The sequence below is a fragment of the Jaculus jaculus genome, chromosome 1, assembly GCF_020740685.1.
Source record: "Jaculus jaculus isolate mJacJac1 chromosome 1, mJacJac1.mat.Y.cur, whole genome shotgun sequence".
NCBI classification, from domain to species: domain Eukaryota; kingdom Metazoa; phylum Chordata; class Mammalia; order Rodentia; family Dipodidae; genus Jaculus; species Jaculus jaculus.
Window position 1 is genome coordinate 169,366,147 of NC_059102.1, and position 72,089 is coordinate 169,438,235.

Genomic DNA, 72,089 nt, shown 5'->3' on the forward strand with positions numbered 1-72,089 from the left:
TTAATCCAAGATGCAAAAATATATACATTATAAGACAAGAAACACTGAAAACCAAGACGATATAAATCCACCTAAAAGTATTAATGCATCAGAAATGACCTCCAGTGAGAATGAGTTAGAGGAAATGCCTGAGAAAGATTTCAAAAGAATGATTGTAATATGTTCAAAGAAGTCAGAGAACAAATCAAAGGAATCAAAAAGGAACTCAAAGAGGAAATCAAAGGAATCAAAGAAGACACAGTATACCAATTTCATGAAATAAAGAAGGCAATACAAGACATAAATAAGGAAATAGAAATAATAAAGAAAAACCAGTCAGAATTACTAGCAATGAAGAACACAGTTAATGAAATAAAAATCTCTGTAGAAAATCTCACCAGTAGAATGGATGAAAGAGAGGACAGAATATCTAAGCTAGAAGACCAGGTGGCAGATCTAATACAGTCCAAGAAAGGCCCGGTGGAGCTGTAGCAGGAGTATGACTTAAATCTGGTCTGGAAAGGTGGCTCTGGAAATGGCTAAACATCTCTGGAAGACACTGTGATAAAGCAAGGAAGAAAGAGGTGGCCTAGTAGGATGGATATGAATAGGATTGGTAAAGCAAAGAACCATGTGTGGAGGGTGGAGGGTGGACTATCCTGATCACTGCTTGGATTTAATTCTTAAAACTAATAAGACAAGGATCTGGAGATACCCTCCATTTATTGGTTCATTGGCATTGTCAGGGAGCCCCCAAACTCCCATTACAATGGGACATATGATATAGTACTATTAAGTGATCTTGCTGGGCATCGTGGTGCCTTTAATTCCAGCACTTGGGAGGCAGAAGTAGGAGGATTGCAGTGAGTACAAGACCACTCTGAGACTACATAGTGAATTCCAGGTCAGACTGATCTAGAGGGAGACCTTACCTCGAAAAAACCCAACCAACCAACCAACCAAACAAACAAACAAAAAAATAAAAAAAAAAGAGAGATCTTGACAAAATATGAGGTGAATGCCAGATAAATTCCCATCCCTTTCAGTACAGAGATGAGAAAATTCTTAGCCGGGCGTGGTGGCGCATGCCTTTAATCCCAGCACTCGGGAGGCAGAGGTAGGAGGATCGCTGTGAGTTCAAGGCCACCCTGAGACTACAGAGTTAATTCCAGGTCAGCCTGGACCAGAGTGAGACCCTACCTCGAAAAACCAAAAAAAAAAAAAAAAAAAGAAAATTCTTAGATTCACTAGTTAAACTCATACCTTTTACTGTCATTTCTTTGCCTCCTAATGGACTGAGTGTAAAATGTTAAGGAATGCTCTTGTCCCCATGTGCAGAAACTATGAGAAATTTGGTCCTGGTTAGCTTGTGAAAGGCATAACCCTGCCATGGAATGAGGAGTTAATTGCTTCCTAGGGGTGTGTACTTTGTTTAAGCCTTTCACTGTCAGGTGAGGGATGGGGTGTATATCAGTGGTGTGACCGTTGCCTGACATATGCAATGACCTGGGTTCAGTCCCCAGTGTTGCAAAATAATCCCCTCCACCAGAACCAGGTGATTTGCCCATAACCTCCCATCAGTGGTATTTCTTTCTTTTTTTTAAATATTAAAAATTTTTTCTATTTGAGAGAGAGAGAGAGAAAAAAAATTGGCATGTCAGGGTCTCTAGCCACTCTAAACTCCAGATGCATGTGCCCATTGTGTGCACTGGCTTTATGTGGGTACTGGGGAATTGAACCTGGGTCCTTTGGCTTTGCCAGCAAGTGTCTTAACTGCTAAGCCATCTCTCTAGCCCAGTGGTATTACTTTATGAATACTCCCGCTAGCAAGCAACATTATCTCCTTCTCCCAGAAGGAATTCATGGCCTTGAGGTGACTTGGGAATCCTTTCTTCCCAGTAGAAGTCATGCATTTACATGGCTCAGAGGTCCACTAATAAGAGTTCTTCTCTTCTAGCTTTTAGCTGTCAAATGTTGAGTACTCATCCAGCAAGTTTGTCACTTAACTGTCTCTGCTGCACACATGTGGCATCCTCTTGCAGTCTCCTCTCCTGCACACACTGCTTTCTCTGTTCTTTTTCCCTTGAAAAGTCTATTTACCATCAAATGTCTTTGGAAGTTGTTGTAGTCAGGCTGGCATTGCTGGCAGAAATCACCCGACCAAGAGCAGCTTTTGGGAGAAAAAGGGTTTATTTTGGCTTACAGACTCGAGGGGATGCTTCACGATGGAACTCACTCTGTAGTCCCAGGCTGGCCTTGAACTCACAGTGATCCTCCTACCTCTGCTTCCCTAGTGCTGAGATTAAAGGCACATACCACCCCACCCAGGTGTTTATATCTTTTTTTTTACATTTTTCTTTGCTTTTTAAGGACAGGATCTTCTCCATCCCAGGTTTGTCTTGAAAATAACTATATAGGGCTGGAGAGATGGATTAGCGGTTAAGCACTTGCCTGTGAAGCCTAAGGACCCCGGTTCAAGGCTCTGTTCCCCAGGTCCCACGTTAGCCAGATGCACAGGGGGGTGTACGCGTCTGGAGTTTGTTTGCAGAGGCTGGAAGCCCTGGTGCGCCCATTCTCTCTCTCTCCCTCTATCTGTCTTTCTCTCTGTGTCTGTCACTCTCAAATAAATAAATAAATAAATAATTTAAAAAAAAAAGAAAATAACTATATAGCTGAAGCTACTCCTTGTTGTTGGCACAAACATCCCATTAGACACAAAGGAAGGGGTTCATTTTAGGCTTATAAATTCCAGGAGAACACCAGGAATGATGGAGAAAGCTGGTCCATTTTCATAGATCTGATATGAAAAATTGGTAAAATAAAACACCCCTTCAGAGATAGGAGGATTGCAGTCAGTTCAAGGCCACCCTGAGACTACATAGTGAATTTCAGGTCAGCCTGGGCTAGAGTGAGACCCTACCTTGAAAAATCAACCAACCAACCAACCAACCAAAGAAACAAACAAAAAACTCCTTCAGGAGTAGAGAGATTGCTCAGTGGTTAAGGCATTTGCCTGCAATTTCCTAGTACCCATGTAAAGCTAGATGCACAAAGTGGCCCATGCATTTGGAGTCTGTTTGCAGTGGCTACAGGCCCTGGTACATCCATTTTTATTCTCTCTCTGCTTGTGAATTAATAAATAAATTAATAAAAAAGACTTGGGAGGCAGAGGTAGGAGGACTGTCATGAGTTTGAGGCCAGCTTGGGGCTACAGAGTAAGTGACAGGTTAACTTGGGCTAGAGTAAGACCCTGCTTCAAGAAACAAAATTAAAAACAACAACAACAACAAAAACACGAGCAAGCATTTGGGCAGAAATATTTTGGTGGGGTGGAGAAACCTTTACCCTGAAGCCATAGGTTGTTTGTTGCAGGTAAGTCCCACTGCCAGGGATGGATCATCCCCTGCCCCCAGTGAATTGTTGGTCACAGAGGCCTATAAGGCCCCAGTACAGGCTATTGCCAATGCTCTTGGTTACTTACCAGGACTAGATAGTAAGAGGATATTACTGAAGACAGTATGTGCTGTGATTGCAGAACACTGAGAAGTCCATCTGGAATTGAGCTGTAAGTCCCTTCCTGATGGCTAGCTGACATTAGCCCTGGAAAGTGTTCTGAAGGATGCTGGGGGAGAAAAGTCATCAATAGCCTTAACAAACAGTAGATCCCACAAGCTACACAATCAACTAGTCAGGAAAGATGCACCCACTAGTGCAACGGTGGCACATAAGTTTTGGGGGTAACCAATTGTTCTCCCATTGGATTTGAGGTCCACTCAGTGGGAGGGAATTCATGTGTGGTACTGAAAAGGGAGCTAAAGCATATGGCTTGGAAGGACATAAGCTCTAAAGGGAATCTACCACTGCCCTTTGGCTAAATGGATGGTTAAGTCCATTGAATTGTCTTCTGAATGTATATGCTCATGCCCATTGATTAATGCTATTCTCACTTTTGGTTCTTTTTAGAGACAGTAATGAATATTGGGGAGATCAAGGTCACAAGAAGAGAAAGCCCAATGCTTATCACTGGATGAATCATGTTTATCACACCTGCCCAGGCTCAGGTAACATTGTAGAGGAAGTGATAGAAAGATAGTGCTGCTCTCACTGCTAGCCAGAGAAGGTTCTCTATGAGGACAGCAGTAGACATTGAGGAGACTCAAAACTTATCAAATATGAAAATCAAAGGGTGTTGAGAGATCAACATTAAACAGATTATCTTTATTTATTTAATTTATGTATGAGGGAGAGAGGAAGAGGGAGGGGGAGGGGGAGAGGGAGAGGGAGGGGGAGAGGGAGAGGGAGAGGGAGAGGGAGAGGGAGAGGCAGAGGCAGAGGCAGAGGCAGAGGCAGAGGCAGATAGAGAATAGTTATGCCAGGGCCTCCAGCAATGACAAACGAACTCCAGATGCATGTGCCAGTTTGTGCATCTGGCTTTTGTGGGTACTGGGCAATCCAACCTGGGTCCTTAGGCTTCTCAGGCAAGTACATTTAACTGCTAATCCATAACTCCAGCTGTGAATAGGACATCATTATCACAACCCCCATGGCTCAGAGAATACTTTGGAAGAGGGTTAGAATAAATGTAAGAGCCGCAGGATGGGCAGGAGTACTTTGGGGCATTGTCCTCTTGACATGCAGGAATTGGTGTACTCATGACCTCACAGCTGTCATTACCCCCACAAGACCTGCGCAGTTCTGAGTCTATTGAAACTTTGACTTGGAAGACAGAGGAGGAAAAAAAGGAATGTGACATCACAACAGAAGAAGGACTACTTCAAAGAGGAGGGTCCTCAGTTAAACAAGGAACTCTTATTCACTGTTGTTGTGACTGTAAATTGTTGCAGCCATTATCATTGTGGAAATCAATGTGCGTGTTTCCTGAAAAGCTTAAAAATAGATCTATCACATGACTCAGCTATACTACTTTTGGTCATATGCCTTAAGGACATTACTAGTCAGACACTTCCTCATCCATGTCTATTGTGTTCTATTCAAAATAGATAAGGAATCAATCAGTCTAGATGTCCATCAACTGATGAATGGATAATGAATATGTGGTACACATACAATGGAGTTTTACTCAGCTATAAAGAAAAATAAAATAAAATTTGTCAGAAAATTGATGGATCTAGAAAATATTATACTAAGTGAGGTAGCCCAGGTTCAGAAAGACAAATGCCACAAAGTGAGAAGGATGTTTTGAAAGTATAATATTTTGCATCTTACATTGAAATAGAAATGAAACAAGTAGGGCTGAGGAATGGATAAAGAAGTATAATTGCATTATTTGCATGGTCAAATAAGGGGGGGATTATGTGACATTGCCTCTTCTGCTCTGCCTTGCAGTGCCTTAGTACCAGCCTTGGTCATAGCCCAGTCTAGAGGGTAGAAGGGAATACTGTTGGGATCAATGGGGTAGCTGAGTGGCCAATATAATGGAGTTTATGTGGGAGTCTTTGAAATAAATGCCACCAGTCTTCCCTGATTCCTTTCTTTCTTCCCTGTCTCCTCCATACTCTTTCTTCTCCACTCTCTCCCTTTGTCTTCTGTTTCTTTGTCCCATCTCTCTCACACATATGCAAAAGGGAACCATGCACCTTTGGGATAGCCTTTCCAATAGAAGAAGCACAGGAGACTGCCTTTTCTTCTTTGACTCAGAAACAACTGCATGGGCTTCCTTTTTTTTTTTTTGGTCTTCCTTTTGACCAAAGTCACTTTGCCTAAAACTGGCTGGGCAATGAAGCTCAAATAAAAGAGTAGCAATGGAAAAGTAAAGTGGCTGTCAGAGCAGTTCTCAGAGATTTGACTATGGATTAATACAGTCAATTGACTTCTTTCTTTTTAAAAAATATTTTTATTTATATATTTGCAAGTAGAGAGGGATAGACAGAAGAAAGACAGAAAGAATGGGCACACCAGGGCTAGAATGAGACAAACAAACAACAAAATGCCCCAATCATAATGTGCATTATTTCATATATATACATCTATACATGCATACATATATACATGGCATCACATTGTACATTGAAAATATAAGAAACTTATTTGTCAGTTATAGTTATTTTTATACTATATATATATATTATCTTTGTCAATAGAATTGGTGAAAAAACCACTCTGATTTAACTGAAAAAAAAATACAACCCAACTTGTGATTTTATATTTTTCAGATAAATATTTGTGTGATCAGCTGCAATGACTTGTGCCTTTCCTTTTGAGTCAGGTTGTGTTGTGTGTTGGACATGCTTGGGGAAGTCATCAGGGACAATGAATGATATGGCAGAAAGTTCCAGCCTTCTTGACTTCTTGGGATTGTGATTCTGGGATAGAATGGCTCAGCCTCTGTAGATGTATGTGCCACCAGATTCTGACATAGAGATAAAACATGATTTGAGTGAAACTCAAGAGATAGGAAAAGAAATGGTCTAATTGCTTTGTGATATGCATTTTTCTTAGGCTTTTTTATAAAGAAAAACCTAGAGACTTGAGAGATCAGAGCTGTTCAGGGAAAGGAAGTAGGCTCCTGTGATTAGTGACTTATCAATTGTTCTCAGAATTTCTATGCTTGAGGAAATAGGTTAATTCTGTGGAACATTAGACCTGCTGGATCAGATGGAAGGAGAGGACAAACATCTGAGACAGCTGTTCATAAGCCTCATAGATGTTCATGGGGCTGAGAGAGAGCCAGGAAGGGAGATAAATGAAACTTGTCTTCAGCACTTTCTGTTTTGGAGAACTTCCCTTGGGCTCTGTTTTATCCTATGAGCCCTGTCTTCCTGGTCTGATCCTATATGACCTCTCATATCCAGGGTTTATCTTTGTCCCATGATCTTCTTTGATCTGAAATTCTCTTGTGCTATGACCCTCATCAGCTGGAGGATGATTCCATGAGCTTCATAAATGACAAAGGAGTCTAATGTTATGCTTTTACCACAGAAAGCTAGTAATTTTAATATGAGAGATACTTCAAAATTAATGTACTTTCCCATCTTTTCTACCCTTTCGGCCTCTGTAGTAAAAAAGAATCAATAAGGTTTGTCAAGCAGAGCAACAAAGGTGATATTAATAGATATTTGCTTTTCACTAAACATTTACAGTGGGTTAGACATCTTATGTTTCATAAATACAATACCATGTTGACCTTGTATAACAACTCCATGAGAAGCAGTGAACTATGAATGATCTTGGGAGAGATGAAATAACTTGCTTAAGATCACAAATCTGGCCAGTGTAAGATAAAGATTGACACCCATGTCTGTATCGTTCTGAAGGCAGTTTTAGCTACTTGGCTTTACTTCTTTCCCAGACAGTAACACTGGCCTATGTGGCCTTTTCATGAATACCAACAGATTAAAAACAGAGTGGTTAGAGTTTTACTTTCCCAAATACTTCTCTCTCTCTCTCTCACTCTATTCCTCCCTCTCTCCTCTCCCTTTTTTTCTTCCTATCCTTCTCTCTCCTCTATCTTTCTCCTATCTTCTCCTCTCATTTATTCTTTTCCTTCTCTCTTCCTCTCCTTCTTCATCTTTCTCCCTCTTTTCTTTTCTTTCTCCCCTTTCTTCCCTGCTCCAGTGAGAAGAAATGTGAACAATGAAGCCAAGCTGAGACTAACCCCAGTAAATCTGCAACTGAAAAATAAATCCTTGGGTGTCAGAATGGATTGTTACATGCTTGAGGTCCCCAGGATTCTGTCCCTGTTTAAATTGATCACCAGGATGTGAAACTATCACATCTCATTTTGAATTATGATAAACACCTCAGCTATTATGAACAAATTTCTCAAACTCCTTCATTTCTGACAAGAATTCAGGAGGGCAACTAATATGTTCTGAGAAAGTCCCAAGTAGGTCAAGTCCACATGCAGTTTAAATAGAGACAAATATTTCAACAGATGATAAGGATCTATTCCCACCCATGTGTACTTCAGAGCCACTGAGCACGAGATCCTTCTAGAACATGCTAAATTTTTGCACAACAGAGCTAACAATATAAGGCATCATATTATAAAAAAAGCAATAGGTTGGATACTGAAGACATTTCTATACTAAATTCCTTGAATAAATTATTTTTTCTCTCTGGGTTTTGAAAAAATTTAATTAATTTATTTGAGAGAGAGAGAGAGAGAGAGAGAAAGAGGGAGGGAGGGAGGGAGAGAGAGAGATTGGTTATGCCAGGGCCTCCAGCCACTGGAAATGAACTCCAGACGCATGTGCCACCTTATGCATCTGGCTTATGTGGGCCCTGGGAATTGAACCAAGGTCCTTTGGCTTTGCAGGCAAACACCTTAACCATTAAGCCATCTCTCCAGCACTCTCTCTGGGTCTGTACCCCCCTTTTTTTGTTTTGTGATAGGGTGTTATGTAGTTTAAGTTGGCTTCAAACTCACTACATAGTGCAGATGGGCCTTGAATTCCCGCTCCCATTGCCTCCATATTCCAAGTGCAAGGATTACAGGTATGTGCCACCATGACCAGATTCTTGGTTTTGAAAAACAACTTGTACTTAGTCATATAGTTGTCTGATTGACATATTTTTTTTTATTTGATGAGCATATTAACTAGGTCAACCATATAAGACAAGTTATTTCATGTTTATCAGAAGCTTAAGTTATCAGTTAAATTATTAGTATAAGTAGGAAAATAAATGATTACCTAGAAAGTGTATTGGCCAACCAGTTATGTATGTGAATATATGGATATGAAACTGAATTAAAAGGAATCCTTCGTGATGAAGAGCTGGGGTTTTCTATTCCTTTCCAAAAGGCACCAGTTTTCTCTTTAGTCTCCTCATAGCTGACTTCATTTCTTGGTTCCTCAGAGTGTAGATCAAGGGGTTTAGTAGAGGAGAGACGACAGTGAAGGTGACAGAGATGGCTTTATCCGTGGGGAGGGCAGTGAAGGGCCGGGCATAGACATAGATGCAGGGCACAAAGTGTAGAGTGACCACAGTGATGTGGGAGGTGCAGGTGGAGATGGCTTTCCTCCTGCCCTCTCCTGCCTGAGCCCTCAGCATTGTTAGGATGACTGTGTAGGACACCAACAAGAAGATAAACCACAGAGTAGTGACCAGGCCATTGTTGGAAATCATCAGGAGCTCGAGAGCAAAGGTGTCTGTGCAGGCGAGTTTGAGGACCTGGGGGACATCACAGTAGAAAGTGTCCAGGACATTGGGTCCACAGAAGGGCAGTGGGAGCAACAAGGCAATCTGTACAATGGAGTGGACGAAGCCCCCCACCCAGGAGGCTGTGACGAGGGCTGCACACCTGCCACTACTCATGATGGTCACGTAATGCAGGGGCTTGGAGATGGCTATGTAACGGTCAAACGCCATCACAGAGAGAGAAAATATATCTGCCCCCCCAAGCAGGTGAAAGAAAAAAATCTGTGTCATGCAGTTTGAGTAGGAAATTGTCTTTTTCTTTGACAGAAGGTCCACCAAGACTTTAGGAGCAGTGATGGAAGAGAAACAGATGTCAAGGATGGCTAGGTTGCGGAGCAGGAAGTACATGGGGGTGTGAAGGCGGGATTCAAAGGTCACGGTGACCACGATGAGGAGGTTGCCCAGTAGAGTTGTCATGTACACAAAACACAAGAAAAGAAATAAAACCAAGCTCAGGTCGTGGGAATCAGTAAGACCCAGAAATATAAATTCTCTTATTCTGGTGTAATTTCCTGACTCCATTGAATAGTGTTTCCTCTTCTTTGTACATCATGAAAAAAAAATTAAGAGAGTTATTTCAGAAAGTTTACTCTCTCTTAGTGAGTTTAGGCTTATAGAGGCAGATAGTAGGATTTGAAAACTCATGAGGTATCATCACCACCTGGTTTGCAATTTCAGGTTTGCTTTAATGTGTCTGAAATGGCATTATATTTTGCAAGCATGCATTTAATTATTACTTAATCTATAAATTACAAATATTTTGTAAATCTGTAAAATACATTCTAAGTAAATGTTTTAAGTATTTAAGACAAACAAAGGCAGAGTGTAAGTATTCAGAAATGGACTATTTGTAGCTTGAGTGATATAGAGTGATGTAGAGTTTTTGTGGATAAAACTGGGGACATAATTCAGTGGTTAAAACAGTGCCTGTTTGGTGCAACTAGAATACTTTGTGTTCCATGTTGTTTTTTCAGACAGGATACACAAACTATATGGCCCTAGAGCGCCTGTCTGCAAAATGATGCCCTTTGAATTGACTTCTGTAGAGGCATTGCCCTCCTTTTAAATTGCAAATTTCATTATATGAAATTAGAAAAATTTAAAGCCACCAAGTCTTCTCTATTGCTATATTCTTCCTTAAGTATTCATTGTTTTTATCTCTACATTAAACTGATTTAGGTATTGATCTCAAGTATGGAAATTAAATATTATTCTGAGTTTCTCTCCTGTTTATTGAAATTATTTTCTTTTTTAAAAATTTATTTTATTTATTTATTTCAGAGAGAGAGAGAGAGAGAGAGAGAGAGAGAGAGAGAGAGAGAGAGGCATATATATAGAGAGAATGAGTGTGCCAGGGCCTTCAGCCACTGCAAACAAACTCCAGACACATGTGCTACCTTGTGCATCTTACATGGGTACTGGGGAATCCAACTTGGGTCCTTTTGCTTTGCAGATAAGTGCCTTAACTGCTAAGTATCTCTCCAGCCTTTAATTATTTTCTTTTTTTTAAAATTTTTTTATTTTTTTGTTTATTTTTATTTATTCATTTGAGAGCGACAGACAGAGAAAGAGGCAGAGAAAGAGAGAGAGAGAGAGAGAGAGAGAGAGAGAGAGAGGGAGAGAATGGGCACGCCAGTTCCTCCAGCCACTGCAAATGAACTCCAGAAAAGTGCACCCCCTTGTGCATATGACTTATGTGGGGCCTGGGTATCCAGCCTTGAACTGGGGTCCTTAGGCTTCACAGGCAAGCACTTAACTGCTAAGCCACCTCTCCAGCCCCTATTTTCTTGATATATTATTGACATACTATAATAGACACATATTTGAAGTGTGCACTTTGGTAAGTTTTGATCTAAGTTATAATCATGATATTCCCTATAGTAAAAACAGTGAACAGAGCCGGAGAGATGGTTCAGCAGTTAAAAGTGTTTGCTTGCTAAGCCTAATTACCTGGGTTCAATTCCCTAGTACCCACTTAAAGCCAGATACACAAAGTGGCACATACATCTGGAGTCTGTTTACAGCAGCAGGAAGTCCTGGTGCACCAAGTGTCTTTCTTTCTCTTTTTCTCATAAATAAATATTTGAAAAAAAACGGTGAGCATATCCCTCACTCCAAAAGTGACCTTGTGAGCTTCTGTGATCAGTCTGTTCTACCTCTCTTGGCAGAAATCATAATGACATGTTTTCTGTCATTATGCATTTGTTTGTATTTTCTATAAATTTAATTCACTATATTATCTTTTTTTCTGGCTTCATTCACTCATGACCTTCATCTATGGTTTTATGTGTACTGATATTTTATTCATTTTTATTATGTAAATATACCAGCTTTATTTAACTATTCACTTCTTGGTGATGTTTGAGTTGTCTCTAGTTTTTAAACTATTATATACAAAGACATTATGAATATTCATATGGTTCTTATGTGAATATAGTTTTCATTTCTTTCAGGTAAATTAGCTAAGAGTGGAATGGGTATAATGCTTGAAATTTGCTAGTAAAACATAAGTAACTCAATTAAAAATAAGATGGCTTGAAGAGATACTTTAACAAGAAAACACAGGCATAGAAAATAAGCACATGAAAGACATTCAACATTATTTATGATTGGGGAAATGTAAGCCACAACCAAGTGCAGATTACATAATGGAGGTGAAAAGCAACACACGTACCCATTGAATGATTCTATAAAAGAGATTGACAGCCGGGCGTGGTGGTGCACGCCTTTAATCCCAGCACTCGGGAGGCAGAGGTAGGAGGATCGCCGAGAGTTCGAGGCCACCCTGAGACTACATAGTGAATTCCAGGTCAGCCTGAGCCAGAGTGAGACCCTAACTCGAAAAACCAAAAAAAAAAAAAGAGATTGACGTACTGAGTGAGCAAACATATAGAGAAACTAGAACAGTGGACAGGCTGGAAAAGGGTAAAACAACTTTTAGAAGCAGTTGGGTAGTTCCTTAAAATATTAAGCATATACCTACTATATAATTGTGTTGCTTTTTAGTCTCTTTTTTTGTTTCATGACTCCTTGCAATGGTCTTGAATTTATTTCTTCCCACTTGATCTCATATCCTTCTTGTAATAAGACAAGGACAACATTACTTTTCATCCATTTTGAAGGTATGCTTTTTTTTTTTTATTCAGTTCCAATGAAGAGTTTTTCAACTAAGTCACTTTTCCTGCAAGATTTTTTCTTTCTGTATAAAATCTTGTCCAAAACCTATTTAAACTGGCAGAATGAAAACAAGCTATCAAGAGGTGTCCTAGTTTAGAGATGATACCTTTACATTACACTGACTGACTAAAGATTGGACACTTACTGACCATGCTAACATGACCAAGTTACTTGGTCCTTCTGGCTTCAGTTTTTACACTTGTAACCAAAATACATACACACACATACATACATACATACATACATACATACATACATACATACATACATAAGAGAGAAAGAGAGAAGACAGGGAGGAGAGAGTTATAGATAGATGATAGATAAATAAACACCATAAAAGACCAACCTAGTATAATTACTAGGGATGTTTAGGTGAACTAACTTGGTTCTCAGAATCTTCCACTCAGGTTTTGCATACCTGTCACACCATGGTCTGGATGGGAGCCAAGAAGGAAGAACAGTAGCTCAAAGGAACAAGATCTAAGTTCACACAGCAGTTTTGATAATTTAAATACAACTTCCCCAAACTTCTGCTGTACTCTCCTGTTATTTGGCATATATTGATGGAGCTTTGGCAATGTTTGTAGATTATTTGAGACATAGGAAATCAATCTACATTGTGAAAAATAGTTAAAATCCAATAGTTTAATGGGAGTGATAAGGACTGCCTCAGGAAATATGAACAGCTGTGTGAGCAGAAAGTGAGGTTTTCTATGAAGAGGCTCAGACATGCCACAAATGAGGTGATGTTTATGATTGGGACACATACGAATAGGAAGAAAGTGCACTCTGGTTTTAGGGGAACCACTTCACTATGTGAAAATTGCTCACAAACTGGAATTTTGCGTGGGAAGATAATTTGAACACAAAGGCATGGAAGAAGTAGCAAAGAAAATCATGATTATAACTATTTTTCCTTTTGCAAATCTAAAGAAAAGTTTGTAGGTATTTAATGTTCCAGCTTTTCCAAGGGTTTAAAATGTATTATTGTCCTCACTAGGTTTAAGTTTTATGATAAGAATGACTTCTTAGATTTCGGCCTGAGGAGATCCACCTACACAGAGAAAAAAATGCCTGAGAAAAATTTCTCCATACTGTCCCTGAGAACAAAGGTTGCCTTTCCCCCAGTTTCCAACTGACCTCAATCCTATATGTCTCATGTCATAATGCCCTCTCTGTTGAATTTTCTAGATCATACTATTTGTTATTGCAAGTTCTCTCTGAAATGCAATATCTTGTGTACAAATAATACGCTTGTAGTCAAAATTGATCTTAATGATTATATCCAGATTCCAATATTCCTCACTCTTATTTTCTCACCCTTAGACATGCACACTAGGCAACACAGGCTCACAGAGTTGTAGAATTATATTTCTTACCTAAGTTCTCCATTATTCTTTGAAGAACTCCACCATCTTAAATATATGAACCTTGGGCATCATTTGTCTTCAGAAGTTCCATTAACACCTCTCTGAAGGCCATGGATGTCTGTCTCCATTTTTTCTTGATGTGACAAAGGGCAGACTCAGGGAATAATATTTTCTTGGCTCTTCCACACTGATTCATAGTGCTCTGTCATATTTACTGACTCCTTAATCCCAGAACAAGTGTGAGAATCTTCAGAGGGATTACGGTGGATGTGATTAGGAAGAATGCTGCTGATGGTGAAGTTGTTTCAGTGGGAGTAATTAAGGAGGTCAGCAGGCACATATGTTCTGGACCTAAAATTTTCTAGTGACACTTGGAGGAGTGAATCTCATTTTCTGGCTTCAGTAGGAGAGCTGGAGAGATGGCTTAGTGTTAAAGCTCTTGCTTGTAAAGCTTATGTGCCAAGATTTGATTACCCAGTACCCACACTAAGCCTGATGCACAAACTGGCACATGTGCCTGGAGTTTGTTTGCAGTGGCAGGAGGCCCTTGAGTGCTCATTCTCTCTCTTTGCTTGCAAATAAATAAATATACATATTTTTCTTTTTTTGATTTTTCAAGGAGGGTCTCAGTTTAGTCCAGGCTGACCTGGAATTCACTACGTAGTCTCAGGCTGGCCTCAATCTCACAGTGATCCTCCTACCTCAGTGTCCTGCATGCTGGGATTAAAGGTGTGCGCCACCATGCCTGGCCCTAATAAAAATATTGTTAAAAAAGAAAGAGGGACATATTTGGGACATGAAAGCTTGGGAGAAGACCCCTTCCTCTTTGTATATTTTGCTCACAGGGACTCCCTCATTTGAAGAAGACATTAAAGCACACAGGCCTGCACAGCACAGCTGGCTGTTTATATAAACAAAATGAGGCAGGAAATGCGAGTCCATTAGAAAGCTACCTATATTGTTTGACCACCTTTTTTTTTAAGTGTCATTTTTTTTTATAATTAATTTGTTTTTTATTAACAACTTATATGATTGTAAACAATATCCCATGATAATTCCCTCCCTCTCCCCACTTTCCCCTTTGAAACTCCACTCTCCATCACATCCCCTCTCCCTCTCAATCAGTCTCTCTTTTATTTTGATGTCATCATCTTTTCCTCCTCTCATGATGGCCATGTGTAGCTAGTGTCAAGCACTGTGAGGTCATGGATATCCAGGCCATTTTGTGTCTGAAGGAACACGTTGTAAAGAGTCCTACCCTTCCTTTGGCTTTTACATTCTTTCTGGCACCTCTTCTGCAATGGACCCTGAGCCTTGGAAGGTGTGATAGAGATGTTGCAGTGCTGAGCACTCTTCTGTCACTTCTAGTTAGACCATCTTTTAAAAAATTATTTTATTTATTTATTTGAGAGAGAAAGGGGCGGGGGAGAGAGAGAGAGAAGGAGAGAGAAGGTGGGGGAAGAGAATGGGTGTGCCAGGGCCTCTAGCCATTGCAAAGAAACTCCAGATGTGTGTGCCACCATGGGCATCTGGCTTTCGTGGGTACTGTGGAATCAAACCTGGGTCCTTAGGCTTTTCAGGCAAGCATCTTGACTGCTAAGCCATCTCTCCAGCTCTGTTTGACCATCTTTAAGGTCTATCATTTTAAGGCCTCTTAGACCAAATGCTGGCAATAATTGCTTACCTTGCCTCTGTGGGATGGGTCAACAGTACATGGCTACCTGCTGGCTTCTCCCTCCTGGGCCTCCATGGCCGTCAGGCAGCACAGCTCAGCTTCCTTTCGTGTCAGAGATCTTTCTGCATTTTACTCAAAGTCTAGACCCAGCTGCCTCTCTCCAGCTGTAACTGGTTCTGTCTCTGGTGAAAGACATGTAGCAGAATGCTAATCTTAGCCTCAGTACTTTTTCTTTTTCTCTAGCTCAGGAGGACCTGTAATTCACTAAGTAGTCTCAGGCAGCCTTGAACTCATGGCAATCCTCCTACCTCTGCCTCTCAAGTGCTGGGATTAAAGGCGTGTGCCACCACACCTGGTTATTTTATTTTATTTTATTTTTTAAGTGGGAGGGAGGGTGGGAGGAAGGGAGAGGGGGAGTGAGAGGGGGGGGGGGAATGAATTGGTGATTGGTGCACCAGGGCTTCTAGCCACTGAAGCGACTGCCAAATGTGTGTGCCACCTTGTGCACATGTGCAACCTTAAGGATGAGCCACCTTGTGAGTCTGTCTTATGTATGATCTGGGGAGTTGAACATGGGTCCTTAGGCTTCACAGGCAAGTGCCTTACTGCTGAGCCATCTTTCTAGCCTTTAGTACTTAAAAAATATTTATTTATTTGCAGGTAGAGAGAGAGAAAATGAGTGCACCGGAGTCTCCAGCTGCTGCAAGCAATGTCCAGACGTGTGCCATTGCGTAGCTGCTGAGAAGAACATGTGTTCTGTAAAGTCTTGATGGAAAGTTCTGTAGACATTTGCTTTTTTGGTACATTTAGTCTATAGTGTCACTCATTTTCAATGTTTCTCTACTTACTTTCTGTGTAGATAATCAGATTGGTGACAGTGGGTAGTGAAATCACCTACTATGACTGTATTGGGCTTTATGTCTAATAGATTTTGCTTTATGAAGTTCAGTGACCCTGTGTTTGGTGTGGATAAGTTTAGGATTGTAACACTCTCTTGGTGAATTGTTTTCTTGATCAGTATGAAGTGATCTTCTTTATGTCTTCTGATTACTTCTAGTTTAAAGTCTATTTTATTGGGTATCAGTATAGTCACACCCATTTTTTCTCATTTCCATTTGCTTGGAATATATTTCCCCCCACAGTCACCCTAAGGTGGTGTCTGCCTTTGACAGTAAGGTGGGTTTCTTGAAGACAGCAAAAGAACGAATTCTATTTTCTGAACCAGTTTGTTAACCTGTGTCTTTTTTTTTTTTTAAAGTTCACAGCACCTCTTTAAACTTTTTTTTTTAAATTTTTTTATTTATTTGAGAGCGACAGACACAGAGAGAAAGACAGATAGAGGGAGAGAGAGAGAGAATGGGCGCGCCAGGGCTTCCAGCCTCTGCAAACGAACTCCAGACGCGTGCGCCCCCTTGTGCATCTGGCTAACGTGGGACCTGGGGAACCGAGCCTCGAACCGGGGTCCTTAGGCTTCACAGGCAAGCGCTTAACCGCTACGCCATCTCTCCAGCCCAGCCTGTGTCTTTTGATTGGGGTGTTGTTCAGAGATATTATCAAAAGGTGTGTGTTATATGGTTAAGTGCCTCCAAATGGAAAGTGTAAACAACCACTGTCAATTTTATCAAAAGCAGTAGGCTGACTCATGAGAGACTGTGGAGATTGGGCCTGTTGACAGTCCCTCAAAGAAGGAAGTGTGTGGGGAAGGTCTTCAGACTTCTGAGATCTCAGGACCATCCTGTGCCAGCTACATGTAATGATGCATGAGGTACCAGGGTCACAGGAGGAAATAGGGAGCAAAAGATCAAGGAATGGGGCACTCCATTTAAAAGGCCATGGGGAGATCGCCACCCATGCTGATGAGACTTCATGGTGGTAAGGCTGCTTTGGGGTCCCTGTGCTCTGTAAGTAATCCCTTACCCTGAGGCTGAGGGAGGAGCATCCACAGGGGAAATCCCGACCCAGGGAGTGCCTCCCAAGCAGCTGGGGGGAGGTTATCATCCATGCTGGCTGAGACTTCTCAGTGGTAGAGCTCTGTTGGGGGTCTCCACATTCCTCATCCTGCTCTGTAAGTAACCCTCATTCAATTTACTGGTTCACCAAAACTGGTTTTGGAGCAATTGTACTTTGGCCTACAATCAGTGCCCTATTTGGGGTGAATGGACATGAGTTTGCATCTCCCTGGGGAAAAAGTTTTGTGCAACAGTGTGGGATAATCCCTGCCATGTTGATGATTTTGTCTAATTTGGTGCTTTTTTTTCATTGCAAACAAACTCCAGACACATGTACCACTTTATGTAGCTGGCTTTTTGCTGGTACTGAGGAGTTCAAATGCCTTTTATTGCTAAGCTGTTTCTTCAGCCAGACTTTATTCATGTATTTATTTTGAGATGGGGGTCTCACTCTAGCCCAGGCTGACCTGGAACTCACTCTGTAGTCCCGGTCTGGCCTCAAACTCACAGTGATCCTCCTACCTCTGCCTCCCCAGTGCTGGGATTAAAGGTATGCAACACCATGCCCAGCTCCCCCTTTTTTTTGTTTTTTGAGCACTTCCTTGAATGTTGGTACTACAAGATGATGAAGGTTTGTTTTACCTTGTACTTTTCCTGCCCTAGACCTAGTACTAACCATTTGTTCAAGGAATCCTAGGTCCCCTCCCTGCTTCTCATTCATCCCTTCCAAATTTCATGTGATGTTTGTTAAGCTATTCAGAAATATCAATAACATAATAAATGACAACAAAACCCCAAACAAACCAGAGAAACAAGAAAAAACGATACTTCATATGATTGGTAACTTCTAGACCTATCACTTATTATTAATAAATATACTGACTAGATTTTAGTATTTTTTTTAAATATTTTTTTTAATTTTTTCTTTATTTATTTGAGAGCGACAGACACAGAGAGAAAGACAAGTAGAGGGAGAGAGAGAGAATGGGCGCGCCAGGGCTTCCAGCCTCTGCAAACGAACTCCAGACGCGTGCACCCCCTTGTGCATCTGGCTAACGTGGGACCTGGGGAACCGAGCCTTGAACCGGAGTCCTTAGGCTTCACAGGCAAGTGCTTAACCGCTAAGCCATCTCTCCAGCCCTTTAGTATTTTTGAAATATATGTAGTAAGTGTGTGTGTGTGTGTGTGCTATGTGTACATGTAAAGTATATGTGTGCACAGATGTGTGCATGGACATGCATGGTGCAGAATCTACAGGAGGATTTTGGGTGTCCTACTATTTCTCTTTTCTGCTATATTTCCCTGCAACAGTCTCACTGAACTTGAACACCCCATGTTTTGGTCACACTGGCTGACTCAAGAGCCCAGCGGTGCCCCTGACTCTGACCCCCTTAGTGAAGGGGTCACCGAGCACAAGTGGCCATGCCTGGCTTATTGCAAGGCTGGTAGGGACTGAGCTCAAGCCCTCAGGTTTGTTCAGCAAGCACTCTTACCAGCTGAGCCATCTCTCCAGCCTCTTATCTGTGTTTTACTCCCCAGTGTTAACTACATGGGTGCTTTCTAGGTACTTGAGGAAGCATGAATGTTATTGCAGTCAGGTTCACAATGCTGGCAGAAAACATACAACTAAGAGCAGCTTGTGGGAAAAAAAGGGTTTATTTTGGCTTACAGACTTGATGGCAGGGGAAAATGATGACATGAACAGAGGGTGGACATCACCTCCTGGCCAACACCAGATGGACAATAGCAATAGGAGAGTGTGCTAAACACAGGCATGAGGAAACTGGTTATAATACCCATAAGCCCGCCTCTAACAATACACTGCTTCCAGGAGGATTCAATTCCCAAATTGCCATTAGCTGGGAACCTAGTACTCAGAACACATAAGTTTATGGGGGACACCTGAGTCAAACCACCACAAGTGTCAAAGGAACATCATTGCCAAAATGACCCTCTGGTGTGATATTAATGCCTCACACCTTCTGGGAAGTGCATTTCTATTTGGGGGTTTATGATCAATTGCTTTTGGCAATATCACGTATGCAGGGTGATTTCTAATGAGTGACCAGGGGTATTGGAAGGAACAATCAGATTTGAAGGATCATGTGGGTGAGGCTGAAGAAGCTCTCCCTGGCCTGCTGATATGAGTTCATAGGATACACAGGTCCTACATGGAGTCCACCAACAAATCCAATGAGCTTGAGCTTCAGTGTCTTTCAAGCTTCTCAGACAGCCACAATGACTGCCTAGCGTATCATCTCCATTATTTATTGCATGAGGTTCCTGAAGAAGCCCCTTCACTGGTCTCCCTTTTTCTTTTTATTTCTCCTCTTCAGTCTGTTCTTAATGGCAGCCCTTTCAATCTTGTTAAAGCTAGTACCATTATTTTTCTCTTTAAAGCCCTCTAAAAGCTTTGCATTTTACCCCATGTCAATGCCAAGAGCTTTTTAGTGATCTACTTTATAGGCTGTAATGAGTGATTCCCACAGCCCCAGTATCCTTCTGACCTCAGCCAGCACATCTCCTCTTCTTGTTCTCTTAGTCTAGTGACAGTGGCAGTTTCTTGTCTTCTCTTGACAGTGCCACTGGGTACACGGTCACCTCAGGGTCTTTGCATTGCGAGCCACAGTTTGCATCTGATGTAACATTTTTCTGTCTTCAACAATTTTAAGACTAGTATCTATGTCCAAAATGTGAAAAGAAGCACAGCACACTAAGTATAATATATTGATAAATAAGCAAAAAATAAAAATGAGGTGATACATAGCATAAAGCTCCCTGCCCAGAATTTTTGAATCCACATGAAGAGTCTGAAGTAGCTTCATGGATTTCTGTCATTTTTAGGGAGCCATTCCATCAGAGGATAAAATTAATTGGTTAGTTTTATTTTACTTTATTTTTTGTGACAGGATCTCATGTAGCCAGGCTTAACTGTGAACTCCTGACCTTTCTGCATCTTGCTCCCAAGTGCTGAAATCACAGGCTTGAACTGCCATGCCTGATATACATTTATATCTTCCTTCTTTTTTATTTTCTTAATGAGACAGAGTCTCACTCTATTGCCCAGGCTAGCCTTGGACTGATCCTCCTGCATTGGACTCTGTGGTAGCTGAGATTACAGGTGCATACCATTGCACACAGGACTTTTCTTCAACATTCTCCAATGATTTGAAGAGCAGAAACGAGTGGCAGGCAATCTCCATACACTGAGTGTTCTACCTCAACACATTGGTAGCAGTGTTACTATATTCCACTTGCTGGGGTAAGAAAATAGTAGAACATGTAATGACAAGCAAATAATGATCCTTATTGGAAGAGATAGGGAAAAAAGAGAATAGTAAATTTGAAACCCAGTGTATAGAATACTGAGGGAATACCATGGGGCCCCACTCTGCATAGTGCTTCTAATAAGGGTCTCAGCAACCTCACTGTCACAGTGCTATAATGTTGTAGGAATGTCATTAGTGTGCTTTGATTCCTTTATTTCTTCTAAGGATGTTATCCAACGATATATTAATTACCTTTCTCATTGCTGTGAGCAAATGCCTGACCAGAAGCAATTTAAAGAAGGAAAGGTTGGGGCTGGAGAATTGGATCAGCAATTAAGGTGCTTGCCTGCAAAGCCTAAGAACCTGGATTCAATTCCCCAGCGACCACATAAAGCCAGAAGCACAATGTTGCATATGAGTCTGAAGTCCACTTTGCAGTGGCTAGAAGCCCTGGCATGCCCATTTTCTCTCTCTCTCTCTGTCCCCCCTCTCTAAAATAACTAACTAAAAATATTAAAAAAAGAAGGAAAGGTTAATTTGGTTTACAGTCCATTGTGGCAGGAAAAGCATGAAGCAGCTGGTCACACTCAGTCCACAGTCATGAAGTTGGTGCTCATCTCACTTCTTCCTTTTTAAATTTCTTGATTTATTTTTATTGATTTATTTGAGAGTGACAGAGAGAAAAAGAGGGAGAGAGGGAGAGAGAGAGAGAGAGAGAGAGAGAGAGAGAGAGAGAGAGAGAGAGAGAGAGAGCCTCCAGCCACTGCAAACAAACTCTTGATGCATGTGTCCCCTTGTGCATCTGGCTTATGTGGTTCCTGGGGAATTGAGCCTCAAACCAGGGTCCTTAGGCTTCACAGGCAAGCACTTAACAGTTAAGACATCTCTTCAGCCCCCAACTTCCTTCTTTTTAATTTGAGACCCTGACCTATGGATGGTGCTATCATAGGATGGATCCTCTCATTTCATTTACCTAATATAGAAAAATACCTCACAGATATCTCCAGAGATTTGTTTCTTTGGTGATTTTAAATCCTGTCAACTGGACAACTGGAGATTAACCATGCATCTCTCCTACTCATGATTTTATTTATTTACTTTCTTCTGTGACATGAAATGTGTATCTTTTCTGTGCGGTAACAGTATGTGTTGTGTGGTGTGTGTGTTTGCATAGTATGTGCACAGATAGCTGTCTTCTCACAATGAGGTGTGCCATCTCTACCACGTCTGGCAGGGCCCAGGAGAAATTACAGGAGAAGTGGAGACATGAATACTGCTTTTACTGCTAGCCTGACAGCCAGCTCCAGGGAGATCACAGACACAGTGATCAATCAAAACCCCTCAAAGGGCTGGAGAGGTGGCTTTGCGGTTAAGGAGCATGCCTATGAAGCCTAAGGACCCAGGTTTGACTCCCTAGGACCCACATAAGCTAGATGCACAAGGTGGTATATGCATCTGGAGTTCATTTACAGTGGCTGGTGGCCCTGACATGCCCATTCTTTCTCTGTCTCTTTCTTTCTCTCTTTCTCTCAAATAAATAAAAAAAATATTAAAAAAAAACCTTGGCAGCAGAAATCCAGAGGCTATGGAGAACTCAACACTAAATCAGACTGCCAACAGGCCTACCAGGTGTGGTAGGGCATAGTTTTTTAGGATATATTTTTAAAAGATTTATATTTACTTATTTATTTATGTGAGAGAGAGAGAGAGAAAGAGAGAGAGAGGGGGGGATGGGGTGGGGGGGGAAATGGGCACATCAGGGCCTCTAGCAACTGCAAGTGAACTCCAGACATATGTGCCACCATGTGCATCTGCCTTACATGGGACCTGGAGAATCGATCCTGGGTCCTTAGGCTTCACAGGCATGCACCTTAACCATTAAGCCATCTCTCCAGCCCTAGCACTTGGGAGGTACAGGTAGGAGGATTGCTGTGAGTTCAAGGCAGCCTGAGACTACATAATAAATACCAGGTCAGCCTGAGTAGAACAAGATTCTACCTTGAAAAACCAAACGAAAACAAATCAAAACAAAGCAATTTTTAAAAAAGTGGTCTCTCACTGAACCTGGAGCTATTATTTTTTTTGTCAGACTCACTGACCAGAATGCACTGTACATGGCTGGGAAAGCAGGTGTGCATGACGGTGTCTGGCTTTTTAAATGGATGTTGGAGTTGAACTTGGGTCATCTTGGGCCCTTTCAGGCCCTCATCCTTGAATGGTAAACACTCTTGTCTGCTTTGCCATTTCCTCAGTCCCCACATACTTTTTTCACTATCAAAGCACACTGATTAGATCTTTGTTTTTTGGAGGTAGAGTCTCTGACCTGGATTCACTATGTAGTCTCAGGGTGGCCTTGAACTCTCAGTGATCCTCCTACCTCTGTCCCTCAAGTGCTGGGATTAAAGGCGTGTACCACCATGCCCCGCTTGATTAGATCTTTGAAAGTCAAGCATGTCTTAGTAGAAGCAAGGAGGGTTTAATGGGAGGGAGTAGATCATGGATGAGCCTAAACAATGGTACCAAACTGCCTGTATTTGCTGAAAAGAAAACTAATAAATTAAATTAAAAAAAAACTGCAAGTATTAAAAATTAAAAAAAAGATCTGCACTGCCCCAACATACCTCAAAAGGGGCCCAACTGAAACTAAGGACAACTGGCGAAATAAGCAAGGGTGATGTTTTCCTGTGAACCGGATACCAGCACAAAGGGGAAGGAGATCAACGCAGAGAAAAATCAACTCCTACCAAATCAGAGAGCCAGAGCCTCAGAGGCCCCCAACACCTCAGCACTGAAGCAGACCAAAAATGAACCCAACATGGCTCAGGGAAATTTTGCGGAAGAGGGGGCAGAAAGAATGTCAGAGTCACATGTTGGGTCATGATTTGCAGAGACATTTATCATACCAATAACTGGGGGCTAACTCCACAATGCACGACCCATTTTCATTAACAAGGAGGGTCTAATGGGAGGGGGTAGATCACAGATGAGCCTAAATAATGGTACCAAACTGCCTGTATTTTCTGAAAAGAAAACTAATGAATTAAATTTAAAAAAAAAAGAAAAAAAAAAAGAAATAATCACTAAGCAGTTTATTTGAAGTGTGAAAATTTCCAAACGGGGAAATAGGCAGGCGCTACTGGTTTAGTCCATCAGAAGGTCCAAGTCTTTTCCAGAGTCTCTTCATGGCCGACTTCATCTCCTGGTTCCTCAGAGTGTAAATCAAGGGGTTCAGCAAAGGAGAGATGACTGTGAAGGTGACAGAGATGGCCTTATCTGTGGGGAGGGCAGTGAAGGGCCGGGCATAGACATAGACACAAGGCACAAAGTGTAGAGTGACCACAGTGATGTGGGAGGTGCAGGTGGAGATGGCTTTCCTCCTGCCCTCCCCTGCCTGAGACCTTAGTAATAATAATATGACCATGTAGGATAAAAGGAGCAGAAAAAACCATACTGTGGCAAGCAGCCCATTGTTGGAAATCATCAGGAGCTCAAGAGCAAAGGTGTCTGTGCAGGCGAGTTTGAGGACCTGGGGGACATCACAGTAGAAAGTGTCTAGAACATTGGGGCCACAGAAGGGCAGTGGGAGCAAGAGAGAAATCTGCACAATAGAGTGGACGAAGCCCCCCACCCAGGAGGCCACTATGAACCCAATGCAACGGCCTCTGCTCATGATGGTCACATAGTGCAGGGGCTTAGAGATGGCCACATATCGATCTAATGCCATCACAGATAGAGAAAATATATCTACTCCTCCAATAAGGTGGAAGAAAAACATCTGAGTGAAGCAGCCATCGAAGGAGATGGTCTTCCTGTGTGAGAGAAGGTCGACCAGAACCCTGGGAGCTGTGACGGTGGAAAAGCAGATGTCGGCAACAGACAGGTTGCGGAGCAAAAAATACATGGGTGTGTGAAGACGTGGTTCACAGGTCACAGTGACCATGATGAGGAGGTTTCCTAGCAGAGTGGTCACATACACCAGAAGTAGGAAGAGAAACAGAACCACACTCACTTCTTGACTCTGAGTTAGGCCAAGGAAGATAAGTTCTTTTACCCTGGTGCAGTTTTCCATCTTCATCAAATCATCCTCTTGGGTTTGTTTCACACTGTGTCACAAGAAAGTGTAGGACCATTTATCATGTCCTTCTGAGCACTGAGGACACAATCCAGATGCTCTCCTGAGTGACTAAAGTGTGGAAAGTCTCTTGAATTGTTCGCATTTTAGAAATTTTCCTTTTTTGTAGTAATGGGTATAGAACTAAGGGCTTCTTACATGTCAGACAAGCACTCTAACCACTGAGCTGCATCCCAGCCTGAGTCATTCACATTTTGAAGGTTGTAATTAGTTTGGTGTTCAAATCAAATTGTCACATGCATCATCATTCAGTAACCCTTTTCCTACAGAATGATTGTAGGAAGAAAATATATTAAGTAGTAACATTTAAAAGAGCATGTTTGAAAAAGAAAAATTAGCCAGGTTCAGTTTGATGTTTTGGACTGCAAACTTCTAATGTAGTAACCTTTTTCTGGATCTTGTCTGTGTTAATAAAAATTTTCAACTTTCTTTTATGAGTTATGCTTATTTGGAGATCAAAGTGTAAAGCGAAAGCACCATCCCCAGAGCCTTTTTTTATCTGAATATCCCCTGGCCTGCTGGCGTCATCATCTTCTGTTTTCTGCCTTGTGCAGGATCCACACTTAGATAAAAACCAGTGGAGGTTTTGGAAATTTGAAAGTTGATTTTTTTTCCCCTTAAGAAAGAGCCTCCCTGTTCAGAGAAGGGAATGCATTGCAAACTCTTCTACTGTGATGCTGGAGCAGCATCTCCCTCCCCTCCCTATTCTGCTATGGACTAACTGAAAGATGGACTCTGACTGTTCAGTCTTGAGCAGCACGGATGACATCAGTCTGTACAACAGGGAGGTGGAGGAACTCGAGCCAGGGGAGAAGCCATGGGACTGAGGAAGGGTGCAGCTCCTTGTGCCTGAACGCAGAGATCTAGTTTTAGCTTCTGAGAAGACAGGAGAAAACTGGAAATCTACCTTCTTCTGCTGTCTTCCATCTTACCCTCTCCTCTGTGCACTGTGAGGAGATCCATTTGTAGATAGTGGGAGAAAGCAGTGGGAGAGTCATAGTGCCCTCAGCAATCTTCTCATCCCAATATATGCAACGAGAGTTTACTCAGCTGTAACAAAAATGAAATTAGGAAATTTGCAGAAAAATGAATGGAATTGGAAAAGATTATACTAAGTGCAGTAAGATAGGCCTAGAAAGACAAAAACCACATGTTCTCTCTCATTCACAAATCCCAGTTTTACTACTGATATTTAATATAAGCAGGTAAGGGGATGTGTGAGTGGATGCAAAGTGTGAGTCAAGGTAGGAGATCACAGGAGAGGAGCAAGAGAAAAGGGAGAACAAAAGGAAACACTAAGCATGAAAGTGGAAAGGAGGCCATGGTGGGTGTACTGCACAGGGAGGAAGAGGGGAAAATGAGTAGGTGAAGGAAAACTAAAACCTAAAATTTGTTTTAAAAACTCCATAATGCAACCTAATTCTTTATATGCCAATAAAACAAATAAAGAATGGAAATGTCTTGTAAATAATTCTTTTATGTATTCCTATGAAGAGGGTTCCCCCCTAAAAACGAATTCCCTAGTAATGAAGAAAAAAGTGAAAGATGAGCTCATCTCTTCAGACTAAGACCAGTGGTAAGTTTGGAAACTCAACCAGATGTGATTATGTTTAGTTCCAAAGTGAGTGTGTTATCTATTACAATAGTCATGGTTGAATGACTGGTGAATGATTGATATAAGCCCAGTGACCTTGGTGCCATATTCAAGAATGTAAAACTTAAATATTCCTCTGTTGTGGTCATAAGCGTCATCCTTTGATGTCTTTATCTTCAGTCTGATCCATATATTTCATATTTTATGGTGGGAAATTTTCTGAGAATTGTGGTGGAATTCTGTGGTTCTTGACTAATATGGGGAGTAGAAAAGGATAACGATCTTCTTCTTAGAGGGGAACCACACTGCATCAATCATTTCCCCACCTTTGCCTTCTTAGAATGAAAGATGCTGAGATGGTGGTAGGCGCACACAACAGTGAGAAACACTACTATTATAGGACAATGTTTTCTTTTTGTAAGCTGTGTTTCATTGTACGAATTTCAAAGAAAAAAAATTGAGACAGGATTCAGCTATGCAGCCTAATCTGGCTCTGCTGTTTCCATCCTCCTGCCTTAGCCTCCTAACTACTGGTACTGGAGGTGTGCTCCACCATGCTCAGCACTTAAGAAATTTTACAGTGATTATTACTTATTGTGCCTTACACAGAGACAGTGAGCATGACTACAACCTTTAAATGTGTATGGACAAATGGATAGAACTGGAGACTCTTATGCTAAATCAAATAATCCAGACACACAGAGCCAAGCATTGCATGTATTCTCTCATACATGCAAGGCACACAATAATGAACCTGAATGTAGAAGAGTTATTAACAGAGGCTGTCAAGGACATGTGTGAGTGCGGGAAGAGTGAATAAGGGGAAGCTGGGTTTTACCAATGCATACTGTGTGCAAATGTGGAGATACCACACTGAATCCCATTGATAATTAGAGTTGACATGTACAAGTCTAGCTGTGCTGCTAATATGTTCCTGGTCTAAGAAAAGTGGTCAATTTGTATAACTTAAAAGATATAATGCACAATAAAAAGTGAGATAGCTCAGAAGAGAAGACTAAGTAGATGTGATGGCCTAGGAGATAGAAAAGGTCTCATTTCTGACAACAACAAAAGCTATTTTTGAGTAGTTTTGCGTTTTTCTTTTTTCTTTATTTATTTTAGATTGGGTCTCATGGATCCCAGGCTGGCCTCAAAATTGTAGTTAAGAAAGTTGTTGAATTTCTGATCCTTCTGTCTCCTCCTCTAAGTGCTGAAATTATAGGCATGCAGCACCACACCCAATCTATGTGGTGTTGAGGACTGCACTAAAGCATCCTGCATGTTAGGCAAGCACTTTACCAGCACAGCCACATCCCCAGCCTCTGAGAGTGTTTTCATGTGTGATGCACTTTATATAGTTTATTTATTCAACTTGTCCTCCACGTATTAGGTAATATTGATTTTAATCCTACATAACATATAAGACAGAATGATTTTGTATTTTATGCAAGGAAGATTGCATTGAAATGAGGAAATGGGAGCAGAAATAGAAGATACATTGTTTAATTTTTTACTCCCAATAGCTTTACATTTTGTGTAACAAGGGCATTCGAAAAGTCTTTCTGAGCAATCAGATTTGGTAGAAACACTTTTTACATGGATTTTACCATGTGGCAGCTACACCATTAAGCAACTGAAAAGATTCCACAAGGGCACGGTGATGTCTTGGACCCAGAGTGCTGTATTTCCACATTCTTTTTTTTTTAAAAATTAATTATTTATTTATTGGAGGGAGACAGACACAGAAAGACAGATAGAGGGAGAGAGAGAGAATGGGCACGCCAGGGCTTCCAGCCTCTGCAAATGAACTCCAGACGCATGCGCCCCCTTGTGCATCTGGGTAACGTGGGACCTGGGGAACCAAGCCTCGAACCAGGGTCCTTAGGCTTCACAGGCAAGCGCTTAACCACTAAGCCATCTCTCCAGCCCATATTTCTGCATTCTTAACAACATCTTTCTTCCCAGTACTTGACACCTACCTTTGTTGTGCTTCTCAGGACCGTTTTTCATCTGGAACATTTAACATAGTTGGAAGACATTCAAAGTCAAAGTTATTTAAACATAATAACAACCCTATTTTCATAAGTATAACCTGAACTCTAGCTAGTAGTTTAATGTCCTTACCCATTTCTCGTGCTCCTGAACGCCAAATAACTATTGTATTTGTATAACATTAAAACATTAATGTCATTAGTGTTGTATCTGGTAACATTAACTTTTGGACATTTTGCTGCTGTATCTTTAGACGGTTAAACATCTTAGTGTCCTTGCTTCATTTTCAGGGGGAGAAAGAACAGATTTCAGGAATCACATCTTTAAGGTTCTTGAACCATGTCCCTGTCTTATCTTCAAATCTGTTATCCATGGGCTTAAAGTAAGAACTGAAAAGGAATATTATTGGATAAGCAAGCAGAAATTAACTGATTCCAATTTTGATGATTTAGTCTCAATGGGTGTCCTAACCCATGGGGAATGTGACCAGTATGTGTTTATACAGTAAAGTTCTCACTAATAAAAAAAACAGATACAAAAAATGTTACCAAAATATGGTCTTGGAGTGTTGTTCTGTGGGAGAACACTTGCCTAGTATGAGTGAGGCCCTGCCTGGGCTCAATCCCTAGAACCATACAAAATATTATCAAAGTGTGAATATGTGCACATCCACACATGCTGACCCATTTTGGCAAGTGTCCAAATTGTTTACGGGCAGTGGAAGAAATGTAGTTGACTTCTATCTTTGAAGTTTTGCACTGCGCCCCTGTGTCTTGCCCTAGTCCCTTAGTCTCAGGCCTATTAAGGGAGCCAAACAAAGGATTATAGTTGGACAAGGAAGTTAGAGCCAAGTGGCTAGTTCCACTGGTGCGATGGGGTTTCAGTGGGAATTATTATATACACCAAGTGTAAACACACAGAGACAAAAACCCCTGAATTTTGGTCTGTATCCAGGTTATCTAATGATAGGAGAGAAAACAAATTCTCTTATTCTTTTACATTGCTTAATTAGCAATTTGTTAAAACATGGTAAACAACATGCCTAAACACTTTCCAGGGTCCATCTTCATGTTTTCAAAAGGTATGAAGTATTGTTTATACAAATTTTTTACATGGATATGGCTGGCAAGAAACTGTAAAAGGAGAACTAGACCTCACACAGTTTCATATCCCTTCTTCTCCTCATAAAGAATAGACAGAGAACAGCTGTGGTTCCTGAAGTCTGGATGCTCACCTCTTCAGCATGTCATAGGTGATGGTCTGAAATGCACACCTGTCAGCTGATTCCCACACCATGCCATATGTAACCTTTCACCTTGAGCAGAGCCTGATAGAAATAAGTTCATGCACAGCTAGACAGAGACAAGTTGATAAAACTGTCCATATGAAAGCATGTAGTGTGTCATATCATTCCACTGCTCTGTAGAACAGGATGATGTAGAACAATGACTTGGAAGTTGAAATATGAATTCTTGGTTGTTTCTTTTTTCTATGGCCATGAAGTCTGGTTCCAGAGAGCCAGGATGGCACATGCATCTGGAGTTCATTTGCAGTGGCTGGAGGCTCTGCCATGCCCATTCTCTCTCTCTCACTCTATCTCTTTCTCTCCAATAAATAAACAAAATAACAAAAAAGCAATAGATACAAAGAGAGGAATGGGACCAGTATAGGGATGAGATGAAGCTGTATGTTATAAAAGAGTCTCAGTGTTGGGCTGGAGAGATGACTTAGTGGTTAAGGCATTTGCCTGTAAAGCCAAAGGATCCCCTTTTGATTCTTCAGGTCCCACGTAAGCCAGATGCAGAAGGGATGCATGCATCTGGAGTTCATTTGCAGTGGCTGGAGGCCCTGGTGCACCCATTCTCTCTCTCTCTCTCTCTCTCTGCCTCTTTCTCTCAAACAAACAAACAAACAAGTAAATAAAATATATTAAAAAAGAGTCTCAGTGTTGTGAACATTTTCACCAAGAATGGACACTCTCAACACTGACCAGTATAAAGAACTAAGAGCAGGCTTTGCACTGTACAGTGAGTGATGCTGGAGGGGAATCTCAATCACCATTGCATTATTTGTACCTTACAGGAGGATGGAGCTTGCAGAGTACAACCACATAAGAGCAGAAATAACTAGGAAGCAGGAAGTGACATTAACCACAGAAAGGAATCCAGCAATCTTAGAGAATCTCCGGCATCTCTAGCACATTTTGAACATACAGAAAATATGAAGTCTACTATCTACTGGAGAGATGGCTTAGCGGTTAAGGCACTTGCCTGCGAAGTCCAAGGACCCAAGTTCAATTTCCCAGGACCCACGTAAGCCAGATGCACAAGGTGGCACATGAGCCGGGAGTTCATTTGCAGTGGGTAGAGGTCCTGGCGTGCCCATTCTCTCTCTTTCTCCAATAAATAAATAAAACATTAGAAAAACTTTTATTCAGATTGCAGAATTGCAAAGCATGCATGAGGTCTTGGGCCTGACCCCCAGCGGCACATAAACGGTGTTGTGGTGCACTCTTGTAACTCCAGAAGGTGGAGGGAGGATGAGGAGGTTCAGGGTCACCCTTGGTTCCATAGTGAGTGTGATGTTAGCCTAAGGATACATGAGACTCTGTTTTGTAAAAGTAAAATAAATTAAATTTCAATCAAACTAAAAGCAATAAGGCTATTACAGATCCAGGAACACTCCTAGTATATCCTTTTCTATTTCTCCTGAGAAAATCCCTATAATTTACAAAGATGAAAAATTTAAGATAACATTATTTTTTATTCAATACTTCATCAGTAGAATGTTTTATAATTCACTTTAATCATGTTTTATATGTCTAATTGATCTATACATTGAACTGATCATAATTATACTATACAGCTATTTTATATATATTATAACAGATTATATACTATTATCCCCTCACCCCAGCTCCTGTTATTCTGTAGGCCCTTCTCAGTGGGGTTATGATAATCACTGTGGGGTCATGAAGGCCTCAGTCAGTCCCTACAGGGTAGCGGGGACTGAGCCTCAAGGTAGTCCTAACCACTCTGCTGCTCTTCCATTCTTTCTGCTCCCTCTCCCACAGTACTCCCGGAGCCACGGCAGGACTATTGACAGCCTGACTTAGTGCTGAGTTATTTGTAGCCTCTGGATTTCTGCTTTCATAGTTTTTGATTATTCTGAGCGTCTGTCACCATCACCCTGGGGCAGGGGCTGCTTGTTAGGCTCACAGTATTCATGACACTGCTTCCTCTGCACTTTCTCCTGGGCCCTGGACGATGCGATAGAGGTGGAAAGTCTCATGGCAGGCAGTCAGCTCTCTTCTTGTCTTATCACTGGATTTAGGCTCTCCACCATTTTCTTTGCCTTCTGTAAAATAAAACAGATTCTCCAACCATGTGTGAGAGCAATTTGGCCTAAAGGGGGTGTGCGGAGTTGTTTAGGGGATTCTTGGTGTGCCAGCCCACTCTTTCCTGACCATGGCATTCTGACTTGTTTTCAGTACCTGAGATGAGTTCCCTCCCACTGAGTGGGCCTTGTGTTCAAGGTTACCTGGAGAGGGTACATGCCATGTCTAGGTTTTTTTTTTTTTTTTTCCAAGACCCTGATGTTTATCTTTATTGACAAAAGTCACAGTATTTCAGACTTTTCTCAGACACGTGAATGATAACAAAGGGCACCCAAGAGTGGATGACAAGGTCCCAAAGGTGTGGTCGAAGGCCATGCTGAAGGGTGTGGGTGTCCCTTCAGCTCTCGTCCCCAGCATCTCTATCGTTCCACACCTTCCTGGTTCCACCCAAGAGAAGGTGACTGTGTGGAGACGAAGTCACTTAGAGCAGCTGTGCCCACTCACTCAGAGAAAGACAGAAGTGGCATTACTTTGGCATTCAGGGCACTCGTGCACGCTGGGTCTGGCCAGCTCCCCACCCCACCGCAGATCTGGGCAAAGAAACAAGCAGAAAGACTACCACTCGGCAGCAGAGGGAGTAAGTAACATAATAGTTCTGAACTGACTGCTGGGAGATGTCCATCCGAAGTGATCAGGCACTCTCCAAAACACCTTTCGAGAACAGTGTGCTTCAAAGGGCTCAGGGACGTACTCCAGGCCCTGTATGTAGCAACGAGTCACCCTCAGACCCTGGAGCATGGGGTGATTAAGTTGACACAGGGCTGCAGCAAGAAGGGAACCCTCAACCCTTGCCCTCTAAGAGAAAAGCACCCCACGTCTGTCTGGAAATCTAAGCTTGAGGCTCGGTGGTGCTGTGTACCAGATCAGCCGTGGAGTTCTGCAGCGTTCAATGAAGGGAACATGCATGAGGCATCTGCCCAATGTCTGTCCCTCATCCTCCTTGCTGAAGTTGGGGGTCCAAGCTAGTTTTAGGGCCAGAGGTTCTGAAAGATGATAGTATGATGCCTGTGACCCTTTGGGGGGGGTGACTGACTTTCATCAAGGTCGTTTAATGTGCTATGAAAATGGTGGCACAAGCTCCCGAGGTGCCTGCGTGTGCTCACACCGGTGTTGATACCGAGGGGCCAGCAGGAACTTCGCACACGGCTGTGCCACCGCACAGACACAGAGAAGAGCGAAGACCCTGAGACTTGGACAAAAGCCAGCTGGGCATGGTCAGCCACATGCTCAAAGAAACCCCACCTGGCAGAGCAGTCCTTCCAGAAACCACTTCCCTCGGCCCCTGTCCACAGCTGAGCTGTGATCCAGAGAAGCTGGGGCTGAAGGCGTCCAGGGCTGCTGTGCCTGAGGCTGCTTCTGGGGGTGGCTGTTCCTGAGGCCGTCCTCCTGCTCTGTACCAAAGTTGCCTGGGAACAGGGGGGATGCTCCAGCCCTTCTGCCTTCCGTGGCTGCCCCGAGCCTCAGAAGCTCAGGGAGGAAGGGCAGACACCAGCCTGAAGCAGCAAGCACAGTCCTTGCCAACTCCTCGGGAAAGTCGCGTGGGCCACAGCCCTCATACACACTGCTGGGGAGGGGCCGCAGGGCCAGTTTGCCGGTGGTCAGAAATCAAGGAGACACAGTATTACCCGTCAGTCTAGCTTTTAACAGTACATTTTTATTTTTTTAAAAATAGTTTTAAGCCGGGCGTGGTGGCGCACGCCTTTAATCCCAGCACTTGGGAGGCAGAGGTAGGAGGATCGCTGTGAGTTTGAGGTCACCCTGAGACTACAGAGTGAATTCCAGGTCAGCCTGGACTAGAGTGAGACCCTACCTCAAAAAACAACAACAACAACAACAATAAAAAGAAAAATAGTTTTGCTACTTCAGGCTCATGGGCTGAATGTTTTTCTGTTAGCAGTCTGAATATGGAATTGTGCTGAACATTTTTGTCACTTCTATAATTTATTTCCAGATAAATTGGTGGTGTTCATTTTTTTCAAGCTTTAAAATTTTAATATTTAAAGTTCTTACATCCATAGATCTTGACACTCTACTTAAGAAGTAGATGCTTTTGGTGAGGGGATTTCAAGGTAGGGTCTCACTCTAGCACAGGCTGACCTGGAATTCACTGTGTAGACTCAGGGTGGCCTTGAACTCACTGTGATCCTTCTCCTACCTCTGCCTCCTGAGTGCTGGGATTAAAGGCATGTGTCACCATGCCTGGCTTGTTTTTTTTCTTTTTTTGAGGTAGGGTCTCCATCTAGCCCACGCTGATCTAGAATTCACTATGCAGTCTCAGGTTGGCCTCAAACTCACAATGATCCTTCTACCTCCATCTCCCATGTGTTGGGATTAAAGGTGTGAGCCACCATGCCTGTCTTGATAGTGGATTTTTACTGCTGCTCTTGACACTGTATGATCAGCCTAATGATTATTGATTGTAGGCAACCATGCAAAAAGTTAATTTTCTGTAGTTACCTTTACCAGGGTTATTTATTTCTTCATGTATGTTTGAGTTAGTCTTTCATATCATTTCTTTTTTTTTTTTTTTCGAGGCAGTGTCTCACTGTGGCTCAGGCTGACCTGGAATTCACTATGGAGTCTCAGGGTGGCCTCGAACTCACGGAGATCCTCCTGCCTCTGCCTCCCGAGTGCTGGGATTAAAGGCGTGCGCCACCACACCCGGCTTTTCATATCATTTCATTCCAACCAGTATTTAGACTTATTTTGTAGGGAAAGATGCTCTATAAAAAGTACTTGCTTTTATTTATTTGAGGATGTTGTCTTAATTTCTCCTATTCTTTGCTAGATAGAGAATTCTTTTTAAAAATTTATTTATTTATTTATTTGTGTGTGTGTGTGGGGGGAAGGGGGAGGAGAGGATGGATGTGCCAGGGCCTCCAGCCACTGCAAACAAACTCCAGTCGCATGTGCCACTGTGTACATCTGGCTTATGTGGGTTCTGGGGAATCAAACCTGGGTCCTTTGGCTTTGCAGGCAAGCACCTTAACTGCTAAGCCATTTCTCTAGCCCTAGATACAGAATTTTTGTTGCCAAACTTTTCTTTCAGAAGTTTGAGTTTTTCATCCTGGTGTCATCTAGCCTCCATAGTTTCTGATGGGAAATTAGCTGTTAGTGTTAGTGAGAGTTGCCTGTGATGAGTGACTTCTGTCTGGGTGGGTTGTTTCTCGCCCTTCCTTCCTTCCTTCCTTCCTTCCTTCCTTCCTTCCTTCCTTCCTTCCTTCCTTCCTTCCTTCCTTCCTCCCTCCCTCCCTCCCTCCCTCCCTCCCTCCCTCCCTCCCTTTCTCTTTCTTTCTTTCTTTTCTTTTGAGGTAGGGTCTCATTCTAGCCCAGGCTGACCTGGAATTCACTATGTAGTCTTGAACTCATGGTGATCCTCCTACTTCTGCTTCCCAAGTGCTGGGATTGAAGGTGTGCGCCACCACACCCAGCTCTCTCTGGTAGTTTTAATGCTGACTTTTTGTCTTTGATTTTTGGCAGTTTGATTATGATGTCTTAAGTACAGATTATTTCAGTTTGTATTTCTTTTTTTAAAATTTTTATTTATTTTCAAACAGAGAGAAATAGAAGAGAGACAGAGAAAATGAGGGTACCAGGGCCTCTAGCCACTGCAAGCATGCATCACTTTGTATATCTGGCTTTATGTGGGTTCTGGGGAATCAAACCTGGGTTGTTAGGCTTTGCAAGCAAGCACCTTAACCACTAAGCCATGTCTTTAGCCCCCTAGTTTGTATTTCTCGGATACTGCTGAAAGGGGACCGTGAAATAAATTCCATCCTCCTGTAGAGGATTACATTTTGTTCAGCTATACCTGGTATGTATATATACTAAGAACATAGGCTGATTTGAACCCAGAGTGATGGTTCTGTAAACACTCATCAGTCTCCATTATAATGGTTCTCCTGCCTACATGAGTTCTAACAAAAATTTTGAATTCAACTTGTTGATTTTCTGGCCTTATAAAGACATACGTGGGGACCTGTTTATGAAAGTAGAATCATAGTATCTACTGACTTAGTCATTTGTGTTTCTCTGTGTCCATGGCAAAGTGTCTGTTCAAGAAATAGTTTTTTGCCTGATTTGGGGGCACAGCCCTGGAATTATAGAAACTACCCCTGGACTCTTTTATCCAAGAGTGAGCAAGCTGCCTATGGAAGTAGAGCTTACAGGATAAGAATCTAACCATTTAAAATTTTTTTAACGTTTTTACCCAAGTGCGCTAAGTGCTAGTTACAGCAGTGCCGGGGAGCCTCCAAGAGCAGCCCGAGGAACAAGGAGCCCTGCTACTTTGAGACAGATATCACTGTTGACTATGGCATGTCTGAAAATCAAAGCACTGTCCTGTTCAATGCTGCCTGGACACCCAAAAATTCCTATTGTATTTCACGTGATTTCTTTCCTTTTTAGATTTTTCGAGGTAGGGTCTCACTCTAGTCCAGGCTGACCTGGAATTCACTATGGAGTCTCAGGGTGGCCTCGAACATGATTTCTTAAGAAAAAAACCAACACATTTATTTATTTATTTAAGAGTGATAAATGGGCAGGGAGAGAGAGAGAGAGAGAGGAGGAGGGAGGGAGGGAGAGAGGGAGAGAATAGGCATGCCAGAGTCTGTTGCCATTGCAAACGAACTCCAGATGCATGCACCCACTTGTGCATCTGGCTTACATGGGTCCTGGGGAATTGAACCTGGGCTCTTTGGCTTTGCAGGCAAGTACCTGAGCCTCTAAGCCATCTCTTTAGCCCTCACATGATTTCTTGCTTGCTTTCAGTATCTCTTCAAGGGTTATATTCTTCTTTCTTAACTTTCTACTTGTATTCTTTCTTTTTATATCTATATTTATTTATGTGGGGGGGGGGAATGGACATGCCAGGGCCTCTAGCCACTGCAAACAAACTCTAGATGCATGCGCCATTTTGTGCATCTGGCTTACATGGGTACTGGGGAATTGAACCTGGGTTCTTAGGCTTCACAGGAAAGTACCTTAACTTCTTAGCCATCTCTCCAGCCCATGGTGTTCTTTCTTGAAGCAATGTTCCACATCGCATATCCTTCATATGTGTGCTATGCTTCTATAGTTAGTTGTTTATGGCTAAGTTCCATTAATTTTATTTATTATTTTTAAAATTTTTGTACTCAGTGAATACAGGCAAGTTGGTACCATTGTTAGCCTCCTCCCTGTCCTCCCCCTTCCACAGGGACCTTCCTCTTTGGGGTGTATGGGTCGTGCATCGTGGGGTTAGCCTTCAGTTTTGGGTAGGAGGAAATGTCTCTGTGTATCATGACCCTATGTGTGGCTCTGACATTCTTTTTGCCCCCTCTTCTGCAAATTTTCCTGAGCCATGTTGGGTTCATTTTAGGTCTGCTTCAGTGTTGAGATCTTGGGTGCCTCTGTGGCTCTGTATCTCTGGTTTGGTAGGGGTTGATTGTTCTTTGTGTCTATCTCCTTCACCACTGTGCTGGTTCCTGGTTTGTCAAAAAAACAGCATTCTTGCATGTTTCCCCAATTATTCTTTGTTTCAGCTGGGTCCCTTTTGAGGTATGATAGGGTGGTTCTCTCTTAAGGATCTGCATCTATCTGAAAAAGAGAAGCAGATTCTCCAACGTAGAGTAAAGTTAGCACTAAATAAATGTGATAACCATTATTTTCCAGTAATTTTTTTGAGGCCGGGTCTCACTGTAACCCAGGCTGACCTGAAAGTCACTCTGTAGTTCAGGCTAGCCTTGAACTTGTGGTGATCCTTCCAACTCAGCTTCCTGGGTGCTGGGATTATAGGCTTGAGTAAGTCTCAATATTTTAATAAACTATCTCAATTATATCCTTCCATTTTCCCCAATCAATAATGGGGCAATTCTACTTCAGAAAATGCAAGTCTTTTCTTCAGTCTCCTCATGGCTGACTTCATCTCCTGATTCCTCAGGGTGTAGATCACTGGGTTCAAGACGGGGATGATGACAGTGAAGGTGATGGAGACAGCTCTGTCCATGGGGAGGGCAGTGAAGGGCCGGGCATAGACATAGATGCAGGGAACAAAATGCAGGGTGACCACAGTGATGTGAGAGGTGCACGTGGAAATGGCTTTCCTCCTGCCCTCCCCTGTGTGTGATCTCAGCATTGTCAAGATGACTGTATAGGACACAAGGAGGAGAACAAACCACAGGGTAGTGACAAGACCATTGTTGGAAATCATCAGAATTTCAAGAGAAAAGGTATCCGTGCAGGCGAGTTTGAGGACCTGGGGGACATCACAGTAGAAACTATCAACAACATTGGGTCCACAGAAAGGAAGTGGAAGCAGCAGACAGATTTGTACAATGGAATGGACAAAGCCCCCCACCCAGGAGGCCACAATGAGGGCTGTGCATCGTCCACTGCTCATGATGGTCACGTAGTGCAGGGGCCTGGAGATGGCCATGTAACGGTCAAATGCCATCACTGAGAGAGAAAAAATGTCTGCCCCTCCAAGCAGGTGGAAGAAAAACATCTGAGTGATGCAGCCATTGAAGGAAATGGTCTTTCTTCGTGAAAGAAGGTCTACCAGGACCTTTGGAGCAGTGATGGAGGAGAAGCATATGTCCAAGACAGAGAGGTTGCGGAGCAGGAAGTACATGGGAGTGTGGAGGCGGGCCTCACAGGTCACAGTGACCATAATGACAACATTTGCTAGCACAGTTGCTATGTAAACGATGGACAAAAAGAAAAATAAGAGTAAGCTCAGGTCTTGAGACTGGGTAAGCCCACAAAAAATAAATTCTGTCACCTTGGTATGATTTTTCAGGTCCATTGAACGATGGTTCTTCCTCTATGTGCACCTTTGAAGGAAACACTAATGTTACTGAGACCATAGCACAAGGTTTATTTCCTACAGAGACAGAATATGTGTGCATATGTATTTTTTTATGGGATCTATTTCCTGGGAAACCCACTCAATTCCATTTGCTCCAGCTCTGTCATTAGTACTAGGTTGGACTAAATAATATGGTACCATGTGGATGCCTATGGATTTTCTTAAAATCTACTTCTAGAAATTGCTAAAAGTGACAACTTTTTTGGAAGGGTACATGGAAGCTGTCCTGAGCTCTTTTTACCTCTGTGAACCATGGTGGCTCTGATTCCATTCTGTTTCTATGGTTTAAAAGACATCGGAATGAATTAGCAGCCATCTATGATATGACAGAGATCCACTGAGCAGCATAGTATCGTTTTAAGAACTATTACATGTTTAAAGGCAACAGTTTGAACATCCCTCTGAGGTTCCAAGGGAAAGCTAATATTCCCAGTACAATACTGAAACTGAGTATAGTGAACATACATCAGTTCTCCAAGGTAACAGAGAAAAATAAGTTTCTTCTGGCTCCTTATTCTTGGATTTTTTTTTTTTTTACTATTTTATATTGCTATCCAATTTCATGATACTCTTTCTGCAATTTTTCAATCACTTTCAAAGGTGGATTTTTATTATCCTTTCAGTTTCCTCTGTATATCACAATGAAATTTTAAGTCATTGACTTTTTATTACCTTTGACATGATATGTCACATAATTGATACCTCTTTTTAATTTTTTACATTTCATTTCATAGATATCCTGGTGTTGGGGTAAATGATGTGGTCTAACACAAAAAGATGACAAAGATCATGACAGGGATGGTTCTATTCATGAAGGAAGTATGTAAGGTCCAGGCATTTGTACATGGAGAAAGAGAGTGAAAAGCAAGGGATAGTAATGAAGACAGTAAGGTTGAATTTTATTCTTCACTATTCCTATGAATATCAATAATGCCTGCTTAGCTTGGGACCTGCATTTCCTGGCAAAGCAAAGATCTATAAATTCACCCAAACATGGATGGAAGTAATTACAGTTACTATTCCTCCTGTCTCCTATAGTCATTTTTTTCATGTTTTATTTATTTATTTGAGAGAAAGAGAGAGAGAGAGAGAGAGAGAGAGATAGAAAGAGAGTCAATGAGCATGCCAGGGCCTCTAGCCACTGCAAATGAACTCCACACGCAGGTGCCACCTTGTGCATCTGGCTTATGTGGATCCTAGGGAATTGAACCTGGGTACTTTGGCTTTGTAGGCAAGTGCCTTAACCACTAAGCCATCCCTCTAGCTCCCCATGGTAATTTTTTAAAATAATTTTTAAAAAAATTTTTATTTATTTATTTGAGAGTGACAGAAACAGAGAGAAAGACAGATAGAGGGAGAGAGAGAGAATGGGCGCGCCAGGGCTTCCAGCCTCTGCAAACGAACTCCAGACGCGTGCGCCCCCTTGTGCATCTGGCTAACATGGGACCTGGGGAACCGAGCCTCGAACCGGGGTCCTTAGGCTTCACAGGCAAGCACTTAACCGCTAAGCCATCTCTCCAGCCCCCATGGTTATTTTTTAACGAAGTCCTGGGTGGGGAGGAAAGGGCAGGTCTGGTTGAGAGGGTTTTTCCTTCATTGTATTTCCCCCATGTGAGTCAGAACTGAGCAATTTGTTATAGCTTGAGGGCTAAGTAAGGAAAAACAAAGTTCCTGATGTACTTAAGGAACATGTAGAAAGCCACCTAGCAAGCAAGTGATGTCGTCAGTCTGGCTATTAGTTCAGTGCATTTTCCCTCCAGGTTATCACAGTGTCTGAGAGACTCATGGAAGTGGCAGCATGACAAAAGTTATCTCAGAGAAGAGTCATACTCAGGCTTAGCATGTGCCTGAATCATCTGGCACTTTCACGTAGATAGAGAATTCCTGCTTCAGTAACCAGCTGGGAAGCATCATACTTGGGCTTGTAATGGGAGGGGATTCTGACCAAAATAAATTATGTGCATGTCTGAAATTGTCAATGATAACCCAAGAAACCCCATGTTACAATGAAATTATTAACTCTTTACTGCATTTTATTTTAAGTGATATGTAGTAATTATATGTATTTATGGAAAAAAGCAGCTGTTGAAAGGTGTTTGGTGAGAGACTGTGTTGATTTATCTACTCATCGTGTCTCCCGAGTTCATGCATCTGTGAGGACAGGGTCAGTCCTCAGCATGTGCTGAGAGATGGTGTGTCGCACACAAGATGGACGCTGAGCTCCCTACACTGCACAGAAGAAGACTCCGTGCAAAATCCCCTCTCCAGTATTGCACTTTATTGACCTCTCTAAATTTCTTACCCCTTTCCTATCCTCTGTTCAACCCTGAGTTCCCTAACTGTTCTCCTTTCTTCAGCATGTGTTTCTCTCTCTCTCTCTTTTTGTGGTAGGGTCTCACTCTAGTTTCAGGCTGACCTGGAATTCACTATGTAGTCTCAGGGTGGCCTTGAATTCATGGTGATCCTCCCACCTCCTACCTCTGCCTCCACCACACCTGGCTCAGCATGCATTACTTTAATTCATCTTGTTGTAAAATACCTTTATGTCATGAATGGTATCATGTTATACCTTTTGATTTTTTTTCAGAGGTTCCCTATTGTCTATTGCCTGCTCCTTTTAAAATAGTAGTGTTTGCTGCCCCATTTCCTTTGGTCTTCTGTTTTAATGGCTCAAGTGTTGTGCAAATCATTGCAGACTCCTTCTTTGTGTCTTTTCCCCTCCTTCTCTCTCTGCCTTCCACTCTCAAATTCTCCCACCTATCTTGCCAGACACTGTTTTTCTCTTTCTTTTTCTTTTTCTTCTTCTTCTTTTTTTTTTTTGAGGTATGGTCTCACTCTAGTTCAGGCTGACCTGGAATTCACTATGTAGTCTCAGGGTGGCCTCAAATTTATGGTGATCCTTCTACCTCTGCCTCCGGAGTGCTGGGAGTAAAGGCGTGCACCACTGGTGGCTAAACACTGTTTTTCTTTTTCTTTGTTTATTTTTATTTATTTATTTGACAGTGACAGACACAGAGAGAAAGAGGCAGATAGAGAATGGGCACACCAGGGCCTCCAGCCATTGCAAACGAAAGAACTCCAGATGCATGCGCCACCTTGTGCATCTAGCTTCCAGGTGGGTTCTGGGGGAAAATGAGCCTCAAGCCAGCTTCACAGGAAGCGCTTAACCACTAAACCATCTTGCAGGCCCTAGATACTGTTTTAGAACATTCAGGTTTAAGCTGTGTTTGGTGAAAGCCTTCTGAGATACCTCAGCTAGTCTCATGGTCCTAATGTCCCTCCTCTTCCATCATTCCCTACACTGGCTTGTCTTCTCACATCTGTAACGATTTATTGCAACTCACTTATTACATGTCTACCCCTCTTTAATTCAGTGTAATTTTTCTATTAAATCTCAACTTCATCCTGTCTTCCCAGTGTTCTATTCATCCTAACACAGCCAAACCTTACCTAGCATTGGGTACATGTTACATGCTCAATAAATTCTTTCTAAAGTGATGAATAAACTCAGGTTACAATGTATATCATAGCTTATAAGTAATGCTGGGAAGGTCTGAATGAGAAGGATTTTGACAAACATGGGTTAAGAAACTTTTTTTTTCCTCATATTTTTAACTTAGCCTCAAGGCTACCAGGTATAGATTTTTTTCCCCTGACGAAGGTTGTAAAGTAGCTCTTTGACCTTGAGAGGCCACTTTGCACTTAGATTCTTAGTTGTGAAATGTAAGGGCAGTCTAGTGTGAGGCTATGTGGGGCAATGTTAAGTGCTTTTGAATAGGGCATACCTGGGATGCAATTCTGCCTCTTCCTCTTTTGTTTCCTTTAGCAGTATTTTCTTTCCATTTCCTTTGTACACTGGGAGAGTACAACACTTACTTCATGAAGTAGCATAGAAAATAAATGACAATGGTTGTAATGCATCTGGGGTAGATGTTTAATTCCTTCCCCTGTAAGGTTATACTCCCAGCACGCAGGAGGCAGAGGCAGGAGGATTTTGATTAGTTCAAGGCCACCCTGTGACTATATTGTGAATTCCAGGTCAGCCTGGAGTAGAGCGAGACACTACTTTGAAAAACAAACAAACAAACAAAAAGGCTAGAAATCTTTTGGGCTGGAGAGATGGCTTAGCAGTTAAGGTGCTTGTCTGCAAAACCAAGGGACCATGGTTAGATTTCCCAGGACCCGCATAAGCCAGATGCACAAGGTGGTGCATGTGTCTGGAGTTCATTTGCAGTGGCTGGAGGTCCTAGCACACCTATTCTTTCTCTATCTGCTTCTTTCTCTCTCTCTCTTAAATAAATAAATAAAAACAAAATATTAACAAAGAAAAGGTTGCATCTGAAGACATTTACAAAAAATGTAAACAGCTGTTTTGTGAAAGCACAGCTTCTCTTTGAGCCAACTTGTTTATTGGTGGAGTGAATCTGTGTGCACTGACCAAAGCTGCAGCATAGGTTCTGGATGTTTAAGAAAAAGGCTATGTCTGGTTCAAGGGAAAGAGAACACTTAGCCATGGAAGAGTATGCATATAAATGTACCTTTAAAACTGCCTCAGGTTTTCCCTGTGGCTTCTTTTGAAGGCTTTTCTCAGTACCTAATATTTAATATCTATTTCTTTGTTTGCTGTTGTCAAAGTTTTTTTTTTTTTTTTTCCTTTTTCGAGGTAGGGTCTCACTCTAGCTCAGGCTGACCTGTAATTCACTATGTAGTCGCAGGGTGCCCTCAACCTCACTGTGATCCTCCTACCTCTGCCTCCCAAATGCTGGGATTAAAGGCGTGCGCCACCAAGCCCAGCCTGCTGTCAACATTTTTAACCATTTCTGTAGTATTTTAGATTCTTGGGACAGTTTTTATAATGAGTTCTTCCTGTTTCTGTGTAATCCCCAGTATTTCACAACCCGGCCGTTCAGTGTGCTTACCTAGACGCTTCAACGTCTGCCCACGATGCACCACTGAACCCTGAGCAGCGGCTTCTTTGTGCACGATCGAAGAACGTGTTGTGCTGGAAGGCGAAGTCCTCGTGAAGATGGACTACACCCGATTTCCATGCCATCCTTTTAGGGCTCACCTTGGAAGAGCACATTTTGGAAGTCACATGGTTGTGACTCTTCTGCTCTGTTTCAAACTGTCCCTGACACATGCTCTATATTTTTAAAATCCAAACTGAATGTGAGAATTAGCAAAGGGAATTTGGATGTGAGCACGAAAATAGAATGGTCTTCTCTTTAGAGTTCCAGTGGGAGTTATTAAATAGTTTTTAAGTAATAACTTGCAAATATACACATACACACACACACACATTTCTCTACTTTCCAAAATAGTTTAAAAAATATTATTTATTTAAAAGGGAGAGAATGAATGAGAATATGGGCATGCTAGCTAGAGTCTCCTGCCACTACAGATATGAATATACAAACAAATGCCCCTTTGTGTGTCTGGCTTTATGTAGGTACTGGGGAATTGAACCTGGGCCACCACACTTTGCAAACAAGTGCCTTTCACCACTAAGCCATCTCTCTAGCCTCTACTTTTAAAATTCTTGAAAGACTCCTAAGACATAAATCTACACATTCTGTCATTGCCTGCCTTTTGGCAAACATTGAATCAAATGCCATATGTCATTTATTCATAGGATAGTACACCAAGAGGAACATCTGGTTTGGGGAGAAAGCAAAAACATTTTAGCATTTCAATGCTATATGGCCCTTCAAAGGACCTTAGTACATGAAAAAATACATAGTGCATCTTTGGTATGAAATTTTCTTGTGGGGAACATGTAGGAAAAAATTTAATAAAATTTTTTTTCGATGTAGGGTCTTGCTATGGCCCAGGCTGATCTGGAATTCACTATGTGGTCTCAGGGTGGCCTTGAACTTGCAGCTATCTTTCTACCTCTGTCTCCTGAGTGCTGGGATTAAAGGCATGTGCCACCATGCCTGGCTCTGGGGGTAATAATTTAAATAAGACCGAGAAGCACAGTTATGTGACTAAGAAGTCTTGTCTCAGTACAATTCTGTCTTTTTTCTTTTTCAATAAAGATGCTGTTGGGCTGGAGAGATGGCTTAGCGCTTGCCTGTGAAGCTGAAGGACCCCATTTCGAGGCTTGATTCCCCAGGACCCACATTAGCCAGATGCAAGAGGGGCACAAGCGTCTGGAGTTTGTTTGCAAGTGGCTGGAGGCCCTGGCATTACAATTCTGCCTTGTAAGTCAAAGAGGTCCCTAGATGTGTATTGCCTACTAGAAACTTCTTGGCCAAATATTAATGTTTCATAACAATTTGGTACTTTATAAAATAATTGTTCAATGTATTGCAATTTCTTGTACTTTCTAACTTTTCTTGTCTTTTTTTGAATGACTGCTGGTAGGTTGCAGGGTGAAATTTGAGGCAAGCATAGAAGAGAAGTTTTATCATCTGTACATAGCCTGGCTTGAAATCTTTCCCTTCAGAGATACAGCCCCAGTGGTTCTTGACCCTGAATACACCATGTTTCTTTTACTTCCCAGTATGAAGAATGGGCCTTGAGGGTTGGAGTGATTGCTCAGTGGTTAAAGCACTTGCCTGCAGATCCCAATGATCTGAATTCAATTCCTCAGTACTCATGTAAAGTCAGATGATCAAAGTGGTACATACATCTACAGTCTGCTTGCAGTGGCTGGAGGCCCTGGAGCTCTTATTCTTTCTGACTGTTTCCCTTCTATCTCTCTCTGCTTGCAAGTAAATAAAATTTAAAAAATGGGCCTTGATGACAGAAGATATGTTTTTTCTTTTTTCCATGTGTGTGTGTGTGCATGTGTGTGTGCACACATGAGGGCGAGGGAACACTTTCATGTGTGTGTTCATGAAGGTCAAACACAACCCTAGGTTAGATAAGTCTTATGTCCAACATTCTGTTTTGAGACAGTGTCTCTAATTGGCACTGTGCTCACTAACCAGGCTAGACCTGTGAGCCCCAGAGATCTGCCGCTGCCTCCCCAAGACAGTCATTTTATTGACAGTGATACCACCCTAGTTCTAGAAGATATTTCTTAGGTATTTTTGTTTGTTTTGAACTACAATGACTTGTCTCTGATTGCCTATACATAAATAGAAACTATAGTTTTATTCCAGTTTTAAAAGCCCCATGGGTAAAATGGAAAGAACATATAGAAGGAAAGAGGAAGTTCAATTTAAGATGAACTGTCATTGTGGATTTGGCACAGATTTGTATATAAACTAGGCAATTAATTTTGACATTGATTTCAGGGGGCAAATCAGTAGAATGGAACTGAGAAAAGTAAGTAATTTTTCGAGGTACAGATCTATCCACTTATACATCAGATATCACCCACTTTAAAACATTTCTTCAATTTTTACTAAGGTGAAATATATTAAAGATACTATACTCACATAAAATAAATTTAAGAATTGTAAAGAACATCAGTAGATAGCATTATGAAATTGAAATGTCTGTATTCTATGCCTATGCATATTTAGGAACACAGGGGTAAATGACAAGGAACATTAAATGCTTGATTGATGATGGGAGCAATGTTAACTTTTATAACTGTCATCCTTACAGCATTGTTCATATTGCATCCTTCTGACAACTTTATGGGTAGTAATGGTATTTCTATACCAGAAGTGGTAACAGTGAGGTAAGTGTAGGCATAAAGGCACCCGTTGATACCCTGTAGCACATTGATTTCAATTGAAATGAATATTGAAATGAAAGCCTGTACCTATCCCAGTCCACAAGTTTTATAGCTCACATTATTCAATCTTACCCTTTCCTTTTGTTCTCATATTCCTTCTATAGATTTGAGTTCTGTGGCACAGAATACATAGAATGACTGGTATATCATAGAAGATCTATATAGCTATCTGTCTATTATTCTTAGGCTAGCAGGTACAGAAAACTGAATTAGTCGCTGACTTCTGATCTCCTTTGGACAGCTCACCCCAGTTTTCTGATCTCAGAAGGCCCCAGTCTCTTCTGCAGTCTTCTCATGGCTGACTTCATCTCTTGATTCCTCAGGGTGTAGATCATGGGGTTCAACATGGGAGTGATGACTGTGTTATTGATGGACACAGCCGTATCCATGGGCAGAGTAGTGAAGGGCCGGCAGTAGATGTAAACACAGGGCACAAAATGGAGAGTCACTACGAGGATGTGAGAGGTACAAGTGGAAAAGGCCTTATTCCGTCCCTCCCCAGAATGGGATCTTAGCATCAGCAGAATGATGGTGTAGGAGCCCAGGAGCAGGAGGAACCACAGAAGTGTCACCAGACCATTGTTGGAGATCATGAGAAGCTCCAGAGCAAAAGTGTCAGTGCAAGCCAGCTTGACAACCTGTGGGACATCACAGTAAAAGGCATCCAGAGTGTTGGGGCCACAGAAGGGGAGTGGAAGCATTAGAATTATCTGGACAATTGAATGCAAACCACCACCTACCCAGGAGGCCACCACCAAGGCCACCCACACTTCTCTTCTCATAATGGTCACATAGTGCAAGGGTTTGGCAATTGCAAGGTATCTGTCATAGGCCATCACAGAGAGGAAAAATATATCTGCCCCGCCAACAAAGTGAAAGAAAAAGATCTGAGTCAAACAGCCACTGTAGGAGATAGTTTTCCTTTTTGAGAGAAGACCCACCAGGAATTTGGGGACTGTGATAGATGAGAAAATAATGTCCAGAACTGATTTGTTCCTGAGGAGAAAGTACATGGGAGTGTGCAGTCGTACCTCTGAGGTTATGGTGATCACGATGAGGGCATTTCCTAGCACAGTGGTCAGGTACACAAGAAGAAAGATCACAAACAAGAAGAACTCCAGCTCTTGGAAGCGAGTAAGTTCCAGAAAGACAAATTCCTTTACATTGGTGTGGTTGACCAGGTCCATGATGAGACAACCTTCTTCCAAATCTACCTTGGGAAAATGTAGTATGGTGTCAAGAAGTGGGAACATCATTTATCATACATGATCATACACACACACACACACACACACACACACACACACACACACACACACACGGAAAAAGAGAGAATGGGCCTGCCAGGGCTTTCAGCCACTGCAAACAAACTCCAGACACATGTGCATCTGGCTTCATGTGGGTCCTTGGGAATCAAACCTGGGTCCCCGGGTTTTGCAGGCAAGTGCCTTAACTATTAAGCCATCTCTCCAGCCATCCCCCCTGCTTTTTTTTTTTTTTAAAATCATACATTCCCTGGCTTACCAGAAGAACTAGCCCACACCTATGCCTTTACTCTGAGTGGGGAGAAATGAATGGATTGTGGTCAATTGCCTATGATTTATCTTCTACTCCCTGAGACTAACTTCTGCATATTTATTATATACATGGTACTTCAACCAGCTCTTTAAAACCTGTAATGTCCATCTTAAATTTGTCATTCATGAAATCTATATGAGATCTTCATAGTCACTATGATTTTCCTTGATGCTTTGAATAATTAATGATGTGTCCATGCCTGCATAGTTGCATAATAAGCAAACTGAAAATCAAGGATCTAAGTCCAAATAATTTTTTTTTTGATATGGGGTCAGATTTTGATTAAGGTTCTTTTCAGCTTTCTTTCTACCAAGTTCCCATACTTGGTTTTCTATGTCTTTTCCTGTAAAGCCCAATTTCAGCAAGTATCTTGCTAAGTCATTTCAGTGAGCATTCTCTACCCTTGTTATATTTGATCAAATTCTTTATTCCTCATTCTTGATATCAAAATCCTTGTATCTCAGTCCATGGTCTGTCTTTGGCAAGAGTTAGTTTAAGCCAGTTTAATAGGACTCATCATTCTTTTCTTTTTCTTTTGATGGGTGCTCTGTGTGGCATCTTGCCTATGTGTGTGTAGGTGTAATGTGTGAGCATGTGCATGGAGGCACAGGACACCACTGGGGTCCTCCATCTCTCATATGTGTGTTTACCTGAGATGGAGTCTTTTCACTGATTCCAGAATTTGCCATTTTTCATAAGTACCAATGAATCTCTTGTCTTTTTTTCTTCATAAATCCTTCAAGACCCCTTCAGCCTTTTATTAATATATCAATCAGGTCCCCCTGGTTTCTTTCCTTTATCCATTCCCACTTAATTTTCTTTGAAAGTGTAAACACAGGCTGGCCATGTGGTAGCATTTAGTCTTAGCACTCAGGAGGCACAGGTAGGAGGAGGCCATGAATTCAAGGCCACTCTGAGACTACATAGTCAATTAGTCAATTTCAGGTGAGCCTGGGCTGGAGAATAACCAATCTTTGTAGGTAACTTGATTTTTCTCTCGATTTGCTTTCAATATTTTTTTCTTTGATTTGTGTTTGGTAATTTGATTATAATATGGCAAGGAGAGGTTCTTTCCAGGTTTTGTCTGGCTGGTGTTCTAAAGGATTTTTGTATCTGCCTTGGCGCCTCTTTCCCAATTTGGGGAAAGTTTTCTTCTATGATTTTGTTGAAGATGCCTACTATGCCTTTGGAGTGGAATTCTTCTCCTTCTACTATGCCCTGAATTCTCATGTTTGATCTTTTCATAGTGTCCCGAATATCTTGAAATTCCCACTCATACTTTTCTATTAGTTTGTCTTTCTCTTTGTTGGACTGTATTAGATCTGCCACCTGGTCTTCTAGCTTAGATTTCTGTCCTCTCCTTCATCCATTCTACTGGTGAGATTCTCTAGAGTTTTTTATTTCATTAACTGGGTTCTTCATTGCTAGTAATTCTGACTGGTTTTTCTTTATTATTTCTATTTCCTTATTTATGTCTAGTATAGACCTTTTTATTTCATTAAATTTGTGTCCTGTGTCTTCTTTGATTCCTTTGATTGCTTCTTTGACTTATTTGAACATATTTATAATCATTCTTTTGAAATCTTCTCAGGCATTTCCTCTAACTTGTTCTCACTGGAAGTCATTTCTGATGCATTAATACTTTTTGGTGGATTTATATTGTCTTGATTTTTGGTGTTTCTTGTGTTATAATGTATATATATTTGCATCCTGGATTATTTAATGATTGGATTTTCCAGTTATCTGGGTATTATTAGATGTATCAATCAATCTGATATCATATATCTTCAGGGTAGGAGCTTAAGGCGCTAGGTATGGCTCTCAAGACTGTCAGAGTATCTACAAAAGTGACCCTAGGTGTTGGGTTTGCCTGTTATGAGAGTATTCAAGTAGGCTGAGTGGAACCAAATGCAGATAGTTTCTAAAATTTAACTAAACAATGTACCCTTTCAATGAAAAACAGCATGGAGTATTTATCCAAGAGTAAGTATTATGACAACCAGATCCTCTGTCTGTCCCTTAGGCTGTGTGGTGTCCCACCAACTTCTTTAATCCTGACAACAAGGATGTTAAGATTTCTGGTCTGTTGAGGGTTCCGAGTCAGCTTGTGACCAGGTGAGACACTTCCCTAATGTATAACAGAAGAAGAAACAAAGCCTCTATAAATCAAGAAGCAAAAAATAACAAGCCCAAAATATAGCTTATTTAAGAATGGCAAATCTAGCCAGGCGTGGTAGCACATGCCTTTAATCCCAGCACTCAGGAGGCAGAGGTAGGAGGATTGATGTGAATTCAAGGCCACCCTGAGACTCCATAGTGAATTCCAGGTCAGCCTGGGCTAGAGAAGGCCCTACCTCAAAAAACCAAAAAAAAAAAAAAAAAAAAAAAAAAAGAATGTCAAATCCCACCATTCATCAGATTTGACATATAATTTATTCTGATATGGAAGGTGCAATTAGCACTTCCGGTTCAGGCCTATATACCACGCTTATTTGGCAGTACTGACCTGGGGTAATCCCAGTTAACTTTTGGGATGATTTTGATGCTGTGTTCCTTCTTGGGTCTTTCTCTGGTGCCCTGTAGGTTCAAGTAGGCATGGCCGGGTCGCTGGGCCACTGCTCTGTTTGCTGGAGCTGGGCACTGGCGGTGGGGGAGGGGGGCTGCTGATGCTGCTCTAGTACTCTGGCTGTTCCACGTGTTCTTCTACTTTGTGATCTTCTCCTCTGTTGTTCACTGCCGCTCTCCCTTCACTTTTCTTGAGTTTGCGGAGAGCTCCAGTGTGAGGGGAAAATCCCCTCATCTGGCTTTTTCTGTGGCTTAAGCTGAGCCTGGTGGCTATGGCCCCATGGACCTGGCGTTGCTGCTGCTGGAGGAGCTGCTGCTGCTAGAGCTGTCTCTGCTAGGGCCGTTGCTGCAGTATCGCGGACCTGCTGGCTTCTGCTGGCCTGTGTGGGCTCTGGATGCTCTGGGTCTCCCCTACTTCTCTGCTGCCATTTCAATTTCCTATATACCTCACTTTTTAGTAAAAGTGTGTATTTTGCTGTTTTTTTTTTTTCTCTTTCTCCCCAAGGCTGCCTTGGCATGGTACCAATATTGAGAAACCAAAATAAATAAGTAAAATTCCAAGCCAGGTATGGTGGCACATGTCTTTAATCCCAGCACTAGGGAGGCAGAAGTAGGAGGATCATTGTGAATTTAAGGCTGGCTTGGGGCTACATAGTGATTTCCAGGTCAGCCTGGGTGACAGTGAGACCCTACCTAAAAAAAACAAGGAAAGAACGAAGAAGAAGAAAAAGAAAAAGAAAAAAAATAAAAGAAAGAAAAGAAAAGAAAAAAAGGATTCAGGAGGCAGAGGTAAGAGGATAGCATCATGGTGAGTTCAAGGCCAGCCTGAGACTACATTGTGAATTACAGGCCAGCTTGAGCTTGAGCAAGTCCCTACCTGGAAATAAACAAGAAAAAAAAAATTTTCAGAAGTGGGGGCTGAAAGATTGCTAGAGCCACATGTTTGGTCATTATGCAGAGACATTGCCTCTTACCCATAATTGATGGCTACCCTCACAATGCACGACCCACATTCCTCAAAGAGGAGGGTCCCTGCAGAGGGGGGAGGACAGGGAGGAGGCTAACGATAGTACCAACATGACTGTATACACTGTGTACATAACTAATTAAGAAAACTAAAGGAAAAAATAAACAAAAATAAATCAAATCTTGAGACCCTAACTCGAAAGACCAAAATAAATAAAAATAGAAAGATAAAATGTTAACACTTTTGTAGACTGAGAGCCTCTGTAGCTTAGGACCTGGTGCCTCTTGTTGAACATTCTGCAAGTCTAGATGGCCCACGGTTTTCCTAGGCCTGAACACAATGGTGCTTCCACAGATGTGGGCTTTTAGGATCATGGTAACTAGGTCAAGCCAACTGTTCTGGAGATAGGCCGTAGTGAAGGCTCAGGCTTACTTTGGTTTATCAGAGTCCTAGTAAATAGATAAAGCTTGAACCATTCACTAAAGTATAGTTCATCTCTGTTGGGAGCCATAGAGCAAAAGCCTCTCCATTTTGCCTGGGCCTGCTCATAAACTGACTCATTACTCAGAAAGCTGGTCCATCTAGCTTTCTGTTAGGTACTTCTGGAACTGGTCAGCAGGCTGCTTACAGAATCTTATCTTTGGCAAAAGGCCAGTTTATGGTCAGGATGTGAAACCTGGTGCAGACAGGATGTTAAGCCAGTGAGGCAAGATTGGATGAACACCTAATTACATCCCCTCTAGGTTTCCTGACAACTCCTTGCCCTGGCCATGGCCCTTCCCCCTACAACTCCTTGCCCTGACCACGTCCCCTTCCCCCTACAACCCTATATAAACCTACATGTAAGAATAAACTCTTGAGGCCATGACAAACATCTAGCATGGTCTCCTTGTGTCTGTTTGCCTTGTTTCATTCAGGTTAATTTTCACCTCACTTCTTTGTTCGACTCCCCGCTGGTTGGGGCACATCTCACCTCCTGACTTATAGGAAGGAAGAAGTGGGCCCTCATAAGTACTCTATTTATTGGCAATCCTGAAATCTGGACACCATGGTGAACTTTAAGGGTGACTTCCTAGCCCAGTGTTCCTCACATTAGGAGTAAATAAAGAAGGATGTTAATTTGTTCAGAATCAGACTTCAGGTTAATAAAAGATACAGAATTTTAACCAGATTAATTGATTTGAAATAATTGAATAATATAAGAGAAGAACACCCAACTTTCTCTGCCTACACACATATGAGAATGTGCGTTTGCATACACATGCACTACACATCACAAATGCAAACACACAGATGTGTTCAAGCAAGTACACAAAAACTCGAATAGGGGCTGCAAAGTCACTGTGAAATCCTGCTGGAACTGAGCTGAAAACCTCCTCCATGTAGACCAGCTGAAAGAAAGCTGGAAAAAGCCACGCTGCATGCAGTCCAATGGGAGAGAGAGAAATCATCAGTGGAGCTACTCAACAGTGGACACTGCAAGCCTTAAATTTGCCAGCCAGGCTAAATGAGCCAACAGGTGCAATAGTGACAAGTCTGCTATGGGGGAAACAAACTGCCCTCTAATTTGGCTGGAGGCCTGCTCCATGGGAGGGCATACATGCCTGATACTGAAAACCTGCAACAGGGGTATCATGAGCCCTAGGGGTATAACGCCTGCTGGTGTCTGGCTAAATGTATGTATTATCCTCACCAAACTGCCCAATAAGCACTTCTCTTAATGTTCATACCCATGTATTAATGCTACTATCACTTTTGGTTAGAGAAGCTTCTCTTTTCAGATGGCAGTGACCTTGGGGTGACTCACAAGGCACTATGGTGCTGAGAAGAAATGACAGAGGAGTGCTCAGCACTGAAATATCTCTATCACATCTTCCAAGGCTCAGGGTCCATTGCTGAAGAGGTGGTGGAAAAAATGTAAGAGCCAAAGGAAGGGCAGGACTCCGTATAATGTGCTCCTCCAGACACAATATGGCCTGGATATCCCTGGCCTCACAGTGCCTGACACTACCTACACAAGAGCATCATAATAGGAGGAAAAGATCATAATATCAAAATAAAAGAGAGACTGATTGAGGGGGGAGGGGATATGATGGAGAGTGGAGTTTCAAAAAGGAAAGTGGGAGGGAATTACCATGGGATATTGTTTACAATTATGGTAGCTGTCAATAAAAAACCCCTCAAATAGTTAAGATGACCAAAATTAAGTTCAGAAGCACAAGGAGACAGTTGGTATTCGAAGCAATATAATTATGTTTGAAATAAATGGAATAAATAAGAAAGCATACTAGATGAGAAATAACAGAACACTTTTCAGAAATAAAATGAATACAACAGTATATAAATAACCTAATTCTTTATATTTATTTTTTCAGGTCTGCCAAAATTGGGTTTATTTTATTTGAGTGTTAGGACATATATAAAACTTCTTAAATATCTTGTGAGATTTCTGGATCCTTGATGTTTCTTCCCTAAAAAAAAAAAAAATCTATGGACAAGTGAATGGCTAATTTATTTATTATATTTATATTTTTAATATTTATTTATTTGCAAGGAGAGAGAACAGGCACATTAGAGCTTCTTGCCACTGCCAGCTGCAGACACAGGCACCACCTTGTGCGTCTGGTTTCACATGGGTACTGGGGAATTGAACCCATGCCATTAGGCTTTGCAAGCAAGTGCCTTACCTGCTGAGCTATCTCAGCCCAGCTAATTCTATTTTATTTTATTTTGTTTTTTTGAGGTAGGGTTTCACTCTAGCTCAGGCTGACCTGGAATTTACTATGTAATCTCAGGGTGGCCTGGAACTCACAGTGATCCTCCTACCTCTGCCTCCCGAGTGCTGGGATTAAAGGCGTGCAGCACCACGCTTGGCTGCTAATTTTATTTTTATTTATTTATTTATCTTTAGATAAACATTTCTTACAATCTTATTCATTAAATATACACTTACAGCATATCATCCAGTAGCAATGCTACTTTAATACATCAGCATCCAGTAACTTACTATGTGTGACTAGGAGTAATTATTTTCTTTTTTCTGTCATCTAGCAAACTGTAAACTAGTAAGCTGTGCAGACGACATAATATTGAAATCCCTTTACTACCATTTTATGAAGGGCATCTACAAGGGAGAACATCCATCATGTGAGTTATTGAGGGTGAGCTTATTTACTTGTGCCCACATGAAGCTTCAAGGGAAATACTTAGTTGGAGTATGGACTATGGAACACAAGTCAGATTTGTCTTTGTAGAATATGAGGTTTTTGTTAGTATGTACCTTGCTTTTGCTTTTCAAAACATATGGGCTGGCTTAAGTATCTACCCCATATGTGTAGCCTGGTCAGAGTTTCTAGTTTATGTTTTGTTTTACTGCACATGTCTTGTAACTGTTACTGTAAAATCTGGTTAGTCTTCTGAGTATGTGATGGGTAATACATTGGTCACTAAGGAGAGCTTCTCATAGGGACAAAGGAAGCAGGCAAGTTGGGAATAGCACTGGTCATGAAGGGTTGGGGTTGTGGCAGTGTTCATTTGAGCATAGCAGGTTGGAAGAAAGGAGCTAAGAAAGGGGCAATGGCAACCAGAGTGATGGATGTTATTGGGAGTCAGTCTTTATGATTGCACAGAAGGTAAAGACTCACAAGTCATGTTACCCTCTTTGTCCACCTAGTTGGGCTCTAATTTGTGTTTTCAAATAATGCTATATTAAATATGTTGTAATGTATTTTTTTCCTACATCTATGATTTTAAAAAAAGATTTATTTTTATTTTATTTAAGAGAGAGAGAGAGAGAAAGAGAGAGAGAGAGAGAGAGAGAGAGAGAGAGAGAGAGAGAGAGAGAGAGAGAGAGAGGAGGTGTGCACCAGGGCCTCTAGCCACTTCAAATGAACTCCAGACACATGCGCCACCTTGTGCATCTGGCTTATGTGAGACCTGGAAAATCAAACCTGTATCCTTAGGCTTCACAGGAAAGTGCCTTAACTGCTAAGCCATCTTTCCAGCTCCCATCCATTATTTTTTTAAAGACAAGTTCCTGGAAATGGGCTACCAAAATGTAATAATATATTAGTGTTTGAATTTCAAGTGACCATCAAGGTAGTATAAAGTATGAGCTTAATGAAAAAAATATATTTATGTAGTTGAGAGAGAGAGAGAGAGAGAGAGAGAGAGAGAGAGAGAGAGAGAGAGAGAGTCAGAAAGAGAGAGAGAATGAGCAAGTGTGCATGCCAGGGTCTCCACCTAAGGCAAACAGACTCCAGATGCATGCACCACCTTGTGCATCTGGCTTACATGGGTCTTGGGGAATTAAACATGGGTCCTTTGGCTTTGTAGGCAAGCACCTTAATTGCTAAGACATCTCTCCAGCCTATGAACTTAATTTTAAATGTGGTTGAATACTTGACTTGTTTTACATCTAGATACTATGAGCTGAAATAACTGCCCAACTGGTATTTCTTAGAGGTAAGACAAAAAAGCTTTTGTGATCTTACTAATATAAATATCAAATATTAAAGCAATGAAAATATTAAAGTAAAATTGAAGTAATGTTTTAAAAAATAATTTTTGGGACACAAGAACATTATACTAAGGATTATTAGATTTGACTAAGTGATACTATGAAACATCTACGGGTTTCAAGGCATTGTAAAAATGTTAAAAAGTAAATATAAGTGGTATATCTATAAACATGTAATGGAAAAATCTATACAAACATAATATAAAATATCATTATATCTTTATGTGTAAATCATCAGGAAGCAGATACTTTACAACAAAACAGAATCCTGCGTTACCTAGAGATGTGGTTGGGTAGCCCACATGTGAAAAGATGAATGTGCAAATTAAAATTTCAGTGTGATAACATTTCTCATCTAGAATCTTGGCCCATATTGAAGAGGCCTCTTACTGCTGTGACTGTGGGGAAAGAAATAGGTATTTGACAAGAAGATATACAGGGCCCAAGTTTGGGGGGTACCCTGAGATATGTATTAATATATAAAATATACAAATTTGATTAGTTCAAAATTCTGCACTAAGAATTTAAGCTAGTGGCTGCAGAGATAGATCAGCGATTAAGGTACTTGCTTGCACTGTGTAATGACCTGGGTTCAGTTCCCCAGTACGCACACAAAGCCAGATACACAAATGCACATGCACCTGGAATTTGTTTGCAACAACTAGAAGCCCCAGCACGCCCATTCTCATTGTCTTTCTCTCTCTCTCCTTGGAAATACATAAATAAATAAGAAATATGTAAAAAGTTCTGGTTTAAGAATTTAAGCTAGGGGTTGGAGAGAGAGAGCACAGCAGTTTAGATACTTGCCTACAAAGCTTAAGGACCTGGGTTTGATTCCCTAGTACCCATGTAAAGTCAGATGCACCAGGTGGTACCTGCATCTGGAGTTTGTTTGCAGTGTCTAGAAGCCCTGTTCTTTCTCTCTCTTCTAGTCTCTCAAGTAAATTGATAAATAAAATATTAAAAGAGAATTTAAGATACAGGATTAGAAAACCAAATTATTGATGTCAAAGAACAAAGGAAGTTTATCACAGTACAGAATAAAATACAGAAATCAAAGTTTAAGTTAATGTTCCATATATATGGTACAATGGTACACTTTAGTATTTGAAGTCTTTCAGATTTATAATGTCGAAGTTATGATCAGGTTTCCTTTTAGTGACAGGTTAAAGTATTGAATGTATTATTGAATGTTATTTTTTCAGAACAAATCCTGCATGCCTAGAAGTCTGAAAGGCTGTATGTCACAAGTGTCTGTTAACTGTAATTTTATTCTGGATAAATACATATATACCAAATATATATACATATACATATCTGTATATGTATATATGTATATGTATATATATTTTGTTTTTCAAGGTAGGGTCTCACTCTAGCTCAGGCTGACCTGGAATTCACTAGGTAGTCTCAGGGTGGCCTCAAACTCATGGCGATCCTCATACTTCTGCCTCCCGAGTTCTGGGATTAAAGGCTTGTGCCACCACGTCTGGGTCTTATTCTGGATATTTTGATTAATAAATTTCTGGTCTTTTTGAAACATGGTCTTGCTAGCTAGCTCAGGCTGACCTTGATTTGTTATCTTCTTGCTTCAGCATCCCATGTCTGGGATTACAGGAGCATGCCATCACACTGGACTTTTGTAGTCTTATATTTAAATTTTACATTGTATTATGTCCAGTTAAGAAAAGACTTAAGCCGGGTGTGGTAGTCAATCACTGTAGAAAGTCCTAGACTCAATAGCAGGTCAAGATCCAACCGTGGCCTTCGTTCCTCCTCTCAGGATTGCATTTCTAGCCTACAGGCAGCTTTCCAAAGAGCGAGACCTTTGCAGCCAGGTTCACATGTTTTACATTTTGACCCTGCAACCCTCATCAACTTCACCATTACAAATTCTAGGATCCTTTTTTCTGACAGAAGGATCCACAGGCTTCCTTTGCAGTGGGCTTCTCTTAGGGTAATTTTGCATTTCCTGCTGCTTATCATTACATGTGATTTGTTTCTGTCCTTTCCTCCAAATGCACATTTCCTGAAGGGAAGACCTGCCTTCATCACTATTGAATTTATGCTTCGACCTGGCATGCATCAATGATCCACTCATTCTTTTGGAACAGATGTATGAACAATTGTCAGTGCCTGACGTGCGGTAGGTCCCCAACAAATGCCTGTTCTCCTTACTCCATTTTCATCCTTATCCTACATCTCGTGTTCATTTATGTTGCTACAAAAGTCAAATGTTTCAGTGCCTGAGCCCATGTGCCATGACCCTAAATCTCTACAAAAGACCATCATTCTGTATCATTCTGCTAACAACACATGTGTCTCTGCTTGCAACTAGCTTATTCTACTTTATTTTTTCAGGGCAGGGTCTCACTCTATCTTGGGTTGACCTAGAACTTAATCTGTAGCCCCAGGTTGCCCTTGAACTCATGGTAATCCTCCTACATAATCCTCTAGATTGCTGGACATAAATGTATATATGCCACTATGCCCAGCTTGTAGCTAGCCTTTAGTCTTCTTTTCAGAAAGCAGCTATGTGTCTCAATTTCCTACACATACACTACATAGATACACTACATAGCTAGTGTTGCTGCTTATGGAATATGGCTAAGATACACATCATCTTTTAAATGTATCTTAAGTCCAATATTTTATGTTAGAGTCAGGAGATCATAATATTTATTTATTGAAAGACAGTCTCACTATAAAACTTGCTGTGTAGACCAGGCTGGCTTTAAACTTGAAGCAATATTCTTGCCTCTGCCTCCTGAGTTCTAGAATTACAAACATGGGCTGGAGAAATTGCTTAGCAGTTGGGGCATTGGCCTGCAAAGCCAAAGAACCCAGGTTTCATGCCCCAGGACCCAGGTAAGCCAGATGCACAAGGTGGCACATACGTCCGCAGTTTATTTTCAGTGGCTGGAGGCCCTGGTGCACCTATCCCCTTTCTCTCTCTCAAATAAATAATACAAAGAAAAAAAATAAAAAAAGAATTACAGGCATGTGCTATTGCACTGTTTGGAGATGTTAACTTTTAGCTCACAATGAGATCTATTTATATTTAAACTGCAAATGGATACTGAAGGCTTGACACCATGAAAATCATAAAATCTTACGTGTGCAGAAGTGGTCTTCAGACAATCATGTCTTCAGGTTACTTTCACCTATGTTTGCATTAGAATGGTGAGCCTACCCACTTTCCCTTCCTTAGGGCTCTGCCATTCTTCACAGGAACATATGCACAGTCTACTGTGGCCCCATAGACACTGAATTAGAAGTCTAATATAATAGACAGCATGGGGAATTGGGTCAGTTATTTGTAGAAAGTGTAATTTTTGGAAGAGAAGCTTGTAGGTTGAGATGCAATGGGAGTTATTAAAAAGTTACTAAGCAATGCATGTGTGTGTTCCCTCTCATGTACACATACCCCCTCTGCACTCAAACATTATGATCAGACAACTAATGAGGAGTGGTGAAGGTGTGCATAGGAAATCCTGAGGACTCCCCACAGGCCACTTCCCTGGGCTATATCAACATTTAATCTTATGCAAAGTTCACCATATCCATCATAGAAACTTTATCAACAATAGTCAATAATCAATTTCATATGAAAAATGTCACAATGATCACAATTTGGTCATTTAAATGATTTCCATCAAAGGGATCAATGATAATGGCCTGTTAAAATATGCACTTAGTATAACCTGTGTATCACATGGACAGACAAGTGAGTTTTCTGTCTGTGTGTATAACTGGTGAATCAGGGAATGTGGATAAGATGGCATAGGAATCTAGCATGGTCCAAGGAACTGATGACTGCTTCCCTGGGGGAGGTAGCATTTGATATTATGAAGAAACAGCATTTATGTTTTTACATTTTTTGCTAAAGGAGTTAAAGAACCATTTCGGGGCTAGAAGGATGGCTTAGCACTTAAGGCAAAGCCTAGTCACCTGAGCTTGATCTCCCAGTACACATGTGAAGCCAGGTGCACAAAGTAGTGCATACATCTGCAGTTTGTTTGCAGTGGCTGGAAGCATTGGCATACCCATTCTCTCTATCTCTCTATGCTTTCAACATTTGGGCTCACAATAGCCTTGAAATATATATTGGATGTGAGCATCTTCACTATTCAAAGCCCTAATCTGAGATTTGTGGAATATTTTAATTTTTCCCTCTTAATTTTTTTAATTAAAAAATTTTATATTGAAAACTTCCATAATTTTAGACAATAACCCATGGTAATTCCCTCCCCTACACTCCCCCCACTTTCTACTTTGCAACTCCACTCTCCATCATATCCCCCTCTCAATCAGTCTCTCTTGTATTTTGATGTCATCATCTTTTCCTCCTACTAAGATGGTCTTGTGTAGATAGTGCCGAGCACTGTGAGGTCATGTATATTGAGGCCATTTTGTGTCTGGAGCAATGTTTTGTAAGGAGTACCTTTCCTTTTTTTTCTAAATATTTTTTTGTTCATTATTTATTTATTTATTTGAGAGCGACAGACACAGAGAGAAAGACAGAGGGAGAGGGAGAGAATGGGCGCACCAGGACTTCCAGCCACTGCAAACGAACTCCAGACGTGTGCGCCCCCTTGTGCATCTGGCTAACGTGGGACCTGGGGAACTGAGCCTCGAACCGGGGTCCTTAGGCTTCACAGGCAAGCGCTTAACCGCTAAGCCATCTCTCCAGCCCAGGAGTACCTTTCCTTTGGCTCTTTCTTCGTTTACACTACCTCTTCCACAATGGACCCTGAGCTTTGGAAGGTGTGATAGAGATGTTTCAGTGCTGAGCACTCCTCTGTCACTTCTTCTCAGCACTATGGTGCCTTCTGAGTCATCCCAGAGGCCCTGCTATCTGAAAAGAGAAGCTTCTCTAACCAAAAGTGAGAGTAGTATTAATATTTGGGTATTAACATTAAGAGAGGTGCTTACTAGGCAGTTTGGTGAACTTAATATATGCATTTAGCCAGGTACTAGCAGGTGTTACATCCCTAGAGCTCATGACTTTCCCTGTCATAGGTTTTCAGTATCAGGCATGTATTCCCTCCTATGGAGCAGACTTCCAGTCCAATTAGGGAATGAATGTTTCCCCCATAACAGACATGCCACTATTGCACCTGTTGGCTCACTTGGCCTGGCTAGCCAAACTTAAAACTTGCAGTATCCATTGTTGTTTACCTTCACTGATGACTTCTGCCTTTTCCATAGAGCTGCATGCAGCACAGCCTTTTCTAGCTTTCTGTCAGCTGGTCTACATGGAGGAGGTTTTCAGCTCAGCTCCAGCTTGATTTTTCAGTGACCTTGCAGTCCAGGCATGTGCAGTCTTCAGCAATAGGGTCTTACCATTTATTCCTGGTGGGAAACCAAGAGCCTCTGCAATAGCCTGTAATGTTTTAGGGGCATCAGCGACCTCCCTGGCCCACAACTCACTGGAAGGAATCCCATCCCTGGCACTGAAAATTTTTAGTAACAATCTATGGCTTCTCGGGGCGCCATTGTCTAAAAAAGTAGGTTTCCACACAGTTTATTCATACCATCGTAGATTTTGCTTAACCTTCCCTCATCCTTCCTTTATTCAATCTCTTCCCTAGGCCTCACATAGGCCTTTCCACCCCCAGTAATCTGTTCATCTACTTACATATATCCAATACCATCCACTTAAGGTCTCCCCTCTCCTCCCTCCTTTTCAGACCCTTTCTACCATACTTGTCTCTGATACTGAATTTTATTCCAACTCACATACAAGTCCAAACATTTGTAGCTAGGATCCACATATGAAAGAAAACATGCAGAGCTTGGCTTTTGGGGCCTGGGTTACCTCACAACATATAATCCTTTCCAGGTCCATCCATTTCCCTGCAAATTTCATTTTTCTTTACTGTTGAATAGAACTCCATTGTGTAAAAGTACCACATCTTCATTATCCACACATCAGTTGAGGGATATCTAGGCTGGTTCCATTTTCTAGCTATTGTGAATAGAGTGGCAATAAATCTGGATGTGAAAGTATCTCTAAGGTAGTGAGACAAGTCTTTAGGATATATGGTTAGGAGTGGTATAGCTGTCTCAGGAATCTCCACACTGATTTCCATAATGGCTGTACCAGTTTGCATTCCCACCAATAGCATAGAAGGGTTCCTCTTTTTCTGAATCCTTGCCAACGTTTATTGTCATTTGTTTTCTTGATGGTAGACATTTTGACAGGAGTGAGATGGAATCTTAAAGTAGTTTTAATTTGCATTTTCTTGATGGCTAAGGACATAGAACATTTCTTTCGATGTTTATATGCAATCTGTGTTTGTCTTTTGAGAACTATTTATTTAGTTCCATAGCCTGTTTTTAAAAATTAGATATGGATATATTTTCTGTGTAAACACCACCTGTTGATACCATCCTTTCTCTCCTCCTTGCCCCTTTTCTGCATCCTCATTGGGGATACAGATCAACACCATTGGTATTGTAGTCATGCATTATGGCGGGGTGGGGGGAGAGGCAATGTCTCTGGGCAAAATGTCCCAACTTGTGGCTCTAACAATCTTTCTGTCCCCCTCTTCTGCAAAATTCCCTGAGCCATTTTGGGAGCATTTTAAGTCTACTTCAGTGATGAACACTTAGGAGCCTCTCAATCTCTGGTTTGGTAGGTGTTGAGTGTCTATCTCTATCCCCTTGTGCTGATATCAGATTCACTAAGAAAGGAGCACTCTTGCTCATTTCCCCAGTTACCTTGTGGTTTCAGCTGGGGCCATGGTGTAATGCACTGGGTCATTTATCTACTCAGATTCAGATCCTGTCTGAAAATGAGAAGCAGATTCTCCAATGGAAAATGAAGTTAGCACTGGTTAAATGGGATAACTGTTATTAATTTAGGGAGAATTAAAAGGGTATAGACCCTCTTGTAGCCCAAGGTTAGTGGGAGCTTGACAATGGAAAGAAGAATAATTATCTGGATATGACTTGTTTCCAAGTTCCAGATATGGTTTCCTTTCCACTGAATGGATCTGTTAGCCAATCCAAGAGCAGTTGGTTACCCATCATGGCTGTGTGCCACGATTGCACTTGTGTGAGCATTACATCAGGATGTTTGCTTCTGAGTTACTTAGACTTTGAGTTGCTTGGACAGATGTTGGTCACTTTCCCCTGGTAGCTCATGTAGCACCGTCCAGGACTAGATATGCTAATTGTCTGGGGACTGGCTCTTCTCCTGATTCCAATCAGGTCTCTCCATGATCTTTGCTAATAGCATATGGTGTCTTCAGCAGTATGGTCTTACCATTAATCTTTGGTGGGTAATCAAGTTATAGGTCATTTTTCAATTGGGTTGTTTGATTTACTATTGTTTAGTTTTTTTTTTCTATATCCAGGATATCAATCCTCTGTCAGATGTATAGCTGGCAAAGACTTTCTCCAATTCTGTAGGTCGCCTCTTTGCTCTATTCACATTGTCTTTTGCTGTACCAAAGCTTTGTAATTTCATGAAGTTCCAGTGGTTGAGTTGTGGTTTTGTTTCCTGAGCAACTAGGGTAATATTTAGAAAGTCATTGCCTATGTCAATATGATGCAGGGTTTTCCCTAGTTTTTCCTCTAGCAGTTTCAGAGTTCCAGGTCTGATATTAAGGTCTTTGATCCATTTGGAGTTAATTCTAGTGCATGCAGAGAGATAAGGATCTATTTTCATTCTTCTACATACAGATATCCAGTTTTCCCAGCATCATTTGTTGAAGAGGTTTTTTTTTTTTTTTTTTTTTTTTTCTCCAATGAGTATTTTTGGCATTTTTGCTGAAAATCAGGTGGCTGTAGCTGTCCGGTCTTACATCTGGGTCTTCTGTTCCATTGATCTATGTGTCTGTTTTTGTGCAAGTACCATGCTCCTGTTGTTACCATGGCTCTGTAATATAGCTTAAAATCAGGTATAGTGATACCGCCAGCCTTATATTTGTTGCTTAAAATTGTTTTGGCTATTTGAGAGATTTTGTGCTTCCAAATGAATTTTAGGATTTTTTTTTTCTATTTCTGTGAAGAATGCCATTGGAATTTTGATGGGGATTACATTAAATGTGTAGATTGCTTTTGGTAAGATTTTCATTTTCACAATATTTGTTCTTCCAATCCAAGAACATGGGATGTCTTTCCATTTCCTAGTGTCTTGTACAATTCATCGCTTGAGTATTTTAAAGTTTTCATTGTAGAGATTCTTCACTTCCTTAGGTTTATTTTTAAGGTATCATTTTTTTTGAAGTAGGGTCTCACTTTATCCCAGGCTGACCTGGAATTCACTATGTAGTCTCAGGGTGGCCTTGAACTCACAGTGATCCCTCTACCTTTGCCGACTGGGTGCTGGGATTAAAGGTGTGCGCCACCAAACCCAGCTCTCAAAGGTACTTTTTTTGAGGCAATTTTGAGTGGGAGTTATTCCCTGATTTCATAGTCAGCATGGTTTTTGGTAGTATATAGGAAGGCTACTGACTTTATGTGTTCTTATGGTCTTCTTCAGCTATTCAGTTGCATTTTCCTGCTATTCAAATATTCTAGTAGGCTAGGTGGAGCAAACACCTGGTAAATTCTAAAATTCAACTTAGCAATGTACACAGCCAATCAAAACCAGCCAGAGCATTTATGTAAGAGCAAGAATTAAGACAGATTAATAAAGCTGAGGTCCTTAAGGGTGTGTGTTGCCCCATACCCTTAATTCTGTCAACCGGGAGGTTGAGATTTCTGGTCTGAAATGGGTTCCAGGTTAGCTTATGACCAAGTCAGATCCTGCTCCTCAATAATGACAGAATAAAAAGACAAAGGCCTTATAAATCAGGAAATATCAAAAGCAGCATAGTAAACACCAAAATATAGCTTATTTGAGAATGGTAAAGCCAACAAAGAATGTTATCAATGAAATCTAACACATATGATATGTAAAGTAAGATTAGTACTTCCAATGTAGGCCTCTGTACCTGGCTTTGTGTAAATAGGGCTTGTTACCTTTTGGGGTGTCTTCTAATCTCACCAATGCTGAGCACCCATCTCAATTCAATGCCTCTCTGTTGTGTTGTGCACTTGGTTAGGCTGTTTAGATTGCTGGAACTGGTGTTCTCATCAACTATGCTGGATATTATGTGGCTGGAGGGTGGATAAGTTCCCCAGTGGTTCACAGCACTGGCAGCTGGGGGATGGGAGGCTGTGCAGAATGCCTGGAGTTGTACTGGAGCTGCTCAGCTGGTCCTATCTGTGGTATCCTTTAGCTGCTGCTCAGCTATCCCCTGCTGTCTTCTCCTTTGGGTTTCTTGACTTTGCAAGGAGGTTGGTGTGAGTGGAAAATCCCTTCACCTGGTTTCTGCTCCTGCAGCTCTGTGCTGGCTGGATGGCCGTGTCGGTTGGGGCTACCAGGGTGTCAGCAGGAATCTGGCAGATTCCTGATAATTGCTTTGATTATCCTTCCTGGTTAAGGGCTCTGGGATCATGGATGGCACTTGAATTCAGACCTTGGCGAAAGATGGGAGAAGAACCCCAAATATATTAAGAGGCTTTTTCTTTTCAAGGTAGGGTCTCACTCTAGCCCAGGCTAACCTGGAATTCACTATTGTAGTCCCAGGCTGTCCTCCAGCTCATGGCAATCCTCCTACCTCTGCCTCTTCAGTGCATATGCCACTATGCCTAGCTAGAAGGATTTTTGATTGGCATAACATCTGTGTTTAGACAAAAAGAGAAAACAGTGGTAGCTTCCCTCTAGGGTCTATGACTTTCCAAGCATGGCTTTTGATTTGATTCTCAGCACCAGGCATGAATTTCCTCCCCTTATGAGGGCCTCATATCCAGGCAGTGAGTAGTTGGTTACCTCCATAACTTATGTGCCACTATTGCACCAGTGGGCACATCTTGCCTAGATGGTTGATTGGGCAGCTTGTAGGATCCACTGCCTGTTAAGAATGTTGATGACTTTTCTGCCTTTATAGAGTGCTTTCCTGTACTATGGTAGCTAGTGGGCAGGGAGATGGATTCTATCTTAGTTCTGGCTTAATTTCTCTCAGTCCTGCCACCACAGCTTATGGCGTCTTTAGCAATAGGGTATCACTATCTAGTTTTGGTGGGTAGGTAAGTGCTTTGTAGTTGTCTGTGTAGTTTTGGGGGCCTCATTGTCTCCTTGACTACCATCTCACTGTGTGTGTGTGTGTGTATGAGGGGTGGGACCCATCTCTGACACTGGGGTTCAGGGAAAGCTTTCTCTACCTCAGCAAGGTACTTCTGACCAAACTCTCTCTCTCTTTTAACGATCAGATGAAGTAGATGTCTATGGTACTTATTCATAGCATCTTCAGTTCTTTTTTATCCCTCCCCTACTCCTTTCTCCTTTTACCTTGTTCTACCTTAACCTTTCAATCCTTTGTATCCTGTTCCTCTACTTGCCTGTCTACAATTCCCTCCACGGGTTCCTCCTGTTTCACCTCTCTCCAAGTCTCTTCTTAACTTTCTGACTCCTACTACAGACTCTTTTTTTTTTTTAATCGTTTTTGTTAGTTTCCTATTCTGCAAGCACAGGCAGTTTGGTAGCATTATTAGGCTCATCCATGACCTACCCCCTCCCCATTGGCCTCTCCTTGTTGATGTAAATGGGTCGTGCATTTTGGAGTTATCCCACAGTTATTGGTATGATAAACGTCTCTGTATATCATGACCCAACATGTGGCTCTGACATTCTTTCCACCCCCTCTTCCACAAAATTTCCCTGAGCCATGGTGGGTTCATTTTTGGTCTGCTTCAGTGATGAGGTGTTGGGGACCTGTACTACAGACTCTTATTTCAACTTACAAATGGACTTAATTATTCCAAAATAAGAACTATATATGAAAGCAAACATATGACATTTGTCTTTCTGAGCCTGATTTACCTAGTTCAATATAATTTTTTCAGATCAATCCATTTCCTGAAAATTTCATTTCATTTTTATTCATATCTGAATAAAACCCCATTATTCATATGCACCACATTGTCATAATCCATTCATCAGTTGACAGACCTTTAGGCTGATTCCATTTCTTAGCTATTATGAATAATGCAGCAGGAAATGTGGATGAGCAAGTATGTCTATAGCATAGTGTAGTGTCCTTAGGATATCTGCCCAGGAGTGACACAGCTGGATCATATGGTAATTCAATTTTTGGTTTTTATGAAACCTCCAAACTGATTTCTATAGTGGCTATATGCGTTTACACTCTCATTAACACTGTATAAAGTGTTCTTCTTTTCCCACACCCTTGCCAGCATTTGTTGTCATTGATTTTTTTTGATATAGTCATTATGACCAGTGTGAGATGGAATCTTAAATTTAATTCACATTTCCCTGATGGCTTACAATGCTAAATGTCTTAATAAACGTTCACTGGCCATTTGTATTTCTTTCTTTAAAAAATTATTATTATTGTTATTTTGATGTAGGGTCTTGCTCTAGCTTAGGCTGACCTGGAATTCACTGTGTAGTCTCAGGTTGGCCTCAAACTCATGGTGATCCTCCTCTTCTGCCTCCTACATGCTGGGATTAAAGGCATGTGTCACTACACTGGGCCATTTGAATTTCTTGATTTGAGAACACTGTTTAATTCTCTGCCCCCCCCCCTTTTTTTTTTTTTTTTTGCTTTTCGAGGTAGTATTTCCCTCTAGCTCAGGCTGACCTGGAATAAGTCAGTATGTATTCTTAGGGTGGCTTCGAATTTATGGTGATCCTCCTACCTCTGCCTCCTGAGTGCTTGGATTAAAGGCGTGTGCCACTGTGATCTGCATTAATGTTTTTTTTTTAATTTTTTTTTGGTTTATTTTTATTTATTTATTTGAGAACGACAGACAGAGAGAGAAAGAGGCAGAGAGAGAGAAAAAGAGAGAGAATGGGCATGCCAGGGCTTCCAGCCACTGCAGATGAACTCCAGACACATGCGCCCCCTTGTGCATCTGGCTAACGTGGGTCCTGGGGAATCGAGCCTTGAACCCGGGGTCCTTAGGCTTCACAGGCAAGCGCTTAACCGCTAAGCCATCTCTCCAGCCCTGCCTTAATGTTTTGAATGAGTTAATTGATATTTTTTTATTTTTTTAATTTAATTTATTAGTTTTCATTTCAGTGAATACAGGCAGATTGGTACCATTATTTAGGCTCATCTGTGATCTACCGCCTCCCATTAGACCCTCCTTGTTAATGAAAATGGGTCGTGCATTGTGGAGTTAGCCCCCAGTTATTAGTATGATAAATGTCTCTGCAAATCATGACCCAACATGTAACTCTGACATTCTTTCCGCCCCCTCTTCTGCAAGATTTCCCTGAGCCATGTTGGGTTCATTTTTGGTCTGCTTCAGTGCTGAGGTGTTGGGGGCCTCTGAGGCTTTGGCTCTCTGATTTGGTAGGAGTTGATTTTTCTCTGCGTTGATCTCCTTCCCCTTTGTGCTGGTATCTGGTTCACAGGAAAACATCACCCTTGCTTATTTCGCCAGTTGTCCTTAGTTTCAGTTGGGCTCCTTTTGAGGTATGTTGGGGCAGCTCTCTTCTTAGGATCTGCATCTATCTTTTTTCCCCCTTGTTGTTTGTAGTGCAGCTAGGCGGTCGCCATCTTGACTGGAAGTAGTTAATTGATATTTTTATTGCTTAGAGTTTGAGTTCTTTGTTTATTCTAGACAGTAATCCTCCATCAGATTTGTAGCTGGCAAAGATTTTCTCCCATTCTTCAGGTAGTCTATTGACTCAGTTTTCTTAGTTATACAAAAGTTTTATTTATTTTATTTTAAAAGATAGTTTATTTTTATTTACTTATTAGACAGAGAAAGAGAGAGATAGAGAGAGAGAGAGAGAAAGAGAGAGACAGAATGGGCACGCCAGGGCCTCCAGCCATTGCAAATGAATGCCCCCTTGTGCATCTGGCTAATGTGGGTTCTGGGGAATCCAGCCTGGGTCCTTTGAACTCCTTAACCGCTAAGCTGTCCATCCAGCCCAGGAGTTTTTATTTTTCATGAGACCCCATTGTTTGAGTGTTGGTCTTGTTCCCTGGGCTACTGGAATCCTATTCAGAAGGTCCTTCCTTATGCCTTTAATTTGAAATGTGTGTTCTTCCTACTTTTCCTTTGGTCATTTCAGGATTTCAGGTCTTATATTGAGGTATTTGGTCCATTTAGGGTTTATTTTTTCTGAATACTGAAAGAAAAGGGTCTAGATTAATTTTTCTACATGTAGTCCCCTGGCACTATTTGTTGAAAATGCTGTTTGTTCTTGTGTGTGTTTATTTGATCTGTTTTTAAAAACCAGGTGGCTATAGTTACTTGAACTTATACCTGAATGTTCTATACTATTCCATTGATCTATGTGTCTGTTTTGTGACAATACCATGCTTTTTGTTTGTTTGTTTGGTTTTTTGAGGTAGGGTCTCACTTTGGCCCAGGCTGAGCTGAAATTAACTATGTAGTCTTAGGGTGGCCTCGAACTCATGGTGATCCTTCTACCTCTGCCTCCCAAGTGCTGGGTTTAAAGGCATGTGCCACCACGCTGGGTAAACATGCTATATTTATTGATATCTTTTGTAGTATAACTTGAAATTAGGTATAGTGATTTCACCAGCAGTGTTCTTTTTTGTTTAGGACATTTTTGGCTATCTGAGGCTTTTTGTGTTTCTGTAAAAATTATTTTTTGTCTTTTAAAATTTATTTTTATTTATTTATTAGAGACAAGAGAGGGAGAGAGAGAGAGAGAGAGAGAGAGAGAGAGAGAGAGAGAGAGAGAGAGAGAGAGAGGGAAAAGAGAATGGGCATGCCAGGGCCTCTAGCCACTACAAACGAACTCCACTTAGCAATCTCTCCAGCCCTCCATTCGAATTTTAAGATTATGTTTTTTTTCTATTTCTGTGAATAGAAGAATGGTGCTGTAGTTTTATTTTTTTTTGTTTTTATTGAGAACTTTATTGTATGAACATCTTACAAATTGGTGATATTCCCATTGAGTTACACTGTTTTTTTTTGATTTTTTTCTCAATTTATTAAACATTTTTCCATGATTATAAAAAATATACTATGGCATGCACAAGAATTAAGTCCAAATGGATTAAAGACCTTAACATCAGACCGGAAACTCTGAAACTGCTAGAGGAAAAAGTAGGGGAAACCCTTCAACATATTGGTCTTGGTAAAGACTTTCTGAATACAACCCCAATTGCTCAGGCAATAAAACCACAGATTAACCACTGGGACCTAATGAAATTACAAAGATTTTGCACCGCAAAGGACACAGTGAAAAAAGCTTAGAGGCAACCTACAGAATGGGAAAAAATCTTCGCCAGCTATGTATCTGATAGAGGATTAATATCTAAGATATACAAAGAACTCAAAAAGTTAAATAATAAGGAATCAAACAAGCCAATCAAAAAATGGGCTATGGAGCTAAATAGAGAGTTCTCAAAGGAAGAAATACGAATGGCATATAAGCATCTAAAAAAATGTTCTACGTCACTAGTCATCAGGGAAATGCAGATTAAAACTACATTGAGATTCCATCTCACTCCTGTCAGATTGGCCACCATCATGAAAACAAATGATCATAAATGTTGGCGGGGATGTGGAAAAAAAGGAACCCTTCTGCACTGCTGGTGGGAATGCAATCTGGTCCAGCCATTGTGGAAGACAGTGTGGAGGTTCCTAAAACAGCTAGAGATTGATCTACCATATGACCCAGCTATAGCACTCCTAGGCATATATCCAAAGGACTCATCTCATTTCCTTAGAAGTACATGCTCAACCATGTTTATTGCTGCTCAATTTATAATAGCTGGGAAATGGAACCAGCCTAGATGTCCCTCAACAGATGAGTGGATAATGAAGATGTGGCACATTTATACAATGGAGTTCTACTCAGCGGTAAAGAAAAATGAAGTTATGAAATTTGCAGAAAAATGGATGGACCTGGAAAGTATTATACTAAGTCAGGTAACCCAGGCCCAGAAAGCCAAGCGCCACATGTTCTCTCTCATATGTGGATCCTAGCTACAGTGACTGGGCTTCTGCGTGAGAATGAAAATACTTAGTAGCAGAGGCCAGTAAGTTAAAAAGGAGACATAAAGGGTAGAGAAAGGAAGGGAGGAGGATACTTAATAGGTTGATATTGTATATATGTAATTACAATGATTGTAATGGGGAGGTAATATGATGGAGAATGGAATTTCAAATGGGAAAGTGTGGGGGTGGGGAGGGAGGGAATTACCATGGGATATATTTTATAATCATAGAAAATGTTAATAAAAATTAAAAAAATAAATAAAAATGAAAAAAAAACTAAAAAAAAATATCCTATGGTAATACCCCTTCCCCCCCTTTTCCCCTTTAAAATTCCCTTCTCCATCACATCCACTCCCCATCTCAATAAGTCTCTCCTCTATTTGGATGCCATGATCCTTCCCTCCTCTTATGATGGTCTTATGTAGGTAGTGTCAGGCATTATGAGGTCATGGATATCGAGGCCAATTTTTTGTCTGGAGGGAGCACGTTGTAAGGAGTCCAACCCTTCCTTTGGCTCTTACATTCTTTCCGCCACCTCTTCCTCATTAGACCCTGAGCCTTGGAAGGTGTGATTGAGATGTTACTTGGTACACTAGTCACTTCTTTCCAGCACCTTGATACCTTCTGAGTTGTCCCAAGGTCACTGCAATCTGAAAAGAGAAAATTCTCTATCCAAAGTGAGAGTAGCCTTAATATAGGGGTATGAATATTAAGAGAAGTGCTACTGGGCAGTTTGATAAGCATAGTATATACACTGATCCAGACTTCAGCAGATGTTATAACCCTAGGGCTCATGACTACCCCTGTTTAAAGTTTTCAGTATCAGGGATGTACTCCCTCCCTTGGAGTGGGCCTCCAGTCCAATTGGAGGGCAGTTGGTTTCCACCATGACAGTTGTGCCGCTATTGTACCTGTTGGCTCATTTGGCCTGGCTGGCCAATTATAAGGCTTGCAGTGTCCACTGTTGAGTATCTTCACTGGTGGTGTATCTTTCTCCCATTGAACTACATATAGAATGGATTCTTCCAGCTTTCTGTCAGCTGGTCTACCTGGAGGAGGTTATCAGCTCAGTTCTAGCAGGATTTCTCAGTGGCCTTGCAGCCCAAGTATGTGGAGTCTTCAGCAATAGGGTCTTACCATCTATTCCTGGTGGGAAAACAAGGGCCTCGGCAATGTCCTATAATGTTTTGGGGGCATCAGGGACCTCCCTGGCCA

General features: G+C 41.4%; 4 protein-coding genes across 4 annotated transcripts; all 4 read right to left on the reverse strand.

The window, feature by feature from the left end:
• Positions 1 to 8,727: 8,727 nt before the first annotated feature.
• On the reverse strand, positions 8,728 to 9,663 carry LOC101615295 (olfactory receptor 4D11). The gene has a single exon (XM_004667698.2). The coding sequence runs from the start codon at positions 9,661 to 9,663 to the stop codon at positions 8,728 to 8,730; it is 936 nt and encodes a 311-aa protein (XP_004667755.1).
• Positions 9,664 to 23,714: 14,051 nt separating this feature from the next.
• Positions 23,715 to 24,656, reverse strand: LOC101616966 (olfactory receptor 4D10-like). The gene has a single exon (XM_004667580.2). It carries the CDS (start codon positions 24,654 to 24,656, stop codon positions 23,715 to 23,717), a length of 942 nt encoding a protein of 313 aa, XP_004667637.2.
• A 12,876-nt stretch (positions 24,657 to 37,532) lies between these two features.
• Positions 37,533 to 38,480, reverse strand: LOC101617260 (olfactory receptor 4D11-like). Its single transcript, XM_004667581.1, has one exon. It carries the CDS (start codon positions 38,478 to 38,480, stop codon positions 37,533 to 37,535), a length of 948 nt encoding a protein of 315 aa, XP_004667638.1.
• Positions 38,481 to 46,478: 7,998 nt separating this feature from the next.
• Positions 46,479 to 47,423, reverse strand: LOC101615578 (olfactory receptor 4D6). Its single transcript, XM_004667699.2, has one exon. It carries the CDS (start codon positions 47,421 to 47,423, stop codon positions 46,479 to 46,481), a length of 945 nt encoding a protein of 314 aa, XP_004667756.1.
• Positions 47,424 to 72,089: the final 24,666 nt, after the last annotated feature.

Bases quoted from the DNA above. Each gene is read 5' to 3' on its own strand.
- LOC101615295 (XM_004667698.2), bottom strand. From the start codon at position 9,663: ATGGAGTCAGGAAATTACACCAGAATAAGAGAATTTATATTTCTGGGT.
- LOC101616966 (XM_004667580.2), bottom strand. From the start codon at position 24,656: ATGAAGATGGAAAACTGCACCAGGGTAAAAGAACTTATCTTCCTTGGC.
- LOC101617260 (XM_004667581.1), bottom strand. From the start codon at position 38,480: ATGGACCTGAAAAATCATACCAAGGTGACAGAATTTATTTTTTGTGGG.
- LOC101615578 (XM_004667699.2), bottom strand. From the start codon at position 47,423: ATGGACCTGGTCAACCACACCAATGTAAAGGAATTTGTCTTTCTGGAA.